General features: G+C 45.5%; 1 protein-coding gene and 1 long non-coding RNA gene across 2 annotated transcripts in view; both read right to left on the bottom strand.

Moving 5' to 3' along the window:
• Window positions 1–1,076, bottom strand: part of LOC119289668 (3-ketoacyl-CoA synthase 12-like) — a 1,574-nt gene extending 498 nt beyond the window's left edge. The window contains exon 1 of the mRNA XM_037568941.1: window positions 1–1,076. This exon is cut by the window's left edge and continues 498 nt beyond it. Coding sequence (XP_037424838.1) covers window positions 1–1,060 — 1,060 coding nt within the window. The 5' untranslated portion in view covers window positions 1,061–1,076.
• A 50,688-nt stretch (window positions 1,077–51,764) lies between these two features.
• LOC119289669 lies at window positions 51,765–54,139 on the bottom strand. The gene is made up of 3 exons (XR_005141572.1): window positions 54,047–54,139; window positions 52,443–52,566; window positions 51,765–51,989 (listed from the first exon to the last, which is right to left on the bottom strand). It is a non-coding gene; the product is annotated as an uncharacterized LOC119289669 (long non-coding RNA).
• Window positions 54,140–68,716: the final 14,577 nt, after the last annotated feature.

Consider the following 68,716-nt stretch of genomic DNA (forward strand, 5'->3'; position numbering starts at 1 on the left):
CAGCCTCGACCACGGCGGCGCCGCCGGGGTGGAGGCAGTAGTGTTCCACGCCGGTCTTAAAGTTGATCTTGGGAAGTCGTCCGTCTGCGGTCACCTGCATGGAAGAGTGGGATAGAAGCTTGCTGGATAGGTAGTGGGCGGCGAACCGCAGCAACTCGGACACGGGGAGGATGCGTGGGACGAGGCGCCGTAGATTCAGGGTCATGGCCCGGACAGCGGCCTTGGGCAAATCCTTGCTGAGGCTGATCCCCACGTGTCCGTCGCCGTCCTCCCGCTGCAGCGCGCACGCGTGCGCCTCGTCGTCGGCGGCGATGTTTGCGCGCACGAGATGGCGGAGAGACATCTTGGCGCGCCCGCGCAGCGACGGGTTGTTGGTGAGCAGCACGGCGGAGCCTCCGCTGCGGAAGAGGCAGTTGCCCATCATCATGGACTTGTCCGTGCCGGCGTACCAGCTGGGAGCGATGGACTCGGACGAGACCACGAGAGCTAGCGACGCCGGCCGCGTGCGCAGCGCTCTGCGCGCCAGGTCCAGCGAGATCAGGCTGGCGCCGCACCCCATGCCGGAGAGGTTGTACTCGGCGACGTCCTCGCGCATGCCGAAGCGGCGCACGATCCTGGAGGCGAGCGACGGCGCGGGGGCCAGCAAGGAGACGTTGACGACCAGCACGTCGACGTCGCGGGGCGCGACGCCGCTCCTGGCGAAGAGCTCGGCGATGGCTTCGTCGAAGAAGGCGTCCATCTCGTCCAGCGCGTCCTCGTGGGTGGGCGACTCCTCGCGGCCCTCCAGGATGCTGCGCGGGCAGTAGCTCTCCTCGCCGATGCTGGAGCGCACGATGACGCGGAGGAGGAACCGGTGCTCTCGGACGCCGAGGCGCTTGTTACGCGTGACCACCCGGCCAGCGGTATCCGTGCTCACCTTGCGGTCGTCGCACGGCCTATGGCACACGTAGTCCAGTAGGTAGCATCGCGAGAGCCGCCGACGGGCGATAGCCGCGCGCACCAGGGAAGTCACCGCATGCGCAAGGAGAAGCACTACGCTGAGCATAAGAAGCGGCTCCATCGTGTCCGCGTCGACGCTCCGCTTGCTTCATTTCCCTAGGAATACTAGAGAGCAAGATTTATATATAATCGTACGTCCTCTGGCAACTCGCTCACACACATTAATTCTGGTCCAACCAATTTTGCATGAATCTTGACGCGTTTTAATAGTTTTTGTGTGTCACATAGAACTGGGCTGATGTGTGGGTATTCATCCGGTCGGCCACGCGTCTTTTTCACCACACAGAGGGCTGGTGTGTGGGCGTTTAGCAATTCGCCCACACACCAGTTTTCACGCACGCAGAGGGGCTGGTGTGTGGGCGTTTATCACTTCGCCCACACGCCCGTCTCCTCGCCCACACCAAAAGCTGTCAGTTGTCATGTGTTTTTGCAGGGTACATGGCAACTGCCCTAGCTTTGATTGCAAGCAGATGATAACTCTCTTTTACCCGAGTTGACATGTGTTTTTGCATGGTACATGGCAACTGCCCTAGTGTGCACGCAGATGACAACTCTTTCTTTTACATGACAACTTCCCTAGCGTGCTTGTGAGCACATGGCAATTCACTCGAACATGTTTTTTTGCCATGCCTTTTTTATAGTGCTACATGGCAACTGCCTAGTGTTAGTAGGTGGCAACTCCTAAAGTTTTGAAATCATGGCAACTGCAGTAGACCAGACCATACATGGCAACTGCAGTTGAGAAACCATGACTGTTGTTGTCCAACATGGCAACTGTAGTTCAACGACATGACAACTGCAGTTAAACGGGCATTGAAGAGGGTCTGGACCATGGCAACTGCGGGGACGCGTGGTGACTGTCACGCGGGGCGTATGGGACCGTGAGGTAGGTGGCTGAGAGAGGTCGTGTGGGCGTTATCCATTTGGCCCACACGTAGGTGTGTGAGAGGGACCGCGAGGAAAAAAAGGCGTGTGGGCGCTAGTTGTTTTGCCCACACGTAGACGTGTGGGTTAGTCGTCTTAGACACCACATAAAACGTGTGGCCAGATTACTTAACGCCCACACGTGTGGCGTCATCGGCGTCCTTTTCTTTTGTTTTCCCATTTTAAAGTCTCAGGGCATGTTAGGAGGCTCTCCAGCTTCTCATCGTGGTTTCTTGCTCCAGCCAACGATTCCAATCCCCTTCTGCTCCGACTCCAGCTTCTCTTAGTGGAATGTTGCACTCCACCTGGGCGTGCTGTGGCATGTTCGGGCGTGTTGGGCCGGCTGAAGCCAGCCCATTTTGGGGCCAGGAGGTGAGGTGAGGCGGACTCCTGCGAATTGAGCACAGCGTAAATAGCGTCGGTGCTTAGGTCGTGGTCTTAGGGTTGCGCCCTTGGGGCTGTGTTGACAGGAACCGGCCGGGATTGGCCTGCAACGGATCGATCTATCGCTGGGAAGGAGCGGCTGTCAGAGAATACGTGGCCGTGGTATGTTTAGGGTGTGTTTGGTTGCCATTGTGAACAGTTCCTGCATCGCATACACTCCTCAACCCAGCCTGGTTGAGCAAAAATAGGCCATAATGCGCCATCTACAAGTTGTTTGGTTGCCTGCGTCTAGTGTCCCTGCATTAGGTAATACGCAAGTGCAGTTTGTTTGGTTGCCTGCATTGGCCCTAGCGGCACATGAGCACGGCGTTTGATTGCATACGGCGTACATGTTGTGCTTACCTTGTACCCTAGTTGGTGAGCTTACCCACAATGATTACACCTAGCACACCTACGCCACAACACCACAATAGCGATGAACTGGGGGAATATGATGAAGTTCTTCATCTTCAACCCAAACTGACGATCCACCTTTGCAACTTCCACTTTTACACCTCCAACCTTGCCACTGTCAACATTGTTGCCTCCGTGCTTTCACACCCAGGCGGAGTAAGCTTGTTCTGCTGCCTGCCTAGTCTTGAACCCTCTATAGTTGCGGTTTCTATAAGATGCCACTTGTGCATTGGCTTCTTCCCATGAACTATAAACCCTTGGAGCCTCACCGATGAACACGGCATACCACTTGCCCTAGCAATGCACAAGAGCAAGAGCAGCAAATCAATGGAGCACACAAGTAGAATGCAAAGTAGCACACAAACAATAATGGAGCAGAAGAGAAGTAAAGCATGCATGATCAAACGGCATAGCAAGTTCAACCTAGCACTACCTTCGTGTTAACCTACCACCACATCCAAAAGAGGGTGTCGTCCTACCACCGCAAGTTCACCATCAGCGTGTGGGGTTAGTATATACCACCTCGCCAAAATATACATACCATCAAATTGTTTTTCAGCCCTAGCTACACAAAATGTACGTAGTCATCGTCATCATCGTCGTCGCCACCGCCATCGCCGTCGAGGGTCATGCACGCTCACAGGCAACACTACTCTAGTAGTAGTGCTTGCCCAGCCAGCTCCTGAGCCACAACACCCTGCGAGTGTCCGCCATGGCAACGAACCCAACATCCTGGGCCTTGTTGTCAAGCAGGTGGCTGAGAGCTTCCATGGGAGCCTTGTCGCTGAAGCCACCCTTGGTCATGACATCACTATACAGGTCAGGGTGGACGTCGAGGGGCTTGCACTCCCTGATCGTTGTTGCAACCTCCTTCACCGCCTGAGTCATGCTGCAAAAGACATTGATCTCCTCCTCCATCAGGCCTCCTCTCTTCCTCTTCCTATCATGGACGGGGTCAAATGGATTTTCGAAGGGCTTCACAGCTGGCTTGTCTGGGCCATCAAGGACCTCGACATCCAGGGTCCCGGGGAAGTCTAGCATGGGAGAACCAAGAGGCTCCCCCGAGCCCATGGCATGCTTCCCAGTTCCAGCCCGAAGGAGAAGATGTGCTGCATCTGGCTGTAGTTCTGTATGGGTGTGTTGAGGAACTCAGCTTCCATTGGGTGGTCCTAAGAATGAAACACAAGTGTTGTTAGTTGCGATTTGGAGTAGGCAATGGTGGACAATATGAAAAGGAAGAAGATTGTGAGCTAACCACGACATGGCCGACGTAGTGCTCTGCCTCCAGAACTATGGAGCACGTGTTCTCATCCCATGAGTCGCCGCTAAGGTCTCTCAGCTTGGACACTTGGATCCATCGACCTCTCCACTTCCTCAGGTGGTTGTACACCTGGGTGGAAGACACCTCCTACCCACAGAACTCGAACACCTGCTTTGCAACGGTGTTCAAGTGCACCTCCTTGAAGCCCTTGTCAGTCCTAACTCCACTAGAGATGAGCTCACACATCTTGTTCAACACGAACGTGGACATGAACTGCTGCCACATCTTGTTGTTCGACCTACCATCCTTCTTTGCCTTTGCTGTTGCTACCTTGAGTGCAGCGGTAGTAGCAGCAGCAGGAGTTGGCTCAACAAGCACTACTGGCACATAGAGGGAATCAGACGCGAACAGCTCTGAATCAGGTGCCATCTCGGACATTGATGTAGCACAGTAGCGTAAGTATTTCCCTCAGTTTTTGAGAACCAAGGTATCAATCCAGTAGGAGACTCCTCACAAATCCCACGCACCTACACAAACAAACAAAGAACTCGCAACCAACGCGATAAAGGGGTTTTCAATCCCTTCACAGCCACTTGCGAAAGTGAGATCTGATAGAGATAGTATGATAAGATAAATATATTTTTGGTATTTTATGATATAGATTGGAAAAGTAAAGATGCAAATAAAAGTAGATTGAAAGCTTATATGATAAGAGATAAACCCGGGGCCATAGGTTTCACTAGTGGCTTCTCTCGAGATAGCATAAGTATTACGGTGGGTGAACAAAATACTGTCGAGCGATTGATAGAAAAGCGAATAATGATGAGATTATCTAGGCATGATCATGTATATAGGCATCACGTCCGTGACAAGTAGACCGACTCCTGCCTGCATCTACTACTATTACTCCACACACCGACCGCTATCCAGCATGCATCTAGAGTATTAAGTTTATAAGAACAGAGTAACGCATTAAGAAAGATGATATGATGTAGAGGGATAAACTCCTGCAATATGATATAAACCCCATCTTTTTTATCCTCGATGGCAACAATACAATACGTGCCTTGCTGCCCCTGCTCTCACTGGGAAAGGACACCGCAAGATTGAACCCAAAGCTAAGCACTTCTCCCATTGCAAGAAAGATCAATCTAGTAGGCCAAACCAAACCGATAATTCTAAGAGACTTGCAAAGATAACTTAATCACACATAAAAGAATTCAGAGGAGATTCAAATATTTCTCACAGATAAACTTGAACATAAACCCACAATTCATCGGATCTCGACAAACACACCGTAAAAAGAGTTACATCAAATAGATCTCCAAGAAGAGGAAGGAGAACATGGTATTGAGATTCAAAGAGAGAGAAGAAGCCATCTAGCTAATAACTATGGACCCGAAGGTCTGTGGTAAACTACTCACAACTCATCGGAGAGGCTATGGTGTTGATGTATGTAACACCCCGGATTCGATGCGCCAGGTGTCCGCCAGTTATTCACCGTCGTCGCCATGTCATTTGCTTGCGTGTTGCATTTTATCATGTCATCATGTGCATCTCATTTTGCATACGTGTTCGTCTCATGCATCCGAGCATTTTCCCCGTTGTCCGTTTTGCAATCTGGCACTCCTATGTCCTCCGGCGTTCCCCTTTTGTCTCTGGCTGTGAGCGGGTGTTAAACTTTCTCGGAATGGCCCGAGGTTTGCGAAGCGGCCTTGGTATAGCACCGGTAGACCGCCTGTCAAGTTTCGTGTCATTTGGAGGTCGTTTGGTACTCCAACGGTTAACCGGGTAACCGTAAAAGCCTCTTTTGTCTTGCAGCCCAACACCCTTCCAAAGTGGCCGAAAACGATCGCGTGGCCGAAAACCGCTCCTCATTTGGACACTCCTAGCTCTCTCTACCTACAAATAGGTGCCTCTCCCCCGAATTTCTCGCAGCCCAAACCCTAGCCCCGCTCCTCCGCGCCTCCGGACATGTCCGCCGCCGTCCGGACGCGTCCGCCGCTCCGCAGCCATGTTGCTCGGCCAATCATTTGGCGCCACGTCAGCTCCGCCGCCGCCCGCACCCAATCCCACGCCGCCACCTCACCCGCGCCGTCCATCCACCGCGCTAGGCCCGGGGGGCCCAGATCCGGCCCGTGCGAGCCCGCGCGCCGCCGCCGCCTTTCGCCGCCGCCTCAGCTCCGCGCCGCCGCGCCGACCCTGCCAGAGGAACACGTCGCCGCCGCCTGAGAGCCTCGTCTCCCGCGCCTCCCGCCGGCCGCCCGTCGTCGCCGAGCCGCTCCGGCCACCGGAGCCTCGCCGGAGCCCGACCTCGCTTCCTCTCTCCTCTCCGTGACCCCCCGTCGCCATGGATGCACGCCGCCACCGACCAGCTCCGGCCGGATCCGGCGACCGCCGACCCGGATCTGCCCGTTCCCGCTGCCCCGGCCTCCTCCTGGCCTCCCTGCCGACCGGCGCCGCCGTCGCCCCGCTGCCATGGCGCCTCCCTGCGTGCTCGTGCGGGCACGAGGAGGACGAACCCCAGCGCCCTTCGTGGGCCCCGCAAGCAAGGCCAGCCCAGCAGGCCTGGCCTCCCCACCGCCGGCATGTCTCCTCCCCGACCTGGGCTCGGCCCATGGTGAGCGCCTCTTATTCCCCGCCCGTGCGTTGTTTTGCTATTAGACGCTCTCTGTTTTTCTCTCTTAAAACGGCTAAGTCCTGAAATATTTTGACATTATCATGCCATGTTCATCGCATCATATCTCCATGCATACTGCTCCGTTTCGTGCGTGTAATATGTCAAATTGTTCGTCTCAACGAGTACTTCATTTAATTCCATTGCATCATGTTCATTTGAGCTCATCTAGATGCCTGAATCATCGTTGCAAGAGTGCTATATGATATTGTCTGCTGTCTGTTAACAGAACTTGCTCATTTGTCATTTTTGCCATGTTTGATGTGTGCATCTTATGAGGTTGATGTCTACATGTGTTTTGAACTATGCCATGCCATCTTTACAGTGGTGTATGCCATGTATTTGTGTGATCAATATGGTGACTAGAACAAGCATGCAAACTAGGCTTCGTGATCTTGCTGATTTTAGTCCCTGTTCTGCTGTTATTTTGATGCCATCTAAACATGTTGCTACAGAGAGATCCATGCATATTTTGAGATACTTCAGTAAGGAAGTTTTGAACATATGGTTATCCTCTATCCATTCATGCCCCTGTTTGCAATTATGGATTAGTCTAGCTTGTCATTTTCGTGTTATACGTTTGCTACAAAATGTTTCCTGGCAGATTGTTTACATGTTCAATTTTGCCAAGGTTGTTGTTGTTGATCCTTGCATGCTATGAACTTGTTCTTGCCTTGGTTAGTTTCATAAACATGTCTTCTTGCTGATGCTATGCTTATCTTGTCATGCAATGACTTGTGGTGAGTAAATCGAGCTTGTTAAGTAGGGTACTTGCTGTTGCTGTTTTGCTAGGCTGAATCTGTTATTTCGTGATGCTATGTAAACCTGCTGCTACAAGTCATTCTATGCATATTCTGAAGATGTTCACTAAGGGTGTTTTGTTATACATGTCATGCTCTATCCATCTATGCCCCTGGTTGTATTTATAGCCTGCTATAGCTTGTTGTAATCTTGCCCTCAAGTTCCTAAATAATGTTGTTGTCAGCCTATTAACATTAAGTTCAGTTTTGCCATGTGATTTGCTAGTGTTCCATCCACCCTATGAACTTGCTCTTGCCATGCTTAGCTTCACAAACATGTCTTATTACTTTTTGTTGCCTTGCCATGCCATGTAATTCTATATGTTGAGTGGTACAAGCTCACCAACATGCCTACTTATTGTTGTTCCTGCCATGTATGAATCTATATTATAACTTGCTATGTTTACATGGGTGCCATCATATCTTCTGATCCTTTTTGGCTCATGGTCAGCAAGGGACTTTTGTTCTATGCATTTAGTAGATTCATGCCATGCCTTTGTTTGCCATGATAAGTTCATGTAGCATGTTGTTTGATAGCTCTAAACATTGCAACCTGATGTTATTTTCTGCGAAGTATGAACTGTTATTATTTGCAATCCTGCCATGTGTGTTTGAGCATGTTCTAGTGATTTCTGGAGATAGCTCAGTGTTCATGTTTTGTTATGCTCTACCTGTACATCATGCCCATGCCTTTTGTTATCATGTTGAGCTGCTGTAGCATATTGTTTTGATGCTTCCAAGATGCCTAGTTGCTGTTTTGGACATCTTGTCCTTTAAACTTGTTTCATGTGTGTGGGTTGCACCGTTGCTCCGTTTTGAGTGTGCTCTATATGAAACTTGCTTGATTTTGCATGTAGTTTCATAATATCATGTTGCATCCATGTTTTGAGGTGTTTGCTTGATGTTTGTATGCATTTTGCATCAATGCCATGTTTAACTTGTTTTGCTCATATCTTTTAGGCCGTAGCTCCGAACTAAATGAACTTTATATGTAACTTGACTAGAATCTCGTGTAGATCATCTTTGTGCATCTTAACTTGCTGTTTAACAACTTGAACATAAGGTTTATTCAGATCTGAACCAACTTCGAAATTTGCATATGAGGACTTACCGGAATTGTTATATGTTGTTCCCGGCCTCATTTAAACTTGCTCTGATGTGTTGTTCTTGTTTGCATCATCTCTTGCCATGAGTAGCTTCATGTAGTCTTGTCTTGCATCATACTTGTTTGTGCATCATGTCTTGTATATGTGTGGTGTGTTTACCATGTTGTGTGCTTCTTCTCCATAGTTCCTGTTTCGTTGCGATCGTGAGGATTCGTTCGTCTACGCTTGGTTTGTCTTCGTGGCTTCATCTTCTTCATGGACTCGTTCTTCTTCCTTGCGGGATTTCAGGCAAGATGACCGCTACCCTGGATCTCACTACTATCATTGCTATGCTAGTTGCTTCGTTCTATCGCTATGCTGTGTTACCTATCTTTTGCTCATCAAGCCTCCCATATTGCCATGAACCTCTAACATTTGACACCCTTCCTAGCAAACCGTTGCTTGGCTATGTTACCGCTTTGCTCAGCCCCTCTTATACCGTTGCTAGTTGCAGGTGAAGTTGAAGATTGCTCCATGGTGGACAGGATTATGTTGGGATATCACAATATCTCTTATTTAATTAATGCATCTATATACATTGGTAAAGGGTGGAAGGCTCGGCCTTATGCCTGGTGTTTTGTTCCACTCTTGCCGCCCCTAGTTTCCATCATACCGGTGTTATGTTCTCGGATTTTGCGTTCCTTATGCGGTTGGGTGATTTATGGGACCCCCTCGACAGTTCGCTTTGAATAAAACTCCTCCAGCAAGGCCCAACCTTGGTTTTACCATTTGCCTCACCTAGCCCCCTTTTCCCTTGGGAGTCGCACTCTCGAGGGTCATCTTTATTTTACCCCCCGGGCCAGTGGTCCTCCGAGTGTTGGTCCAAACTAGAGCACCGTGCGGGACCATTCCTTGGCAACTTGGATTACGTCGGTTCCTGTACGCTTCGCTTATCCGGTGTGCCCTGAGAATGAGATATGTGCAGCTTCTATCGGGATTTGTCGGCACATCCGGGCGGCTTTGCTGGTCTTGTTTTACCATTGTCGAAATGTCTTGTAAACCGGGATTCCGAGTCTGATCGGGTCTTCCTGGGAGAAGGTATATCCTTCGTTGATCGCGAGAGCTTATCATGGGCTAAGTTGGGACATCCCTGCAGGGTTTAAACTTTCGAAAGCCATGCCTGCGGTTATAGGCAGATGGGAATTTGTTAATGTCCGGTTGTAGATAACTTGACACCAGATCCGAATTAAAACGCATCAACCGTGTGTGTAGCCGTGATGGTCTCTTTTCGGCGGAGTCCGGGAAGTGAACACGGTTTTGGGTTATGTTTGACGTAGGTAGGAGTTCAGGATCACTTCTTGATCATTGCTAGCTTCACGACCGTTCCTTTTGCTCTTTTCTCGCTCTTATTTGCGTATGTTAGCCACCATATCATGCTTAGTCGCTGCTGCAACCTCACCACTTTACCCCTTCCTTTCCCTTTAAGCTTTGCTAGTCTTGATACCCATGGTAATGGGATTGCTGAGTCCTCGTGGCTCACAGATTACTACAACAACAGTTGCAGGTAAAGGTTATGCGATGATCTTGACGCGAGAGCAATGTTTGCTGGTCTTGGAGTTCTTCTTCTGCTTCTTCTTCGATCAGGGGATAGGTTCCAGGTCGGCAGCCTGGGCTAGCAGGGTGGATGTCGTTTGAGTTTCTATTTGTGTTTCATCCATAGTCGGATGATGCTCTTATGTTTTGTGATGTTGTATTCGTGTGGCATTGTATGCCTCTTGTATGTATCCCCATATATTATGTAATGTTGATGAAATGATATCCACCTTGCAAAAGCGTTTCAATATGCGGGTCTATCCTTGGTGGGACCTTCGAGTTCCTTTTGGATAGGGTCGCATATTGGGCGTGACAATGTAGAAGCCCTTCGTGGTGGATTCCCCCTCCGGCGGAGCGCCAGCGACGGCTCCAAGATGGGATCTCGCGGATACAGAAGGTTACGGTGGTGGAAATAGCTTTTCGTGGTCGCCCCTGATTGTTTCGGGATACATAGGTATATATAAGAGGAAGAAGTGCGTCGTGTTGGGGAACGTAGTAATTTCAAAAAAATTCCTACGCACACGCAAGATCATGGTGATGCATAGCAACGAGAGAGGAGAGTGTGTCCACGTACCCTCATAGACCGAAAGCGGAAGCGTTATGACAACGCGGTTGATGTAGTCGTACGTCTTCACGATCCGACCGATCCAAGCACCAAACGTACGGCACCTCCGAGTTTAGCACACGTTCAGCTCGATAACGATCCCCAGACTCCGATCCAGCAGGGTATCGGGCATGAGTTCCGTCAGCACGACGGCGTGGTGACGATGATGATGTTCTACCGACGCAGGGCTTCGCCTAAGCACCACAACGATATGACCGAGGTGAAATATGGTGGAGGGGGCACCGCACACGGCTAAGGAACGATCACGAAGAACAACTTGTGTGTCTAGAGGTGCCCCCCTGCCCCCATATATAGAGGAGCAAAGGGGGGAGCCCGGCCGGCCCTAGGGGCGTGCCAAGGAGGGGGGCGTCCTCCTCCTAGTGGGAGTAGGACTCCCCTTTCCTAGTCCAACTAGGAAGGAGGAAGGGGGAAGGAAAGAGAGGGGGAGGAAGAGGGAAAGAGGGGCCGCACACCCTTCCCCTAGTCCAATTCGTACTCCTCATGGGAGGGGGCGCGCCACCTCCTGGGCTGCTGCCATCTCTCTTCCCTTAGGCCCACTAAGGCCCAATACTTCCCCGGGGGGTTCCGGTAACCCCTCCGGCACTTCGGTTTTCTCCGAAATCATCCGGAACACTTCTGATGTCCGAATATAGTCATCCAATATATCAATCTTTATGTCTCGACCATTTCGAGACTCCTCGTCATGTCCGTAATCACATCTGGGACTCCGAACAACCTTCGGTACATCAAAACTTATAAACTCATAATAAAACTGTCATCGTAACGTTAAGCGTGCGGACCCTACGGGTTCGAGAACTATGTAGACATGACCTAGAACTTTTTCCGGTCAATAACCAATAGCGGAACCTGGATGCTCATATTGGCTCCTACATATTCTACGAAGATCTTTATCGGTCAAACCGCAGAACAACATACATTGTTCCCTTTGTCATCGTATGTTACTTGCCCGAGATTCGATCGTCGGTATCCAATACCTTTCATTCTTGTTACCGGTAAGTCTCTTTACTCGTTACGTAATGCATCATTCCGTAACCAACTCATTGTTCACATTGCTTGCAAGGCTTATAGTGATGTGCATTACCGAGAGGGCCCAGAGATACCTCTCCGACAATCGGACTGACAAAACGTAATCTTGAAATACGCCAACTCAACATCTACCTTTGGATACACCTGTAGAGCTCCTTTATAATCACCCAGTTACGTTGTGACGTTTGGTATCACACAAAGTGTTCCTCCGGTAAACGGGAGTTGCATAATCTCATAGTTGTAGGAACTTTGTATAAGTCATGAAGAAAGCAATAGCAACATACTAAACGATCAAGTGCTAGGCTAACGGAATGGGTCAAGTCAACCACATCATTCTCCTAATGATGTGATCTCTTTAATCAAATGACAACACATGTCTATGGTTAGGAAACATAACCATCTTTGATTAATGAGCTAGTCAAGTAGAGGCATACTAGTGACTTTATGTTTGTCTATGTATTCACACATGTATCATGTTTCCGGTTAATACAATTCTAGCATGAATAATAAACATTTATCATGATGTGAGGAAATAAATAATAACTTTATTATTGCATCTAGGGCATATTTCCTTCAGTCTCCCACTTGCACTAGAGTCAATAATCTAGATTACACAGTAATGATTCTAACACCCATGGAGTCTTGGAGTTGATCATGTTTTGCTCGTGTAAGAGGCTTAGTCAATGGGTCTACTACATTCAGATCCGTATGTATCTTGCAAATCTCTATGTCTCCCACCTGAACTTGGTCCCGGATGGAATAGAAGCGTCTCTTGATGTGCTTGGTCCTCTTGTGAAATCTGGATTCCTTTGCCATGGCAATTGCACTAGTATTGTCACAGAAGATCTTCATTGGTCCCGATGCACTAGGTATGACACCTAGATCAGAAATGAACTCCTTCATCTAGACTCCTTCATTTGTTGCTTCCGAAGCAGCTATGTACTCCGCTTCGCATGTAGATCCCACCACGACGCTTTGTTTAGAACTGCACCAACTTACATCTCCACCGTTTAATAAAAACACGTATCCGGTTTGCGATTTAGAATCGTCCGTATCAGTGTCAAAGCTTGCATCGACGTAACCATTTACGACTAGCTCTTTGTCACCTCCATAAACGAGAAACATATCCTTAGTCCTTTTCAGGTATTTGAGGATGTTCTTGACTGATGTCTAGTGATCCACTCCTGGATTACTTTGGGACCTCCCTGCTAAACTTATTGCTAAGCATACATCAGGTCTGGTACACAGCATTGCATACATGATAGAGCGTATGGCTGAAGCATAGGGAACATCTTTCATTTTCTCTCTATCTTCTGTTGTGGTCGGGCATTGAGTCTAACTCAACTTCACACCTTGCAATACAGGCAAGAACCCTTTCTTAGCCTGATCCATTTTGAACCTTTTCAAAACTTTATCAAGGTATGTGCTTTGTGAAAGTCCAATTAAGCGTCTTGATCTATCTCTATAGATCTTGATGCCTAATATGTAAGCAGCTTCACGGAGGTCTTTGATTGAAAAACTTTTATTTAAGTATCCCTTTATGCTATCCAGAAATTCTATATCATTTCCAATTAACAATATGTCATCTACATATAATATCAGAAATGCTACAGAGCTCCCACTCACTTTCTTGTAAATACAGGCTTCTCCAAAAGTCTGTATAAAACCATATGCTTTGATAACACTATCAAAGCATTTATTCCAACTCCGAGATGCTTGCACCAGTCCATAAATGGATCGCTGGAGCTTGCACACTTTGTTAGCACCTTTTGGATCGACAAAACCTTCTAGTTGCATCATATACAACTCTTCTTCGAGAAATCCATTAAGGAATGCAGTTTTTACATCCATTTGCAAAATTTCATAATCATAAAATGCGGCAATTGCTAACATGATTCGGACAGACTTAAGCATCGCTGCGGGTGAGAAAGTCTCATCGTAGTCAACCCCTTGAACTTGTCGAAAACCTTTTGCAACAAGTCGAGCTTTGTAGATAGTTATATTACCATCAGCGTCAGTCTTCTTCTTGAAGATCCATTTATTCTCAATGGCTTGCCGATCATCGGGCAAGTCAACCAAAGTCCATACTTTGTTCTCATACAAGGATCCTATCTCAGATTTCATGGCTTCAAGCCATTTTGCGGAATCTGGGCTCATCTCGCTTCCTCATAGTTCGTAGGTTCGCCATGATCAAGTAACATGACTTCCAGAATAGGATTACCGTACTACTCTGGTGCGGATCTTACTCTGGTAGACCTACGAGGTTGAGTAGAAACTTGATCTGGAGTTTCATGATCAATATCATTAGCTTCCTCACTAATTGGTGTAGTTGTCACAGGAACCGGTTCTTGTGATGAACTACTTTCCAATAAGGGAGCAGGTACAGTTACCTCATCAAGTTCTACTTTCCTCCCACTCACTTATTTTGAGAGAAACTCCTTCTCTAGAAAGGATCCGAATTTAGCAACGAAAATCTTGCCCTCAGATCTGTGATAGAAGGTGTACCCAATAGTCTCTTTTGGGTATCCTATGAAGACACATTTCTCCGATTTGGGTTCGAGCTTATATGGTTGAAGTTTCTTCACATAAGCATCGCAGCCCCAAACTTTAAGAAACGACAACTTTGGTTTCTTGCCAAACCACAGTTCATAAGGCGTCGTCTCAACAGATTTTGATGGTGCCCTATTTAACGTGAATGCGGCCGTCTCTAAAGCATAACCCCAAAACGATAGCGATAAATCAGTAAGAGACATCATAGATCGCACCATATCCAGTAAAGTACGATTACGACGTTTGGACACACCATTTCGTTGTGGTGTTTCGGGTGGCGTGAGTTGCGAAACTATTCCGCATTGTTTCAAATGTAAACCAAACTCGTAACTCAAATATTCTCCTCCACGATCGGATCGTAGAAATTTTATTTTCTTGTTATGATGATTTTCCACTTCACTCTGAAATTCTTTGAACTTTTCAAATGTTTCAGACTTGTGTTTCATCAAGTAGATATACCCATATCTGCTCAAATCATCTGTGAAGGTGAGAAAATAACGATACCCGCCGCGAGCCTCAATATTCATTGGACCACATACATTAGTATGTATGGTTTCCAACAAATCAGTTGCTCGCTCCATAGTTCCGGAGAACGGCGTTTTAGTCATCTTGCCCATGAGGCATGGTTCGCAAGTACCAAGTGATTCATAATCAAGTGATTCCAAGAGTCCATCAGTATGGAGTTTCTTCATGCGCTTTACACCGATATGACCTAAACGGCAGTGCCACAAATAAGTTGCACTATCATTATCAACTCTGCATCTTTTGGCTTCAACATTATGAATATGTGTCTCACTACTATCGAGATTTAATAAAAATAGACCACTCTGTAAGTGTGCATGACCATAAAAGATATTACTCATATAAATAGAACAACCATTATTCTCTGATTTAAATGAATAACCGTCTCGCATCAAACAAGATCCAGATATAATGTTCATGCTCAACGCTGGCACCAAATAACAATTATTTAGGTCTAAAACTAATCCCGATGGTAGATGTAGAGGTAGCGTGCCGACCGCGATCACATCGACTTTGGAACCATTTCCCACGCGCATCGTCACCTCGTCCTTAGTCAATCTTCGCCTAATCCATAGTCCCTGTTTCGAGTTGCAAATATTAGCAACAGAACCAGTATCAAATACCCAGGTACTAATGCGAGCATTAGTAAGGTACACATCAATAACATGTATATCACATATACCTTTGTTCACTTTGCCATCCTTCTTATCCGCCAAATACTTAGGGCAGTTCCGCTTCCAGTGTCCAGTCTGCTTGCAGTAGAAGCACTCAGTCTCAGGCTTAGGTCCAGACTTGGGTTTCTTCTCTTGAGCAGCAACTTGTTTGCTGTTCTTCTTGAAGTTCCCCTTCTTCTTCCCTTTGCCCTTCTTCTTGAAACTGGTGGTCTTATTGACCATCAACACTTGATGCTCCTTCTTGATTTCTACCTCCGCAGCCTTTAGCATTGCGAAGAGCTCGGGAATAGTCTTGTCCATCCCTTGCATATTATAGTTCATCACGAAGCTCTTGTAGCTTGGTGGCAGTGATTGAAGAATTCTGTCAATGACACTATCATCAGGAAGATTAATTCCCAGTTGAATCAAGTGATTATTATACCCAGACATTTTGAGTATGTGTTCACTGACAGAACTATTCTCCTCCATCTTACAGCTATAGAACTTATTGGAGACTTCATATCTCTCAATCTGAGCATTTGCTTGAAATATTAACTTCAACTCCTAGAACATCTCATATGCTCCATGACGTTCAAAATGTTGTTGAAGACCCGGTTCCAAGCCGTAAAGCATGGCACACTGAACTATCGAGTAGTCATTAGCTTTGCTCTGCCAGACGTTCTTAACGTCGTCAGTTGCATCTGCAGTAGGCCTGGCACCCATCGGTGCTTCCAGGACGTAATTCTTCTGTGCAGCAATGAGGACCCAGTCCGTGTAATTGCTACCATCATCTTTCCACTTAGCTTTCTCAAGGAACACATTAAAATTCAACGGAACAACAGCACGAGCCATCTATCTACAACAAACATAGACAAGCAAAATACTATCAGGTACTAAGTTCATGATAAATTTAAGTTCAATTAATCATATTACTTAAGAACTCCCACTTAGATAGACATCTCTCTAGTCATCTAAGTGATCACATGATCCAAATCAACTAAGCCATGTCCGATCATCACGTGAGATGGAGTAGTTTCAATGGTGAACATCACTATGTTGATCATATCTACTATATGATTCACGTTCGACCTTTCGGTCTTCGTGTTCCGAGGCCATATTTGTATATGCTAGGCTCGTCAAGTTTAACCTCAGTATTCCGCGTGTGCAACTGTTTTGCACCCGTTGTATTTGAACGTAGAGCCTATCACACCCGATCATCACGTGGTGTCTCAGCACGAAGAACTTCCGCAACGGTGCATACTCAGAGAGAACACTTCTTGATAATTTAGTGAGAGATCATCTTAAAATGCTACCGTCAATCAAAGCAAGATAAGATGCATTAAGGATAAACATCACATGCAATCAATATAAGTGATATGATATGGCCATCATCATCTTGTGCTTGTGATCTCCATATCCAAAGCACCGTCGTGATCACCATCGTCACCGGCGTGACATCTTGATCTCCATCGTAGCATCGTTGTCGTTACGCCATCTATTGCTTCTACGACTATCGCTACTGCTTAGTGGTAAAGTAAAGCAATTACAGGGCATTTGCATTTCATACAATAAAGCGACAACCATATGGCTCCTGCCAGTTGCCGATAACTTCGGTTACAAAACATGATCATCTCATACAATAAAATATAGCATCACGTCTTGACTATATCACATCACAACATGCCCTGCAAAAACAAGTTAGACGTCCTCTACTTTGTTGTTGCAAATTTTTACGTGGCTGCTGCGGGCTGAGCAAGAACCGTTCTTACCTACGCATCAAAACCACAACGATAGTTCGTCAAGTTAGTGCTATTTTAACCTTCGCAAGGACCGGGCGTAGCCACACTCGGTTCAACTAAAGTTGGAGAAACTGACACCCGCCAGCCACCTATGTGCAAAGCACGTCGGTAGAACCAGTCTCGCGTAAGCGTACGCGTAATGTCGGTCTGGGCCGTTTCATCCAACAATACCGTTGAACCAAAGTATGACATGCTGGTAAGAAGTATGACTTGTATCGCGCACAACTCACTTGTGTTCTACTCGTGCATATAACATCAACGCATAAAACCTAGGCTCGGATGCCACTGTTGGGGAACGTAGTAATTTCAAAAAAATTCCTACGCACACGCAAGATCATGGTGATGCATAGCAACGAGAGGGGAGAGTGTGTCCACGTACCCTCGTAGACTGAAAGCGGAAGCGTTATGACAACGCGGTTGATGTAGTCGTACGTATTCACGATCCGACCGATCCAAGCACCGAACATACGGCACCTCCGAGTTTAGCACACGTTCAGCTCGATGACGATCCCCGGACTCCGATCTAGCAGGGTGTCGGGGATGAGTTCCGTCAGCACGACGGCGTGGTGACGATGATGATGTTCTACCGATGCAGGGCTTCGCCTAAGCACCGCAACGATATATGACCGAGGTGGAATATGGTGGAGGGGGGCACCGCACACGGCTAAGGAACGATCACGAAGATCAACTTGTGTGTCTAGAGGTGCCCCCTGCCCCCGTATATAAAGGAGCAAAGGGGGGAGGCCGGCCGGCCCTAGGGGTGCGCCAAGGAGGGGGAGTCCTCCTCCTAGTGGGAGTAGGACTCCCCTTTCCTAGTCCAACTAGGAAGGAGGAAGGGGGAAGGAAAGAGAGGGAGAGAGAGAGGGAAAGAGGGGCCGCGCCCCCCTCCCGTAGTCCAATTCGGACGCCTCATGGGAGGGGGGCGCCACCTCCTGGGCTGCTGCCCTCTCTCTTCCCTCAGGACCACTGAGGCCCAATACGTCCCCGGGGGGTTCCGGTAACCCCTCCGGCACTCCGATTTTCTCCGAAATCATCCGGAACACTTCCGGTGTCCGAATATAGTCGTCCAATATATCAATCTTTATGTCTCGACCATCTTGAGACTCCTCGTCATGTCCGTGATCACATCTGGGACTCCGAACAACCTTCAGTACATCAAAACTTATAAACTCATAATAAAATTGTCATCGTAATGTTAAGCGTGTGGACCCTACGGGTTCGAGAACTATGTAGACATGACCTAGAACTGTTTCTGGTCAATAACCAATAGCGGAATCTGGATGCTCATATTGTCTCCTACATATTCTATGAAGATCTTTATCGGTCAAACCGCATAACAACATACGTTGTTCCCTTTGTCATCGGTATGTTACTTGCCCGAGATTCGATCGTCGGTATCCAATACCTAGTTCAATCTCGTTACTGGCAAGTCTCTTTACTCGTTACGTAATGCATCATTCCATAACCAACTCATTGGTCACATTGCTTGCAAGACTTATAGTGATGTGCATTACCGAGAGGGCCCAGAGATACCTCTCCGACAATCGGAGTGACAAAACCTAATCTCGAAATACGCCAACTCAACATCTACCTTTGGATACACCTGTAGAGCTCCTTTATAATCACCCAGTTATGTTGTGACGTTTGGTAGCACACAAAGTGTTCCTCCGGTAAACGGGAGTTGCATAATCTCATAGTTGTAGGAACTTTGGATAAGTCATGAAGAAAGCAATAGCAACATAATAAACGATCAAGTGCTAGGCTAACGGAATGGGTCAAGTCAATCACATCATTCTCCTAATGATGTGATCTCTTTAATCAAATGACAACACATGTCTATGGTTAGGAAACATAACCATCTTTGATTAATGAGCTAGTCAAGTACAGGCATACTAGTGACTTTAAGTTTGTCTATGTATTCACACATGTATCATGTTTCCGGTTAATACAATTCTAGCATGAATAATAAACATTTATCGTGATATGAGGAAATAAATAGTAACTTTATTATTGCCTCTAGGGCATATTTCCTTCACGTCGGTGGATGCCCGAGGGGCCCACGAGACAGGGGGTGCGCCCAGTAGGGGGGGGCATCCTCCACCCTCGTGGCTGCCTCGGCAGCTTCTTAACTTGCACTCCAAGTCCTCTGGATCACGTTTGTTCCAAAAAGATCGCTACTGAAGGTTTCATTCCGTTTGGACTCCGTTTGATATTCCTTTTCTTCAATATACTGAAATAGGCAAAAAAAAAACAGTAATTCGAGCTGGGTCTCCGGTTAGTAGGTTAGTCCCAAAAATGATATAAAAGTGTAAAGTAAAGCCCATAAACATCCAAAACAGGTAATATAATAGCATGGAACAATCAAAAATCATAGATACGTTGGAGACGTATCGAGCATCCCCAAGCTTAATTCCTTCTCGTCCTCGAGTAGGTAAATAATAAAAAAAGAATTTTTGATGTGGAATGCTACCTAGCATAATTCTCAATGTAATTTTCTTTATTGTGGCATGATTGTTCAGAAATGATTCAAGATAAAAGCTTATAAAACCTAAAAATAATAATACTTCAAAGCATACTAACAAATAATCATGTCCTATCAAAATAGCATAGCCAAAGAAAGCTTATCCCTACAAAATCATATAGTTAGGCCATGCTTCATTTTCATTACACGAAATACTCCCATAATGCACAACCCCGATGACGAGCCGAGCAATTGGTTCATACTTATTAACGCGCTTCAGGTTTTTTCAACTCTTACACAATACATGAGCGCAAGCCATGGACATAGCACTATGGTGGTATATGGTGGTGGTTGTAAAGACAATAATGGAGAAGATAGTCTCACATCAACTAGGCGTATCAACGGGCTATGGAGATGCCCATCAATAGATATCAATGTGAGTGAGTAGGGATTGCCATGCAACGGATGCACTAAAGCTATAAATATATGAAAGCTCAACAAAAGGAACTAAGTGGGTGTGCATCCAAGTTGCTTGCTCACGAAGACCTGGGGCATTTTGAGGAAGCCCATCATTGGAATATACAAGCCAAGTTCTATAATGAAAAATTCCCACTAGTATATGAAAGTGACAACATAAGAGACTATCTATCATGAAGACCATGGTGCTACTTTGAAGCACAAGTGTGGAAAAAGAGATAGTAGCATTGTCCCTTCTCTCTTTTTCTGTCATTTTCTTTTTTTTCTTTTTCTTTTCTTTTTTATCTTTTTTCTTTTCCCCTTTTTTTCTTTCTGGTGGGCTTCTTTGGCCTCTTTTTTATGGGCTTCTTTGGCCTCTTTTATTTTTATAAAGTCCGAAGTCTCATCCCGACTTGTGGGGGAATCATAGTCTTCATCTCCTTTCCTCACTTGGGACAATATGCTCTAATAATGAAGATCATCACAATTTTATTGATTTACAACTCAAGAATTATAACTCAATACTTAGAAATTTGAATGCCTCCGGCGGTGTACCGGGATATGCAATGAATTAAGAGTGACATGTATGAAAATTAATGAAGGTGGCCTTGCCACAAATACGATGTCAATTACATGATCATGCAAAAAGAAATATGACAATGATGGAGCATGTCATAATAAACTGAACGGTGGAAAGTTGCATGGCAATATATCTCTGAATGACTATGGAAATGCCATAATAGATAGGTATGGTGGCTGTTTTGAGGAAGGTAAATAATGGTTTCATGATGCCAGCGAAAGTTGCGCGATATAATAGAGGCTAGCAAAGTGGAAGGGTGAGTGTGCGTATATCCATGGACTCACGTTAGACATAAAGAACTAATATACTTATTGCAAAAATCTACTTAGCCCTCGAAGCGAAGTACTACTACGCATGCCCCTAGAGGGATAGATTGGTAGGAAAAGACCATCGCTCGTCCTCGACTACCACTCATAAGGAAGACACTCAAAAGAGCACCTCATGCAACAAATTTGTCACACAACTTTTACCATACGTGCATGCTACGGGACTTGCCAACTTCAACACAAGTATTTCTCAATTTTATAATTACCCACTAGCATGACTCTAGCATTACTACCTTTATATCTCAAAACAATTATCAACCTCAAATTGATTCTAGTTTTCATGCACTTTCTATGATAGTTTTTATTATACCCAACTTGGATGCTCAACATTCTAGGAGCAAATTCATAACCATAGAAAATACCATGCTGTTCTAAAAGACTCTAAAAATAATATAAGTGAAGCATGAGAGATCAACAATTTCTTCAAAATAAAGCCACAGCCGTGCTCTAAAAGATATAAGTGAAGCACTAGAGCAAAAACTATCTAGTTCAAAAGATATAAGTGAAGCACATAGAGTATTCTAATAAATTTCAATCAAGTGGGCTTCTCCCAAAATGTGTGTACGGCAAGGATGATTGTGGTAAACTAAAAAGCAAAGACTAATATCATACAAGACGCTCCAAGCAAAACACATATCATGTGGCGAATAAAAATATAGCTCCAAGTAAAGTTACCAATGAACGAAGACAAAAGAGGGGATGCCTTCCGGGGGCATCCCCAAGCTTAGGCTTTTGGCTATTCTTGAATATCTTGGGGTTCCATGGGCATCCCCAAGCTTAGGCTCTTGCCACTCCTTATTCCAAAGTCCATCAAATCTTTACCCAAAACTTGAAAACTTCACAACACAAAACTCAACAGGAAATCTCATAAGCTCCGTTAGTGCAAGAAAGAAAAACCACCACATAAGGTATTGTAATGAACTCATTCTTTATTTATATTGGTGTTAAACCTACTGTATTCCAAGTTCTCTATGGTTCATACCCTTACATACTAGCCATAGATGCATCAAAATAAGCAAACAACACACGAAAGGCAGAATCTGTCAAAAACAGAACAGTCTGTAGCAATCTGCAACTTTCGGTTACTTATGGAACTCCAAAAATCCTACGAAAATAGGAAGTACTAGGAAATTTGTCTATTGATCTACATCCAAAAGAATCAATGTAAAAGCACGTTTCTGTGATTTATTGATTTTTCTCTCGTGAGCGCAAAGTTTCTGTTTTTCAGCAGAATCAAATTAACTATCACCATAGGTTATCCTATAGGTTCTACTTGGCACAAACACTAAATAAAGCATGAAAAAACATCTAAACAGAAAGTAGATGCAAAATTTATTACTAAACAGGAACAAAAATAAAAAACACAAATAAAATTGGGTTGCCTTCCAACTAGCGCTATTGTTTAACGCTCCAAGCTAGGCATAAAAGCGAGGATAGATCTAAGTAGTGCCACCTTTGACACTTGATTCATAAGTAGCTCGCATGATAGATTCATAAGGTAATTTAATTTTGTTTCCTGGAAAGTGCTCCATGCCTTTCCTTAATGGAAATTGGAACCTAATATTCTCTTCCTTCATATCAATAATCGCGCCAATCGTTCTAAGGAAAGGTCTACCAAGAATAATAGGACAAGCAAGATTGCAATCTATATCGAGAACGATAAAATCTACGGGCAACAAATTTCTATTTGCAACAATGAGCACATCATTGATCCTTCCCATTGGCTTTTTAATGGTGGTATCCACAAGGTGCAAATTTAAAGAGCAATCATCCAGATCATGAAAACCTAGAATATCACATAAAGTTTTCGGAATCGTGAAAACACTAGCACCCAAATCACATAAAGCATAACACTCATGATCTTTAATTTTAATCTTTATAGTACGTTCCCACTCATCATTAAATTTTCTAGGTATAGAAACTTCCAAATTAACTTTTCATCAAAAGATTGCATCAAGGCATTAAGGATATGTTTGGTAAAGGCTTTATTTTAACTATAAGCATGAGGAGACACTACTAGAAAAAGGGCTATAGATGATAAGGACACTAATGGCGCACCAGACAGGTGGTGCGCCACTACTATATACTAATGGTGCATCATGTGTTGGTGCGCCATTAGTGTCCAAATAATAATGGCGCACCACATACACGGTGCGCCATTAGTAACAATTTTTTTATTTTTTCTTCAAAACTAGTAATGGCGCACCAGGGGATAGTGCGCCATTACTAGTTAAACTAGTAATGGCGCACCACTCCCACGGTGCGCCATTACTAACTTGGCCCAAATATTTCTCCGAATGCACCCCCCCCCTTGGACCGCCTTTTCAGTTTTAAAAAAATAAAAGAAAATGATGGAAATGTCAAAAAAATAAAAGAAAGTAAGTTTCCCATGTGATATGTGGTCTAGTTGTTGGGAAAATTTACAAATCTGAATTTCGACTTTATTTGCAAAATCTCTCTGAAATTTATAAAATGGGCATAACTTTTGCATACTTGCTCGGATTAAAAAGTTTTTTTATATGAAAAATCATCTACGCGAAAAGTTACTTCCAAATTTAATCGGGGGAACCCCGTTAAATATTTTCAAAATCCTCAAAAACCTAACAGAAAAAAAGTTACGGGGCTTTTAAGATCTGGAGGCAAAAAAATTCAAAAAATTTCAAACTTACTAGTGGCACACCATTTGCTAGGTGTGCCACTAGTAATAGAAAAAAAATAGTTTCGAAATTTTTTTCGGGATTTTTTTTCAAAATATGATACGTAATATGAACGGAGGTTTGAAATAATTTTTCAAAATTTCATCACACTCATGAACATGAACAAAGTCCTAAACGTCAACAGGGTTTAATAGGATTGATATGCTAGATATATCAACAAGTGCCTGTGAAATGAGCTGGCGCTGGGGTTGGATAGAACTCTGAAGTTAAGCGTGCTTGGGCTGGCCTTTCGGGAAGTTTGACCACGGAGCGTGATTTGACCTGAGATTAAGCCATAGTGACCCGAGATTAAGAAAAAAAATAATTTTTTTTTTGAAAAAAACATTTTGAAAAAAAATTGTTACTAATGGCGCACTCCTATGTGGTGCGCCATTACTAAGTGAGATAGTAATGGCGCACCTCTAGGCCTACTAATGACGCACAAAACTGGTGCGCCACTAGTAGGCCTTTTCCTAGTAGTGAGAATTCAACACGGATTGCAACAAGGAAATACAATCTACTAAAGAACAATTATCATAATTAAATTACTTGAAATATAATATAGTGGGTTCGCACTCCTATGTGGTGCGCCATTACTAAGTGAGATAGTAATGGCGCACCTCTAGGCATACTAATGGCACACTACAGGTGCGCCATTAGTATACTAGTGGTGTGGTACTAGTGGCACACCAGTAGTGCGCCATTAGTAGGCAAAACTGGTGCGCCGCTAGTAGGCCTTTTCGTAGTAGTGAGAATTCAACACGGATTGCAACAAGGAAATACAATGTACTAAAGAACAATTATCATAATTAAATTACTTGAAATCCAAGATAGTGGGTTCAATGCTATTTAAAGTCTTGACCTCTTCAATCTCACTTTTACCAAATTTAGCATCAAGATCTAAAAAATCCGAAGTATTGGACGCCTTTCAACTAAAGTTGACTCATCTCTAGTCCCGTCATTATTAGGATTCATATTGCAAAACAAAGATTTAATAGGGGATACATCAATAATTTTAAGATCTTCATCATTATTTTCATGGAAACTAGAAGAACACGCTTTAACAAAGCAATCTTTCTTAGCACACAATCTAGCGGTTCTTTCTTTGCACTCGTCAATGGAACTTCTCATAGATTTGAGAGACTCATTGATATCATGCTTAGGAGGAGTAGATCTAAGTTTCAAAGAATCAACTTCAAGCGAAAGTATATCAACGTTCCTAGCCAAATTGTCAACTTTAAGCAATTTTTCTTCAAGCAAGGCATTAAAATTCTTTTGAGAGACCATAAATTCTTTCACAGTATTTTCAAAATCAGAGGGCATCTTATCAAAATTACCATAAGAATTATTGTAGGAATTTCCATAATTATTAGAGGAATTACTAGGGAATGGTCTAGAATTAAAGTTTCCTCTATAAGCATTGTTGCCAAAATTATTCCTACCAATAAAATTTACATCCATAGATTCATTATTATTCTCAATCAAGGTAGATAAAGGCATATCATTGGGATCAATAGAAGGACTTTTAGTAGCAAACAATCTCATAAGTTCATCCATCTTTCCACTCAAAACATTAATTTCTTCTATAGCATGCACTTTTTTACTAGTAGATCTTTCGGTGTGCCATTGAGAATAATTAGCCATAATATTATCAAGTAGTTTTGTAGCTTCTCCTAAGGTAATTTCCATAAACGTGCCTCCGGCGGCCGAATCTAAAAGATTTGTAGAAGCAAAATTCAATCCAACATAAAAATTTTGTATGATCATCCATAAATTCAAACCATGAGTAGGGCAATTGTGAATCATCAATTTCATTCTTCCCCAAGATTGGGCAACATTCTCATGATCAAGTTGTTTAAAATTCATAATATCGTTCCTAAGAGTGATGATCTTAGCGGGAGGAAAATACTTAGAGATAAAAGCATCTTTGCACTTGTTCCAAGAATCAATACTATTTTTAGGCAAAGACGAAAACCAAACTTAAGCACGATCTCTAAGTGAAAATGGAAATAACTTCAATTTAACAATATCATTATCCGTATCTTTTTTCTTTTGCATCTCACACAAATCAACAAAGTTGATTAGATGGGTAGCAGCATTTTCACTAGGAAGGCCGGAGAATTGATCTTTCATAACAAGATTTAGCAAAGCAGTATTGATTTCACAAGACTCAACATCATTAAGAGGTGCAATCGGAGTACTAAGGAAATCATTATTATTGGTAGTTGAGAAATCACACAATTTGGTATTATCTTGTGCCATGGCAACAAGTAATCCAACACACAAGCAAACAGAAAAAGGCAAGCGAAAAGAGAGGAGGAGATTGGGAACGAGAGGGCGAATAAAACGACATGGGTGAAGTGGGGGAAAGGATAACGAGAGGAAAATGGCAAATAATGTAAATGCGAGGGAGATGAGTTTGTGATGGGTACTTAGTATGTCTTCACTTGAGCGAAGACCTCCCCGGCAACGGCGCCAAAAATCCTTCTTGCTACGTCTTGAGCTTGCGTTGGTTTTCCTTGAAGAGGAAAGGGTGATGCAGCACAGTAGCGTAAGTATTTCCCTCAGTTTTTGAGAACCAAGGTATCAATCCAGTAGGAGACTCCTCACAAATCCCACGCACCTACACAAACAAACAAAGAACTCGCAACCAACGCGATAAAGGGGTTGTCAATCCCTTCACAGCCATTTGCGAAAGTGAGATCTGATAGAGATAGTATGATAAGATAAATGTATTTTTGGTATTTTATGATATAGATTGGAAAAGTAAAGAGGCAAAGAAAAGTAGATTGAAAGCTTATATGATAAGAGATAAACCCGGGGCCATAGGTTTCACTAGTGGCTTCTCTCGAGATAACGTAAGTATTACGGTGGGTGAACAACTTACTGTCGAGCAATTGATAGAAAGGCGAATAATTATGAGATTATATAGGCATGATCATGTATATAGGCATCATGTCCGTGACAAGTAGACCGACTCTTGCCTGCATGTACTACTATCACTCCCCACATCGACCGCTATCCAACATGCATCTAGAGTATTAATTTCATAAGAACAGAGTAACGCATTAAGAAAGATGACATGATGTAGAGGGATAAACTCATGCAATATGATATAAACCCCATCTTTTTATCCTCGATGGCAACAATACAATACGTGCCTTGCTGCCCCTGCTGTCACTGGGAAAGGACACCGCAAGATTGAACCCAAAGCTAAGCACTTCTCCCATTGCAAGAAAGATCAATCTAGTAGGCCAAACCAAATCGATAATTCGAAGAGACTTGCAAAGATAACTTAATCACACATAAAAGAATTCAGAGGAGATTCAAATATTTCTCATAAATAAACTTGATCATAAACCCACAATTCATCGGATCTCGACAAACACATCGCAAAAAGAGTTACATGGAATAGATCTCCAAGAAGAGGAAGTAGAACATGATATTGAGATTCAAAGAGAGACAAGAATCCATCTAGCTAATAACTATGGACCCGAGGGTCTGTCGAAAACTACTCACAACTCATCGGAGAGGCTATGGTGTTGATGTAGAAGCCCTTCATGGTGGATTCCCCCTCCGGCGGAGCGCCGGTAACGGCTCCAAGATGGGATCGATCTCGTGGATACATAAGGTTACGGTGGTGGAAATAGCTTTGTGTGGTCGCCCCTGATGGTTTCAGGGTACGTAGGTATATATAGGAGGAAGAAGTACGTCGGTGGACGCCCGAGGGGCCCACGAGACAGGGGGTGTGCCCAGTAGGGGGGGCGCCCTCCACCCTCGTGGCCGCCTCGGCAGCTTCCTGACTTGCACTCCAAGTCCTCTGGATCATGTTTGTTCCAAAAAGATCGCTCCCGAAGGTTACATTTCGTTTGGACTCCGTTTGATATTCCTTTTCTTTGATATACTGAAATAGGCAAAAAAACAGCAATTCGGGTTGGGCCTCCGGTTAGTAGGTTAGTCCCAAAAATGATATAAAAGTGTAAAGTAAAGCCCATAAACATCCAAAACAGGTAATATAATAGCATGGAACAATCAAAAATTATAGATACGTTGGAGACGTATTAGACATAGGCTGTGAGTCCTCGACAAACGATGGAGGAAACTGGCTATCGGACATGACAAGGGCCTGACTAAGATCTTACGTCTGTGTGGTCATGTCCTACAATCATAGCACACATTGATGGTAAGCATAGCACACAACATACTGGACAATCCATGAAATCAGCAGCATACATGTACATGATTCATGACTATCATACTAAGCACATATAGTTCATTGCTATCACACTAAGCATACCGGACAACCTATGAGCACGAAAATACATCTACAACAAACAACATGCTACAAATGGACCACCAATAGGTAGAAATCATAGATCTAAGACTAATCAACAAAATCACAAGGTTCAACTTCAAACTCTACTACTAATCTAGCCTACCACATGTTTGAACATCTAGCCCTACCACAAATTGCAACCGCAGCATAGCAATCAACCATATCAGCTCACAGATCAGAGCACTAATCAACCATGCATCTAGATCAAACCCTAGCTGCAGCTCAGATCTAGCTAGAAGGAACAAAGAGAAAGGGGGATTGAACTCACCGAGGCCATAGCTGCAGCTTGAGGATGAGGCGGGGCGGTCGTGGAAGATGAACGCCGGCCGGTGAAGGGGCGCCGACGCCATGGACCGCCGGTCGATGAAGATGCGCCGCATACCTGCTCGTCAGTGCCGATGTGCGTCGATGGGAAAGCTCGAACGGAGGGAGAATGGTGGCGGGAGTTGGGCGCTGAGGGAGGGTCTAAATAGGGGTGGACTCAGTGGGAGGTGAGCCGAAATCCTCCCGCCAATTTTTTGGCTACGCGGGCGAACTCGCGTCATCTCCCCTGCTCGCACGAGGGGAGAAGCGTGTCACTCTCCCCTGCCTCGCCCGAGCTAGGCTCGCGAGGTACTTCCAATTTCATGCGTTTCCGGCCTGGCCTAGACGTGCTTTAAGTTCCGTGCGATGCAGGTCGTACAGTGAAAGTAGGAAACCAAACGAGCCATTTTCTTTCCGCGCGGGTCAGGCTGGGCCTAATGCGGGCAACTAAACTTGCCCTTAGTGGATCGATGGGGACGAGCATGGGAGATGTCCCTCGATAGATTTTCAGGGGAGGGGAAAACATCAGTAAGTTTGGCGGTGACATACTGGCATAATTTGGGCAAACTACAACTTTCAGTTTCGCTGGAGCTGGGCCAAGGCTGCTCCATGTTTGTGCACTTCCATCGGGCCTACCTTCGAGAATTCAGCTCCTCGGAGCCCAAACGTTCGACACAATTTCATTCGTGAAGTTTGTGAAGCTATGAGCTGGATGACTTCAGAACAGGCCCTCAGTTTTATTGTTTCCATCACATGTTCACATATTAAGGTGCATTAGGGCATTTTAAACCGATCCCCAATAACCAGTCAGAGGAGTAAAATCCCGGTTTTACTCCTCTAATCGGGACCTAGGCGACCCCCAGTCGGTGTTAGTTGTGTAAAATTTATACTCAGCCGCGGCGAATCTCCCTATATTTACTTCACCGCTCGATGACCGAGTAAAAAGATATTCCCTCTCTTCTCTCCTCAGCCTTCTCTCCTCCACCTTGCCCCGACGCCAACGTGTCGCCCACTATTCCCTGCTGCCTCCTATCCTCCCAATGGCTGGACGCGGTGGCTGGAGGTCCCCATTGCCGATCCGCAGCGCAGATCCGTGCCGCCGCGCATGCAGTTCATCTTCTAGCGGCGCATCTTCGAGTCGCTGCCACTCGCCCGATCCGCCCACCCTTGCCCGGTTCACCGACTTTCCGGAGCTCTGCCCGCCACGGCCGTCGCAGAGGACATACCTCGGCGTCTGACAGCGTGCGTGGGGGACATAGGTGGCGGAGGTCACCGACTGGGAGACCCACAAGAGGAAGTGGATCCTGTCGTTCCACACGGCGGAGCTCGCGACGATGGAGTACGACCATTGGCAAGTCCGGTTCCACAGTATTTCCGCGAGGCTGAACTTCCCGTGTGGGAGGGCGCCGGTCCACCTCTTCTCGCCAGCGTCGAGTGTGGGAGGCGCGACGATGGCTCGGGACGACCAAGAGGTGAGGGAGCGCCTAGGGGTGGAAGCCGCCGTCAAGGCGTACATGGGGCACCTCCGCCACCAGCACCCCAAGCTCGTGGAGGCGGAGCGGGCGATATTCGTGGACAATGGCGGGGATGTCATCGTTATCTCCGACGACAAGGTGCAAGGTGGTGAGGATGGCGGCAAGGAGGGCGATGAGGAGTAGGAGTTCGATTTCGAGGAGTGGCAGAGCATCTTCTCCGACTACGGCGACGATGGCACCGGTCCAGACCCAAGTCTCACCGACGGTGGCCTGTCGAGGAAAGATTGGCTCGACCTTCTCTATGGCCGATGAAGGTGAGTATTCTACTGTAGTTTAAGTTTAATATATTTTAAGTTTGAATTTATGTTGAATGTTCGGTTATCAACACTATCTATGTTGAACTTATGTTTAAATGTATGCAAACTACAAGTGTGACCCGCGCATTTGCAAGGCTAGATCTGATACTTAAATTTATATTTGTGTAAGGTGGGCATGAAAAAAATCATACGCAAACTTATAGGAAAACTATAAAAATGCATTGACATATTGGCCTCGTAAATATTTTATTTAATTGCATAAACCTATTTAATATTGAGCACTTGTATATCTTTCAAATATATTTAAATATTGTTGCCATATTTCCATGCTACAAACTACTGCCTTGTCATGCCGAACTGTCGAGTTTTACAATTTTATTAGCTTTCTTCTTTCATTTTGTTTCTCAAGTATTTGTGCGCATAGCTGTGTATTCTCCAAGCCAAACTTATTATGAGAGTTGTTTATGCTCTTACGTATTTACATCTTATTTAAATTTTAGTAAGATCTTAATTAGTATCACTCTCTTTTACGCGCAAATGGTTTTTCAAAAGATAAATCACTGCACAGACTTTTGAAAAAAAAAACAGTTGTTTCAAATAGAAATTCTGGAGGACTTGAATGCTAACGACTTTTTTGTACGAAAGAAATTTGAGTTATAGGATTAGGCTTACCGAATTCGTATGGAATCTATCCCTTTTACTACCTCCGTTCGGGTTTAAAAGGCCAGCTAGCCTCGATCACATGTCCGTAATTCGAAGTCCGCCCGTAAACAGTTCCCTACCTTTCCGCTGGGTATGGTTGGCGCTACATTCACTGATTGGACGAATTTATTATCAGAGCAGCTGCCTTGCATGCAAGCGCGAGAGGCGAGGCTGCATGCAGATTTTAATTAGTTACGTCTACGCAATTGAAGCAATGGCCACTGCATGCCTGATTAAAAAGGGCGTTCCTCTCTCCTTTCTGTATATCTATTGGTGCGTGAGGCCAGCAATTCACACGGATTAAAAACATTTCCCTAACTGGCGCTGATTAAATTTTGCATTGGTCCCTGCGTTTCGGTCCAGGGGACTTGAAAATCCGGACGGAGGTAGTAGATATGTAGTGCTCTCTCTCTCTCACTCACTATTCGAATTAGGCTTACCTTCATGTAATAATTTATTGTGCATTGTATAAATCCTATTGGAAGTCACGGTAAGTGGCATCAATTTTGTGAATTACATACTGATACATTTTCTAATTATTCATATCCAACGAGGCCCCTTTTTTGGGATGAATTTCAGTTTTTCACCTAGTAGAGCTCATCTCTTGTCTCTACTGGATGCCAAGCCCAAGACGCCAAGCATTAAGAGACAAATAGATACGCAAAAAATCACCAGACGAAATGAACCAAAAAATACTGTGTAAAACACCTAAAAATCAATAAAAGAAATCAAATAAAGAAGAACCGAAATACAAAGAATAAAGATAAAAAATAAAAAAAAACCTGCCAATATGGATGCTGGCTGGTGCGGGAAGTGCCCGAGTTAGGCTAGTCATAGTGGGAGTAACTTAGATAGTAACATAGCGCACTTCAAGAAAAATTTGCTTATGTGGCATATAGTTAATGGGGAGAGAGGTGTTTAGAGTAACATAATATGTTACTGTAATATAGCGCTTCACGAGAAAAGATGAGTCTACAAGCTAATAAATGAAGCCATATATGACACTACTACTATGTTACTTTGCACAATGAAGATAGTAACTTATACTAGTGTTATATGCATGACACTAGTATAAGTTACTCCCCACTATGACCAGCCTTATGGGTTTTGCGCTGGTTTACTGCTAACTGTAAACCCGTCCCCGCATTTATTTGACTTGCTTCTACTACTAGGTCCTATGTAAGTAGCCAGATGAAGTAGTAGTAACCATTTTGCTTTCTATTACATAAGAAACAAGGACAATAAACTCATTCTCATCCAGTAGAACTCATCTTCTGTCTCTTCCGGATGCCAAGTCGAAGACGCCAAGCATCGAGACAAATAGACAGGCTAAAAAAGGTACCAGATGGAATGAACCAAGAAAATCCATGAAAAAAACTAATAAAAAATGGGAAAGGAAACCATAGAAACAAAAAGAATAAGAAAGATAAATACAACTGTTATGGTGATTGGCGAATTTAGGAGCCGTCCATCCACTCGAATCTAACGGTGAAAAAAATATGAGTTACGAGGAATTACGAGACTTAAATTACACAAAATTACAATTAGTGGTGGGATCGTTACAAAATTTAGATGGGTCCAGTAATTTTTTCAATGGTAAATATGTCAATTATTTGGAAAATTCCCCATGACCGTCTGTCCTCACTCTCGTGGTGTTCCGTCAAATCTCTCAATCGCCCAATGTTGTTAGCCTCTTATCCACGCCATCGCAATCATGCACGGCCGCCGGGAAGCCCACCGTATCCGGCCTCCCCGTGCACCCCCTCCTCTACGGCGCAGTCGGTCTGTATCCCACGTCGCGGGAGCCGCAGCGAGCCACGGGAGCCAGTAGCGGCAGTGCTAAGAGGGCGGGGCCGCCAGCGGCAAGCGGCCGGCGGCGGCACTAGATCTGAGGAACGCCATGGGAGGCGCGTCGGGCAGGTACAACCATGGCCGGTGGAGTCGAGCGGCGGCCAGTGAAGGCCAGCAGGCAGTGGAGTCCAGCGACGAGCCGACGACCTTGCAGAGGAGCAGAGTTGTTGATGGAACAGACGATGAACTCTATGAACAGATGGTGAAAATCTATGAAGGTATGAACTCTGTGACATCACCTAGCAACAATTTGGTTAAATCTTAGGCTAAAGGGTATGAAAGTAGTTACTGAAACATTGCAGTTTGCATATATGTGCAATCTGATGATACTTCCACTAATACTCTATATAAACTAGACAGTTTGCATATCCATCTGGTTTTGCTTTCGCAGTTGGAGGTCTGAGTGCATCGTGTGAACATGCATCACGTATTCATGAAAGACCAATTGTGAGCTGGCTATGGTCTGCTGGATGTCGTCTTTTTGGACCATTCTGAAACTCCTCTCAGGCCAGTCAAACCCTTCAGGACGTTGCACAGGTAGTGTTAACCAACAACGCCTATTTTATTTCCCTTAAATGTACAATGAGAGTAGTAGTACTGGAGGGAGATCAATTCGCATATGTAATATTGAGGCACTAACAGAATACTTGTTCATGCCTTCTATGGTATGTACATTGCATTGGAACAGAAACTGTGAAACGTCGAGTTCAGGCCTGCTATATATCCATTGCTTGTTCCCCTTCATGGGCCAGTTTCTGATAATTGTTCCACATGTGTCAGGAGCATGATAGGTTGGGTATTGATTTTCTCTACTGTTTCCTTGCCATTTATGTCCACAGAATCTGGGTATATGTGTACATTAATGTGATGATTCTGTAATGTGCAGAGAACTACTCCCTCCGTCCCACTATATACGTGATGGGGCGGAGGGAGTACAATATATGCCCGGGTTTGAGCAGCTATGGCCATCTTACACTGTGATAGTAAATTGCTTATGGCTTGCTTCACTTCAGATCCTTTGTTTGACCCTCTTTTTCATGACAACTCTATTCGCTTCGGAGTGTAAGATGCAATGCTGCTCAAATTCAAAGTCTCCAGTGCAAATCTTCAGCCACGACTGTCAAACAATCTGATCCCAAAGGTGGTTTTTCTTGTCTGTTCTCACACTACAAATTTAACCTAGTTCATCGGAGTGGGCAATCGACTTAATTTTGCTTGTTTTATATTGTTTATCTCTTCAGGAAAAGTTCAAGGGCCTAAGCTGGACGATGGAAGCGGTAGGTTCCATTTCGGCAAAGGAGGCAGCGGTGATGGAGGGGGTGGTGGCGGCAGCAACTGTTCCTTCTCTAAACCATCGTGGTGCTCCTGGATTACCTCAAGGAGTTTGAGAAGTACTACCTGCTTGCTCGAAAGCCTTTTTCCGAATATGACGATGCTGGCTACGATACGAGTGGTGGGAAGCTAGCGCAATCATCATGAGTCTTGTTAGTAGTAGTGTCTGCTCTGTTCGACGCGTGAGATTTCTAAAAGGTTGTTTCTTAGTCTAGAAGTGCATCAATGAACTATCCTGATTGGTTATGCTATGTGTCCTTGTCTTGTAAACATGTATGTTGACCGATGAAAAGCTCAAAAAGTTATAGGATTGAGTCTGAGATGCTGAAACTTGATGCCATCTAGCGCTGTGCGTAAACATAAGGAGGAAATATATGTGCAACTGAGGTTTTGTTCTTAATTTTCCATATCGCAATATTACTGTCAAGTGGTTATCGAATATCATGTTGGTGTCTGGTCTCCTTTGCGGTTGTATGTAATGGTTGAGGATCCTCGTAATCCCATTTTAGTTATGTTTGACCTACTTTTGTCTATTTTATGGCTATTTGTTCAAATTAGAAAATAAGCCCACTTGGACCCTCCAGTTATAATTACTTGGGCTGAAAAGAGATTATCATGAAGCATTAGGCTTAACAATCAAGCATAAGGAGAACAGTTTTTCTAATTCAGCAGCCAAACACACACCTTGCAATTAATAATTGATGATGTTGTCCAGCAGAAAGGGGAAAAGAAGTTAGGTAAACACGCTTTGCTGATGCAGATGATACCAAAAAGGAATGAATAATGGAGAGTAAGCCAAACAGACAATCAATGAAACAAAGGGTGATAATATCAAAAAAAAAATCTGATGTCAAATCAATTTTCAACAGGGTCATGTCATGGGGAGAACACATTATTCCAATCTGAAAATCATCAGTATATGCGCCATTCGTATCTCCTTTCTAATGCTATAGCTATGACTCGATGTTCTTTAACATCCTCATCATTCACTGGATGTAGTCGTCGTTGTAGCTGATGGAGATCCTTCATGGTGTAAACGTTGTACGAGTCCACCGCGCAGCATGGCGGCGGCGACTGCTGGCTCAGGTGGAGGTTGTCACCGCTCAGTCTGAACCCCCCTTCGAGGAACCGCTGGACGAGTGCCACCTGCGGCCGCTCCTGCTTCAAGTAGCCGTCGGCGGTCATGGGCATGCGGTCGAAGGTGTCCGATACCCAGATCTCAAAGGCTTGGCAGGACTGCGCTGCCGAGAGCTCGGCACTCTCTTCGTCCCAGAAGACGCACTAGCATGCTTGTTCGCAGTTGTTGTACTCGCGTCGCAGGAGTAGCAGAACTCATGGTCACACCTGCAGAAGTGACCAAGGACCTTTAACATTGAGACAAGAATTGAATGAAAGCGCACACATAACATGAATGAATCCTGTAGTAAATAGGAACATCATTTGAGGCTGTGTGTGGTAATCTCCTCCCGTTCACAAGCCATCAATTACTAGCCTTTTCAAATAATGTTCTAGAGATTCGCTATTTCTATGCTTTCAACTAACACAGAATCAAGTTACAACTTAGTTTTACTTCTACATACACTAGCACTGCTAATTCCGGTGGCACGCATAATTATTAATTTGCTTCTCCTGTTAGTCTCTGAAAACGCTAGTACTACCGACTCCTAAAAAGTTATCACAACCTAAAGATTTCAAAAAGTTTCAGCGGGGATTGTGAGAGTGTGCTGAGTAATTTTTTTAGATGGCAGGGTTGTGCTTAGTATTGCCTTCGATCTAACTGACGACATGATCATGACCTTCCACCCCCACAGTAGCCACATTTCCACTTTGATCCAGATTTAGAAGGCAAGATTGTGCATTTTCAAGCATGATATGAATCATCCTGTGAACACACCTCTCGAGTTGGCAGTGAGATACTCGCATATCTAATTGCCAGCGGACCCATCACCGGCATCACAGCACAGTCGGCGCAGCGGTTCCGGAATTTCCACCCACAGCTTCTTCGAAACGCCGCAATGATTCTTCAGTCAGGGGAAGCAGGTGATGTACGACCGGTGGCCGGTGATGGATCGGCGTAGAAGAGCAGTGGCATCGGATCCTTCAGGTGAGGTGGGCGGTGGCCGGCGGCTCCGATCCCGCCAGTGAGGAGGGCGGCGGCGTTCGAGCAGACTTGGCAGCGGAGGAGAGGGTCGTGGGTGAGGCGGCGGCCGGGATCCCGCAGATGAGAAGGGGGCGGCGTTCAACCAGACTGGGACGGATGGATCGGAGGAGCTCCGATTTGGTGGGGCGATAATGGGGGAGGGGATATATAGGAGCAGGAGAATGCGCGGGATGGAGTGATCGCTACGTGGGGGATAAGATCGTGGGGGCTGGAGTTTCTTTTTCGTGATTGATGTAGGTGCCCGGCTGCCAAGGGCCGAAAATTTGGAAAAAGTGACGGGATTATATTTTTTAGTGAAGGGGAAAAGGTATTTTTTTAGTGAAGGGGAAAAGGTATTTTTGGATTAAAAATAGAAAGTATAATTTTTCCAGCGAGGGTCCGAATGAGCAAGACCGATACTTATGGTTCTGGACAACTGAGATCGGTACTTGTGGGCCAGTACGAGCAAGACCGATACTTATGGTTCGGTACTTGTGGGTCAGTACGACTAAGATTTATAGTAGTGGGTTTGGAGGACTACGATCAGTATTTGTGGACCCGTATGAGTAAAAATGGTACTTGGCACGGACAACAAAGATTGGTACTTGTGGTCCGAACGATTAAGAGCGATACTTGAGCCCAAACGAGTAAAGCCGATACTTGTGGGTTGGGACGACTAAGACCGATAGTAATGAGCCTGAATGAGTAAGATCGATACTTGTGAGTCCAGACAACTAAGATCGATGCTTGTGGATGAAAACGATTAAGATTGGTACTTGTGGGTCCGGACGATAAAGATCGATAGTAATGAGCCTAAATGAGTAAGATCGATGCTTGTGGATGAAAACGACTAAGATTGGTACTTGTTGGTCCGGACAATTAAGATCGATACTTGTGGACCTAAATAACTAAGATCGGTACTTCTCGTCTCGAACTACTGAGATTGAAGTAGTGAGCCCGAACGAGTAGGACCAATAGTAGTAAGCCCAAATGAGTAAGACCGATACTTGTGGGTCTGCCGACTAAGACCGATACTTGTGGTTTTGGATGATTAAGATCAAAAGTAGCGTGCCCGAATGAGTAAGATCCATAGTAGTGAGCCGGAATGAGTAAAACTAGTATTGTGGGTCCAGATGACTAGAATCGATACTTGTGGGTCGGGATGACTACGACCGATACTTATGGTTCTCAATGACTAGGATCGATAGAAATGAGCCCGAACGAGTAAGACCGCTACTTAAGTCCAGACGAGTAAGATCGATACTTGTGGGTCCGTACGACTAAGATCGGTGGTAGTGGGCCCAAACGTGTAGGACTGGTACTTGCGGCGATTGTCGTTGTTCTAAGCCTGACAGTAGAGTGGGGGGTAGGTATGGAGAGGCAAGGTCCTAGCTATGGAGAGGTTGTAAGCACAAAGGATGTACGAGTTCAGGCCCTTCTCGGAAGAAGTAACAGCCCTACGTCTCGGAGCCCGGAGGCGGTCGAGTGGATTATGAATGTGTGAATTACAAGGTGCCGACCCCTCTGCCTGTGGAGGGGGGTGGCTTATATAGAGTGCACCAGGACCCCAGCCAGCCCACGTAGGAGAGGGTTTAAGGTGAGTTAAGTCTGGGGCGTTACTGGTAACGCCCCACATAAAGGCCTTTACTATCATAAAGTCTACTTGATTACAGGCCGTTGCAGTGCAGAGTGCCTCTTGACCTCCTGGTGGTCGAGTGAGTCTTCGTGGTCGAGTCCTTCAGACCAGTCGAGTGAATCCTCGTTGGTCGACTGGAAGGCGACCTCTTCTAAGGATGTCCTGGGGTAAGTTACTTGGATCAGGTCCATGACCCTACCCTAGGTACATAACCCCATCATTAGCCCCCGAATGGATTGAGGCTTCGAGTGAAGAAGGAGTTGATGTCGTTTCCGATTAATCTTTGTGCTCCGGTTGTGCGCTGTTCTGGACCAAAGAATTCCTTTGTCGACAGGAAACAACTTGCCTTCAGTCGACTTGATCCATTCTGTTTTTGCGTCGAGTGATCTTTCAGGCTTCGACGATCTCCGAGCGACGGATCGCCGAAAACACCGCGCCTGACAGGCTGATTTGTTGCTCGCGGATTCCGCGGGATGCGAAATTTTGGGGCGCGCGCGAAGCGGGGCGGACCGCGGCGTTCGGATGGGACGGGGCATGGACGCCTCGATCTCCGCGCCGCCTTTTTCGCCACGTATCCCGTCTGCATAAGTGTTCCAGATATGATTAGATCGACCGGGCCCACCTGTCATCCACTCGGAAGGGACCTTATAAATGTGCCCGGCGAGGATTTCTGTGCTGCGTCTTAGCATTCTCCCTCTCTCTCTGCTTCCTTCCTCCCTGCTCAGCGTGCTTGCTCTCGCCCCCGCACCACTTCCCTTCGCGCATCTCGCCGGCGACCATGGCCAAGGAGAAGACGGTGGCGCTGGAGCGTGCAAAGAAGGCGTCGGCGTCGGAGAAGGCGAAAGGAAGGTCCACCAGCCGCGGAGGGTCCTCGTCCAGATCCCGCCTGCCGAAGGGCTGGGTCCAAGGAGACTGGATCCAGTCGACTATCACGGAGAACGACCTCCTCGACATGGCCAACGAGGGCTTGATCCCCCACGGAGCTGCGAGGCTTCCGGGGAAGGAGTGGCAGCCCCAGCCAGAAGAGGGTGAGTGTGTGCTTTTGGCCACCCATGTTGATCGCGGGTTTTCCTTGCCACTGAGTGTTTTCTTTCGTGGCTTTTTGAACTTCTTCGGAGCGCAACTCCACCACTTTACCCCAAACTCCATTGCCTATCTTGCCGCGTTCGTGTCCATGTGTGAGGGTTTCTTGGGCTGTCGACCACACTGGGGTTTGTTCAAACATATATTCACGTGTCGATCTCAGACCGTGAAGAAGGCGAGCCCAGGTGATGAAAAAAACCCGAGTCGTCCAAATGTGCGGGGGCCTGGGGATTCAGGTGAGGAATAAGAGCACCTTCCCGCCCATGACTTTTCCCGAGTCCGTCAGAGGCTGGCAGTCGACTTGGTTCTACTGCCAGGTCCAGTCGACGCCAGGGCAGTCGAGTGGACTCCCTCCGTTCACCATGGACCGAGTGCGCAAGCCTTCCCCTCTGAAGCTGATTCCGGAGGAGAAAGCTGACATGAAGATGTTGATGGAGCGCGTGGTGCAGTTGGTTCGGGAGGGAGTGACGGGCATGGATCTCCTGGAGGTCTTCCTCAGGCGTCGCATCCAGCCCCTCCAGTTCAGGAGCCACTGCATGTGGTTGTACTGTGGGACCGAAGACGAGACTAGAGTCCATCCAGAAGCAGTCGACGATGCCACTCTGGAAAGATGGATGGCAGCCGTCACCGGAAACAAGGACAACCCACGCGGAGCCAGAAGGATTCCTCCACTCGACCACAACAGTGATCCAAATAAGGTACACTTGCCCTGCTCTCCACTGCGTTCTTGTCGCATTCATCTCTGTTTACTCTGCCGACTGGTCGACTGATCATTGTCTTGATATCTGCTAGGCCCTCACCGAGCTGTATTCGATGCCCAACGGGGCACAAACTCCGACTGAGGAGGGTGAGGCGAGTGGGGGCGAGAGCCAGGACGAGGAGGAATGGGACTCGGACGTTGCAGGGGACGACGACGATGATGATGATGACGACGGCGATGATGATGATGCCGAAGACGAGGAGGAAGAGGAGGAGGTCGTGCCACCGCGCTCGGAAAGGCGGTCGAAGCTCGTCCACGACCCTTCGACTGAACGTGGCAAGGGGGTTGCGACGCAGTCGACCAAGCGCCCTAGGACCACTTCTCCAGCGCCGACTGAAAAGGCGCCGAAGCAGCTTAGGGGGGCTCCGCCAAAGCCGACCAAGCTCCTGCCGAAGATGAAGGTGTCCATCCCCACCATATCAGGGTAATTGTGCTGCTCATATTTTCTTATTCTGTGCGAACTTTATCTCTGGTCGACGCTGAAGTTAGTCGACCGATCCTTTGGAGTTGCAGTGCTGCTACTTCTGAGACCTCGGCCCGGGCTGATGACCACGAGATGGAGGATGCAGCAACTTCGAACCCAGGTACTGTATTCTTAACATCGTTCTTAGTCGACTGACTCGCGATCTCTGATCCTGATTCTTCTCCGTAGCTCCACCCAATACTGTTATCAATCTCCCTGATGACGACGAGGATGAAGAAACACTGGCACGCAGGAGGAGTCGGAAAGCGTCCGCCAGTAAGGTGCTTCAGGATGTGACGGCGCCTGAGATTCTGACTGTGGAAGAAGAGAACATCACTCGACACACGGTGTCCTTCGCAAATCCACTGACGAGTGCTCAGCAGCCCTCCCTCTTCACGACACACCACGTCCCAGAGGACCAAGCTGGCGCAGCGAAGGAGGCAATACGCCAGGCGGGACTCATGATGGAGCAGCTGAAGACTATCCGGGACGCGAGCCAGGCAGCTTATGACGCCAGCTCTGCCCTCCAAATCAATGTCCAGGTCAGTCGACCGCTGTTTGTTCTGTTGGATATGCTACCAAAAACTTTTCTTTTCCGGAATTTATAGTAATCACCCACTGGGGGTGTCGAATAAACTCCGTGTTAGCGGGGGCACGCTGAGTGCACCCGCTGGGTGTAGTCCCCAAGGCTAAGGTCGACTGTTGGCAGTCGGCCTTAGGCTTTATAATGTCAATCTTTCTGTCAGTCGACTGGTCGACTGGATTTCACAAACCGGTGGGGGCACGCTGAGTGCACCCACTGGGTGTAGTCCCCAAGGCTAAGGTCGACTGTTGGCAGTCGGCCTTAGGCTTTATAATGTCAATCTTTCTGTCAGTCGACTGGTCGACTGGATTTCACAAACCGGTGGGGGCACGCTGAGTGCACCCACTGGGTGTAGTCCCCGAGACTGTGATCGACTGCTTGCAGTTGATCACAGTCTTAGAGAATGCATCTCGCACACATTTTTTTTTGAGGTCGACTGGTCGACTTTGTCTTTAACAGGATTAGTGGGGGCACGCTGAGTGCACCCACTGGGTGTAGTCCCCGAGACTACGGTCGAATGCTTGTATTTGGCTGTAGTCTTAGAAACGTGTGTTTATCTCTTTTTCACTCGGAAGTGAATTATATTTGACATTTAGTCGATTGGTTCTTCACAGAACTCCTGTGATCTTGTGGCTCGCTACTCAGAGCTGGAACAAAAACGTACTCAAGTCGAGCTGAGCTTGAGGCTGGTTCAGGAGAAGCTGACAAAGGCAAAGGAGGAGACCGAAGGTATGTTTGGTGAGACCCTGACGACTGCTTTTCCCCTTGCTTGTTTCAGCATCTGATCTTGCTGTAACTTGCAGGTAAGGTAAGGGAGGCCCAGCAGAAGAAAGACCTTGAGCTAGCTGAGAAGATCAAGCTTGCTGACGAGAAGTTAGCTTCAGTTACCAAGATCGAACAAGACAATACCAATCTGAAAGCTGCTCTTGGGATTGCCAACAAGGAGGTCAGTCGACTGAAAACTGACAAAGCTGCCCTGACCGACCAAGTCAGCAAATTGACTGAGAAGAAAACTGAACTGGAGGCCTTCCTGAGCGGCCTTGCCAAAAAGTTGTTCCTTATGCTTGAAGGTAAACCTCCATGTTTGGCAAATATTTCCAATTGTGGCTTTTTCCATTCGACTATCTCCTTGACTTAGTGATCACCCTTGCAGAATTTTGTCAAAACTTTGAAGAAGAAACCAGCCGACTGGAGCCAAACCTTGACCCCGTCAATTCTCCGGTGAACGACGAAGTTGCCATGGATGTTTTCCGACTGGAGTCTCGTGTTGCAGCTGTCGTGGACTATCTCGCAAGGCTGAAGGCCGCCACATCTCGCATCGACTCGACGCTCTGGCCTGAGGAGACACTTCAAAATGACCTTGAGTCGCTGATGGCCCGCTTGAACACGATCCCTGGTCGAGTGCAGGAGTGGAAGAAGTCCTCGGCTCGGTGTGGTGCAGATGTCGCTCTGTGTCTGGCCCGAGTCCACTGCAAAGATGCGCGAGAAGAGAAGCTGGCGGCCCTTCGGGTGGCCAATACCAAGAAGCACGACTTCAGATCCTTTATGGAAACTTTCCTTGCAGCTGCCACTCGGATCGCCGACGGGATTGACCTTGATGAATTTGTTGCACCTTCCAGCCCTCCACAGGAGGGGTAAAAAACTTCTTCTGGCTCGACGCTTTAAATTTGCCTCGGTATGCCGAGTGAAATTGTAACCGACAAACCTTAACAGGCTTGACGCCTGAGCACTTTCGGTTCCTTTAGATGTCGATTCAAACTTGGATTTGGTGCTTGAATACGATTGCCTTCGGCTCAGAATGTCTTTTGCAGGTTCAAAGCAAGGTGCCTGTGCTGCAATCGACTTATTCTTTAGTCCACTTAGACGAGCACTGGGCTGCAGCTAAGCCCCCGAGTGAGAGGGTTGCTCTTCACTCGGTAGGATTTTTGTAACTTAGGCGAGCACAGGGCTGCAGCTAAGCCCCCGAGTGAGAGGGTTGCTCTTCACTCGGTAGGATTTTCACAACTTAGGCGAGTGCTTGGACTGCAGCTAAGCCCCCGAGTGAGAGGGTTGCTCTTCACTCGGTAGGATTTTTATAACTTAGGCGAGCACGCGGCTGCAGCTAAGCCTCCGAGTGGAAGGCTGGCTTACCACTCGGTAGGATTTTGATAACTTAGGCGAGCACGAGGCTGCAGCTAAGCCTCCGAGTGAGAGGATTGCTCTTCACTCGGTAGGATTTTCACAACTTAGGCGAGTGCTTGGACTGCAGCTAAGCCCCCGAGTGAGAGGGTTGCTCTTCACTCGGTAGGATTTTTATAACTTAGGCGAGCACGAGGCTGCAGCTAAGCCTCCGAGTGGAAGGCTGGCTTACCACTCGGTAGGATTTTGATAACTTAGGCGAAACGGATTCGCAGCTAAGCCTCCGAGTGGGAGTCTGGCTCACCACTCGGTAGGATTTTGATAACTTAGGCGAAACGGATTCGCGGCTAAGCCTCCGAGTGGGAGTCTGGCTCACCACTCGGTAGGATTTTTACAAACTTAGGCGAAACGGATTCGCAGCTAAGTCACCCACTGAGGGGAATTTCATTGGACAAAAAATAAAAAGTGATAGATATTATGGAGGAACTATGACGCTTATTATTTTGAGGTCCATGAACTACAGAAGTATTTTATTGCAACTCATCCGAGTGATAAAGCTTAAGTGTAAAACGGGCGGAGTAGCTCCGCGTTCCAAGCTCGGGGCTCGTCGATATTATGCTTGACGTTGTAAAGACGGTACGCCCCGTTGTGGAGAACCTTGGTGACGATGAAGGGGCCTTCCCAAGAAGGAGCAAGCTTGTGTGGTTTGTGCTGATCCACTCGGAGAACCAAATCCCCTTCCTGGAAGGCTCGACCTCTCACGTTTCGGGCGTGGAAACACCGCAGATCTTGTTGGTAGATGGTCGACCGGATCAGAGCCATCTCCCTTTCTTCCTCTAAAAGGTCGACTGCGTCCTGCCGCGCTTGTTCAGCTTCTGCTTCGTTGTAGACTTCAACTCGAGGAGCATTGTGGAGAAGATCACTCGGCAAGACCGCTTCAGCTCCATAGACCAAGAAGAATGGAGTTCTTCCGGTCGACCGATTAGGCGTGGTCCGCAGTCCCCAGAGTACAGATGGAAGTTCGTCGACCCAAGCTCCAGCCGCGTGTTTGAGATCACGCATCAGTCGAGGCTTCAGCCCCTTGAGAATCAGTCCATTAGCTCGCTCTGCTTGTCCATTCGACTGCGGATGGGCGACTGATGCGTAGTCGACCCGTGTGCCCTGGGAGTCGCAGAAAGCTCTGAATTCCTCTGAGTCAAAGTTCGACCCATTATCCGTAATGATGCTGTGCGGGACTCCATATCTGAATATTAGTTCCCTGATGAAACTAACAGCAGTACCGATGTCAAGGCTCTTGATTGGTTTAGCCTCGATCCACTTGGTGAACTTGTCGACTGCCACCAGTAAATGCGTGAAGCCACTTCGTCCTGTTCTCAAAGGACCGATCATGTCCAGCCCCCAAACTGCAAAAGGCCAGACGAGCGGGATGGTCTTCAAAGCTGACGCAGGCTTGTGCGACATATTCGAGTAGAACTGACATCCCTCACACTTATCTACTATCTCTTTTGCCATCTCATTCGCCTTGGGCCAGTAAAATCCGGCTCGGTATGCTTTGGCCACGATGGTCCGAGAGGACGCGTGATGACCACAGGTCCCCGAGTGAATATCATTGAGGATGAGTCGACCTTCTTCTGGTGTTATGCACTTCTGACCGACTCCAGTCGCGCTTTCTCTGTATAATTGTCCTTTGATTACGGTAAAGGCCTTAGATCGACAGACGATCTGTCGAGCCTCTTCCTCATCCTCCGGAAGTTCTTTCCTCAAGATATATGCGACATACGGAATCGTCCAGTCGGGAATGACCACCAAAACCTCCATGATCAAGTCGACCACCGCTGGGATTTCAACTTCAGTCGGATCTGTGGCGCCCTTGGGCTGCGGAGTTTCTTCGGTGAAAGGATCTTCTTTGACTGACGGAGTGTGTATATGCTCCAAGAACACACCACTCGGAATGGCTTCTCTCTTGGAACCTATCTTTGCTAGATCATCAGCTGCTTGATTTTTCAGTCGGGGTATATGATGGAGCTCCAACCCCTCGAACTTCTTCTCCAGCTTCCTCACTGCACTGCAGTATCCAGTCATGGCTGGGCTTCTCACGTCCCACTCTTTCATCACCTGATTGACCACTAAATCCGAGTCGCCATAGACCATTAGGCGACGGACGCCGAGTGAAATGGCCATGCGCAACCCATATAGGAGGGCCTCATATTCTGCCTCATTGTTGGAGGAATCAAAGTGAATCTGGAGCACATATCTGAGCTTATCTCCTCTGGGGGAAACCAGGACAACCCCAGCACCGGAACCATTCAACATCTTAGAGCCATCAAAAACATGGTCCAATGCTCCGAGTGAACTTCAGTCGGCTGCTGTTGTTCAATCCACTCGGCGAGGAAATCTGCTATCGCCTGGGACTTAATGGCTTTCTTTGCCTCAAACTTGATATCAAGGGGAAGAAGTTCAATCGCCCATTTGGCCACTCGACCAGTTGCATCTCTGTTGTGCAAAATCTCTGATAGTGGAGCGTCGCTGACGACTGTGATGGAATGGTCAGAGAAATAATGAGCAACCTTCTTTGTGGTCATGTATATTCCATACACAAGTTTCTGATAATGAGGATATCTCTGCTTGGATGGAGTCAAGACTTCAGACAAATAATACACTGGGCGCTGAACTTTGAGAGCTTTTCCTTCTTCTTCCCGCTCGACCGTTAGCACAGTACTGACGACTTGTCCTGTGGCTGCGATGTAGAGCAACAGAGGCTCTTTGCTGATTGGAGCAGCAAGCACCCGCTGGGTGGAGAGCAGAGCTTTTAGCTCGGCAAACGCTGCATCAGCTTCTGGAGTCCACTCGAACTTGTCAGCCTTCTTCATCAGTCGGTAAAGAGGCAGTGCCTTTTCACCGAGTCGTGAGATGAATCGACTTAATGCGGCCAAGCATCCAGTAAGCTTCTGGACATCGTGCACTCGCACAGGGCGTTTCATTCGGAGAATAGTGCCAATCTTCTCTGGGTTAGCGTCGATTCCCCGTTCGGAAACGAGAAAACCGAGTAACTTGCCACCAGGAACTCCAAATGTGCACTTTGATGGATTGAGCTTGATATCATACCTTCTGAGGTTGGCAAATGTTTCGGCGAGGTCAGCGAGCAGGTCGGAACCTTTTCGTGACTTGACAACAATATCATCCATATAAGCTTCCACATTCCGACTGATTTGGGTGAGTAGACACTTCTGAATCATTTGCATAAATGTGGCTCCGGCATTCTTGAGGCCGAATGGCATGGTGATATAGCAGAAGCACCCGAATGGAGTGATGAAAGCTGTTTTTACCTCATCGGGCCCGTACAGACGGATCTGGTGGTACCCGGAGTAAGCATCTAAAAAAGACAACCTCTCGCATCCCGCGGTCGAGTCAACAATTTGATCTATGCGAGGGAGAGGAAAGTGATCTTTTGGGCAGGCCCGGTTGATGTGCTTGAAATCAATGCACATTCGGAGCGACTTGTCCTTCTTAGGAACCATGACGACATTAGCAAGCCACTCGGAGTGGTAGATCTCTCGGATAAATCCTGCCGCCAACAGTCGAGCCACTTCTTCACCAATGGCCTTTCTCTTCTGGACGGCGGACCACCGAAGATGCTCTTTGACTGGCTTTGCAGACGAGTCGACTCTTAGGCGATGCTCAGCCAGTCCCCTGGGAACACCTGGCATGTCAGCGGGCTTCCATGCAAAAATGTCCCAGTTCTCACGGAGGAACTGGATGAGCGCTTCTTCCTATTTTGGGTCGAGTGTTGTGGAGATGCGGGTCGGAGCTGCTTCGGGGTCGGTCGGGTGAATGTGAACAGGCTTCGTCTCACCGGACGACTGGAATGCAGACTCTGTGGCGGGCTTCTTGGATCGCAGCAAGTCACTCGGATCTGCGTTTTGCTTGTATTCTTCGAACTCGACCGCTGTCACTTGGGAATCGGCAATCTTGGAGCCTTTCTGAAAGCACTCCTCTGCCTTTTTCCTATCACCGGTGACAGTGATCACACCTTTGGGACCGGGCATCTTCAGTTTGAGGTACACGTAACATGGTCGAGCCATGAACCGTGCATAGGCTGGTCTCCCCAAAATGGCATGATATGCACTTTGAAAATCCACGACCTCAAACGTCAACTTTTCTTTGCGAAAATGCTTCGAATCACCAAACACTACGTCCAAAGCTATCTGGCCGAGTGACTCGGCCTTCTTCCCTGGTATAACTCCATGGAAGCTCATGTTACTAGTGCTCAGTCGGGACATCGGAATGCCCATACCTTTCAATATGTCTGCATATAATAAGTTCAGCCCACTTCCACCATCCATCAGCACCTTTGTCAGTCGAGTGCCTTCGACAACTGGATCGACCACCAAAGCTTGCCTCCCGGGGGTGGCAATATGAGTCGGGTGATCTGATTGGTCGAATGTGATGGGTGTTTGAGACCACTTCAGATAATTTGCCTTTGCTGGGGCAACCATGTTCACCTCTCGGTTAATCACTTTCAGTCGACTTCTGCTTTCCACATCTGCAAAGATCATCAGAGTGGAGTTGATATGCGGATATCCTCCCTCACTGTCCTCTTTGTCTTCGGCCTTGTCCGACTCCTTCTCCTTGTCCTTAGACTGTTTTCCCTGAAACTGCTGGATCAGGAGTCGACATTGGCGAGTGGTGTGCTTTGGGTAAATGATATTCCCCTCTTCATCTTTCTTCGTGTGAATGTGACATGGCATATCCATCACGTCATTCCCTTCTTTATCCTTTACCTTCTTGGGGTTCCAGGATCCTTTTGGTTTCCCCTTAAACTTTCCTTGAGTCACGGCCAGAGCCTCTCCAGGAGCTGCCGGTTCAGCCTTCCGCTTCTGTTTCCGACTGGTGTTTCCTTTTTCCGACTGACTCAGCTTGTGCTTGCCGCTTCGGAGTCGGTCTTCTTCTTCGCCGTTGGCGTACTTGGTAGCAATCTCCATCATCCGACTCAAGGTCATGTCACCGGTTCGACCAAATTTCAAACTCAGTTCTCTGTTCTTGACGCCGTCTTTGAAGGCGCATACTGCCTGATGATCAGAGACATTTTCCACAGTGTGATGCAAAGTGATCCACCTCTGAATATACTCTCTGAGAGTCTCATTAGTTTTCTGCACGCAGACTTGCAACTCTGTCAATCCCGCTGGTCGCTTGCAAGTCCCTTCAAACGTTCTGACGAACACTCGGGACAGATCTTCCCAAGTGTAAATGCTGCTAGGAGGTAATTGAGTCAACCATGCCCTGGCAGAACCTTCCAACATGAGGGGCAAATGCTTCATGGCCACCTCGTCGTTCCCACCACCGATCTGAACTGCCACTCGGTAGTCTTCAAGCCAAGTTTCAGGCTTAGACTCACCAGTGAACTTGCTGACTCCTGTTGCCAACCTGAAATTGGGGGGGATAACTGCGGCTCTGATAGCTTTGCTGAAACATTCAGGACCAGAAACATGTACTCGACTGCTCGTGGGTACATCTCTGTCGAGTGCGCCTCGATGGGCTCTGTTCTGGTCGACCAACCCTTGCACGATAATGGATCGCGCGTCGAAGCCTGGCTCTCTGGGGTCAACTGGAACCCTACGCCCTGTACTGTACTGACGCCTATCATCTGGCTGCCGAGGAGCGTAAGACCCACCCCTCGGAGGGGAATAGGGCACTCGACGCCTATCATCTCGGTCGAGTCTGTCGCCATATTGATCTCGCCGATTCTCACGCCCTTCGCGCCGCGGAGGCGATCTGGGGCTGTGGGCCGACTGAACCGTATTCACAGTGACAGATCGACTGTGAATTCTGTTGCGCGACTGAGACACGGCTGAATTCTGATCTCCTGCTGCCCGGAGCAGATCCCTGATCTGCAGCAAACCTCTGCCAGCTTCCGACTGCGAAGGCTGAATGGACTCTGCTATACGGGTCGCAGCTGCTAAATTCTGAATTGGGGTTCGATATACCTGAGTCGGCGGGAAGAGTTGACGTCGACTGGTGTCGGGAACTCGTTGCCGCGCGCGCTCGTCGAGTGCTCGCTGAAGGTTCTCCAGTCGAGTGCGCTCGGCCAAATTGGCCAGACGCGCCTCCTCCAAGGCACGAGCCTCGGGGGTTTCTCCTGCGATGGGAATACGCAGGGGATCCTCGTTCCTGCGGCGAAGCTCTTCTCTTTGCAGAGAGTCGAGTGGCTCGGGCTGGTACTCTTCGTAGTCTCGTGCAGGGTCGCCGCCGTCGCCTGCTCCACCACCACGGGCGAAGCCAGGAGGGCTGTGGGGCCCGTCGACCATCAAGATTTCCGCCGCTGGATCACTGCTTCCGCACTCGGATGCAGTCTCTCCGGAGCCAGTCGACTGATCGAACAAGCCGTAAAGAGATTCGTTGGGCTCGATTGCCGCAACTTGTGTAGTGGCCGATTGGCGAACCACCGCGTGACTCACCCATCGCTGAAGCCTCGACCGGCCCGAGCGCTTGCGCTGGCGGGAGACCGGGAGGGTGGACGATGGAGGAGCCGACCGATACTGGGTCGACGGTTGCCGTAGCAGAACGCCGCGGACACATGCGCGAAAATGCGTCGCACCGCGGACGGGGAGCGCGTCTACGTCGAGTGGAGCCTCCTGGAGCCATGCGGAGTCGTCGGCGATGAAGGTGAGGGTGCCGAGACGAATCTCTTGACCCTTGACCAAAACTCCAGCAGACACCATGATGAGAGTACTCGGAAGAATCGCAACTTCTCCACAGAATCGCTAAAACACCTGCCCCACGGTGGGCGCCAACTGTCGTTGTTCTAAGCGTGACAGTAGAGTGGGGGGTAGGTATGGAGAGGCAAGGTCCTAGCTATGGAGAAGTTGTAAGCACAAAGGATGTACGAGTTCAAGCCCTTCTCGGAAGAAGTAACAACCCTACGTCTCGGAGCCCGGAGGCGGTCGAGTGGATTATGAATGTGTGAATTACAAGGTGCCGACCCCTCTGCCTGTGGAGGGGGGTGGCTTATATAGAGTGCGCCAGGACCCCAGCCAGCCCACGTAGGAGAGGGTTTAAGGTGAGTTAAGTCTGGGGCGTTACTGGTAACGCCCCACATAAAGGCCTTTACTATCATAAAGTCTACTTGATTACAGGCCGTTGCAGTGCAGAGTGCCTCTTGACCTCCTGGTGGTCGAGTGAGTCTTCGTGGTCGAGTCCTTCAGACCAGTCGAGTGAATCCTCGTTGGTCGACTGGAAGGCGACCTCTTCTAAGGATGTCCTGGGGTAAGTTACTTGGATCAGGTCCATGACCCTACCCTAGGTACATAACCCCATCAGCGATCACACTAATAATACCATGGATCGTCCAAACCCACAACTAGCACCATTGGACATCTAGACTCACAACTAATACTATGAGCCATCCGAACCCAGAACTTAGCACCATCGGTTGTCTGGGTCCACAAGCACCACGATGGGTTGTCCGGACCACGACTAGCAGTATGGGTCATCCGAACTTACAAATACCGCTACAGGTCATCCAGACTACGACTAGCACAATGAACCATACTGGCCCACAATTAGCACCATGAGTCGTCAATTCTACTACTAGCATTATGGGTCGTCCAAACCCAGAAGTACTAATGTGAGTAATCCGAATCCACGACTAGCACTATGGGTTGTCAGAACCAGTACTAGAACTATGGGTCATACGGTCTCTTGACTACCCTTATAGATACTACCAACATAGAACTATCACTAAGGGTCATACGGACCCACAACTACCACTTTGGGACGTGTGGATCCACAAGTACCATAATAGGTCATCAGGACCCTCAACTACCTTGAATGATAGTCCCGACACACAACTACCACCACAGGTCATTCCAACCCATAACTACCATGATGGATCATCTTGGTCCACAAGTACCGCTATGACCCATTCAGACCCATAACCAGCATAGAGCTACCATGTAGAGCTAACATGCACCTGAACCTGATCTACATTATTGGTTCTATTTGCATCAAACTGATTGTTACAAAGCCAAGTTCTATAGTGAAGTTTAACTATCATCTCCTAAATTGGTACACGTGGAATTTTTCTGGGAACTTTATTTTTGGATATTTTTCCCAGGAAAATATTCTACCCAATTTTTGAACCAAAAATGCTCCTCGACTTGAATTTTGCTTTTAGTTTTTTTCCTGTTCGAGAAAGCTTCTTGAAATCTTCCTAGACTAAATATAAGGGTAGTGTGGAGTTTTTGAAATTTTTCATGCCAAATTTTGAGTTTTTTCTTCCTGGATATTTTATTTTTTTCCTTCTATTTTTTTCTGTTTGGAAGAACTTCTTGAAACTTTCCCAAATTGAATGAGCTAAGAATAGTGTGGATTTTTTTCTTTCTGAAATCTTGTTTTTGGTGTAAATATTGAGCCAAAATGGTCCTGAATTTGAAATTTTCTTAATTTTTTTTCTATTCATCAAAACTTCTAGAAACTTTCCCAGATTGAATATAGGGTACCATGAATTTTTGAGAGATTTTATGGAAACTTATTTTTCTAACAATTTTTTAACGGAAATGCTCCTGAATTTGAATTTTGCTTCTAGTTTTATTTCTTTTTGGCAAAACTTCTTCAGTGCAACGCCAAAGCAGTTAACATCCCCAGCCCGCTAGTAGTCTTCTCTCAAGCCATGGCCATTAGGGAAATACAATTTAAAAATTTAAAAATATACACTAGAAAATGAAATAAATCATGGTAGTCGGAGGAATGAATGTATCTAGATGTATTTTAGTTCTAGATACGTCCATTTTTATGCATTTCTCCGACAAGTATTTCCGGAAGGAGGGAGTACAAAGCAGAGGTAGACGGCAGTGGCTTCCCGGTGAGACAGAGTTTGACGACTGCGCTGTCCAGCGAGGCACGAGGTAGACAGGAGGTAGACGATGGCAGCTGGCTGGCGAGTCGGAGGTAAACGACGGTGGCAGAAGGTTGTCCAGTACTCACACTACTGCTACAATGAACACCCAAGACAGACAATAAGCCTGCAGCCAGAAAATCAAGTTTACATGGGAGAATCACTAAAATTTATTACTAAACATTGATTATAGTGCCCTAATGACGAACTAAACTGAATCATCAATTGCATAGAACATAAAGAACAATAGAGCTGGCTAACGCATGATATCCCTGGTGCGGAACTATTGCAACTGCACTAAATCAATCCTAAGTACACTTAATTTTATGTGATGTACAGGAAAGCATGGTTGATTAAGAGAGAAATTCATGGTGGAAATGATAAAATCAGTATTATGGCACCCTTTGCTCTGTTGGTTGTACAATTGTGTAAAATTTCCTTGATGACTACCGGCATGTATACAAAGATAGAAGAAAAGGTCAATGCTAAATCTGGTAAACTTGATTCCACAGAAAAAGGATCTGCTAGACTAAACACAACAGTTTAAACTATAGAGTGCTGAAAAGTGAAAACAGAGTACCTGATGCTCACTGTTTGAACCGGTGGCTGCCTTAATTGACGTTATTTTTGCTGCCGTAGGGAATACACAAACTCTGACGACAAAGGTGGACTATGAACATCTCGCTTTCTCCTACACGAAAGTCCTGCATCCAGTGGAGAAGGTTTTGATGAGAACACTTCAGTTTTATAGAAAATAGTAAGAGTTTCACTTGCTTTGGCAAATAACATGAACTGTGGCCAAGCAGATTTGTCATGGCAATGTAAGGACTTGGAAGTCAAACAAATTAGCCTTGGTTTTATGTAGTACTCTCTCCGTCCGAAAAAACTTGTCATCAAAATGGAGAAGAAGGATGTATCTAGAACTAAAATACATCTAGATACATCCCCTTTTATTCATTTTGATGACAAGTATTTTCGGACGGAGGGAGTACATCCTAATGCAAGAATAGTAATAGCATGTGAGTACCATGGAAATGTAGTCTCCATTTTTGCACTAAGAAGACTGATACAGTGATACTACATATTATGAATTTATGACACACAAAACCAGTGCATAGTGTCTTCTAGAATTGTTAGGCTACTCCAGCTATACAATCTGTAAACAGCATATAACACACTCTTCATAGTTATGAAAACATTATCATAGCAACTACTCGCTCTGCCCCATAATGTAAGACCTTTTTTGACACCCCACTGACACTAAACTAGTGTCAAAAAACACCTTACATTATGGGACGGAGGGATTAATATTTGACTACTCTTCAGAAATTGCAGAATCTCTGTAGTTTATCATATGTCTGAATTTTGATCCTCTCTACTAACCTATGCTTAGTGGGATTTATTACCAGTATTCTCTGTAGTTTATAAGCAGCAAATGCCACTGGGGAATGCTACATGTTGTAAGAAATTTGTGAACTCTGAACCTGTGTCTCTTCTAAATTTCAAAACAAACACATGCAACTGAACTATGAAACTGTTATTAGCACTAGTTAAGTTGTTCCAAGCCATCGTTTACATGTATGACCTGAACTTGTATGTGTATGCTGCAGCAAGATTTCAGTTGTTTGAACATGCTGTTACAAGTAATCCAAATTCAAGATTTCATTACTGAATAAAGGCTTGACCGTTAACAGAATTTATACATGTATGGCCTGAACTTGTGTATGTATATGATACAGGACTATGAGCATAAGCTTACACAGTTAACTGTTGATTCTGGAAACTTTAAGGCTGAAATTTCTACTTGTATGTTTGTGTGAGAAACCAAATGATTCTTTGCTGGAAAAAATTCATATCATATCCCTTTTTTCCTTAGAGTTTTGTGTTGATGATTCGTGCATGTAAAAAACGTAGCAGCAGCAGTGTGCTAACAGTCAGCTGCAGCAGCAGCATTGCAGGCATCGAGGACACGGGCCAGCCGCTAATCATGGGATTAGTGACTGCGGAAGTTGCACAATCTAGCGAACGCACTGCTGGCGTATCCACTACTAATCTGAACCCTAACTGCTAACTGAATTTTATTTCAAGGTGCTACAATGTGCAGTTGCTCCATGTCTCCACCGCCAGCACAAGGTGTGAGGAGGGAAGGATGGGAGGAAGAGATGATGGCAAGGGAAGAGATACCTCTGTTCTACGACCAAGTGCAACAAGGGTCTCCAATACCTCGCGGCGGCGGCGTCCCCTCCAGAACCTCACGCGGCGTCGGCGGGGACGTATGTGGGGGAGCGGCCACTACGACCAAGACCAGCCGGGGCTTCGCCTCCTAGACCTCGCGCCGGCGTTTTTGCCTCCAGGTCCTCGCTCCTGCGCCGCCGTCTCCTACCTTCTCGCGCCGGCGCCTCCCTCGCGAGATGGTTAGCCAGATGCGGGGGTTTGGCCAGCGGAGTACTAAGAAAATCACACATGACCATAATACCCTTATTGATTAAACTTATTTTTTTAATTTACAGGTTGAAATCAACGGTGGAAAATAATCAGTGAGAGAGTTACACGGAATTACAATCCGTAACGCTTCAATCACCGTAAAAGAGCTCAAAGATAAAAAGTCAAATATACTTACATCAATCGCGGGTGGCCGGTGCAGGAAGCGCCTGAGTTATGGTTTTTGTGATGGTTTACCGCTAACTGTAAACCCGTCCCTGTATTTATTTAATCTTGCTTCTATTAATAAGGCCTATGTAGCTAGCCAGGCGAAGTAGTATAACCATTTTGTGTTCCTTTATGGGAGAAACAAGGAAGTAAAATTATTCTCATCTAGCAGAGCTCATCTCCGGTCACTTTCGGATGCCAAGTCTGAGAACGCAAAGCATTAAGAGACAAATAGACGCGAAAAAGCACCGGATGGAATGGCGCCAGCAGGGGCCGGTGGCACCATCTTGCCTGATAAGGGCATCTCCAGCCGTCCCCCCAAGAGGCATTTTTCATCGCCGGCGCGTATTTTTTCACCCAGTCAGGCCCCCACAAGTCCAAAAAGCGCCGGATTTGACGAAAGTTACGCCCGGCGGTACCAACCCAAACCCAAAGAGCTGGGGCGCAGCTGGGGCACCGGCGCTCCATTTTGCATGCAAAAACCCCACAAGTCAGCCTCAGACCTCACTCTCTCTCCTCTTTTCCTCCCAGGCCCACCATGTGCATGGCCAGCGAACGCCTTCTTCAGCGCGTGCATGGCAGGCCGAGGCGGGGACCCGGCCATGGGGCAGTGCTACCTCGCGCGGCGCCGCCGAGCGGAGACGCACTCACCGGCCCCGGCCAGCTCCGCAGACGCCGCCGTCACGGCACCCCACGCCGGCCACCGCGGCCGGGAACGGGACCCCGCGCCGCCGCAACTCCGGATCGACCACGCCCGCGCACCAGACGCCCGGGGTTGCCTGGCACAGCCCGTACCCCGCGGGGCACGAGGCCGCTGCCGGCAGGGGTGTCGCCTTCACCGGCCAGGTCCACGCCCAGGCGGTTCTTCAAGCGCCCCTTCCCGTCGCCCTCGCGGGCCAAGCACATCAAGGCCACGGGCGTCCCCGGCGTGGGTGGAGATGTTGCGCGCACGCTAAGGAGCCGATCCGCGCGGGCGAGGAGGACGTCCTGTCCAGCGCGTCGGAGAAGGACGACGCATTGAAGTCGTCGCTGCTGGCCTCGCTCCCGTTGCCGTAGCACCAATTGGTCCTCGCGGGGCACTGCGGCGGTCAGCGCACAGGCGGCAACTTTGGCGGTGACATCGTCTCCTCCCGCGTGTCCCTCCTGCTCTTGGGCACGCCGGTGGAGCTCTCCCAGGAGAAGGGCACATGCGTGCGCAGCGGCGAGGCGGCGCACCGCAGGCTGCTGCCGGGCGCATCCGCGGAGGCGCAGGAGCGGCGCGGCTTGGGGAGCGGCAAGTCGATCAGCGCGAGCCGCTGCAGGCGTGTTGGCTGCGTGCGGGTGAGCCGTCGTGTTGGCTGGCATCATGGGCGCACGGGCTGCAAGCGCGGGCGGGCGGGCGTGCGGACCGCTGTGCAGATGGACACCGGGGACATGACCGCGAGCATATCCTCGCCCAAGGTGTCGAGGACGGTCACGGCAGAGCCCGGCGGGTCTGGCGCGTCGGCGACGGGATCCATGCCGTGCTGGCAAGTGGGCGGCGGCCGGTGTGCGCATGCACGCGCGGGGCGGCAGTAGCGGAAGGCGACGCGTTCGACGGCTTCGCTTGGGGGTGTCTCACGGCTGGAGATTTTTTCAACCCCAAGCTAAAATTTTCGCCGGCAGCCCCCCAAGCGACGAAAAAAATGCCTCCTGGGGGGCTGAACGGCTGGAGATGCCCTAACAAATGCAGCTAGAGTCCAGTGAACAACCCGGCTATAGAGACATCGTTGGTGGCCGAGAGGGAACGCCGGCACGACAGCACACAAACGTGGACTCAGCTATAGCACAAGGCCTATAAAACGATAAAAATGTCCATTATATTAATAATAATGGACATAAGTTGTACTAATTGGTACGAGTCTAGGTGCAAAGCTAAGTCCCTAGCTAGCTTATCAGCCGTGGGCTGTAATTAAAGGGCAGTGCACACATGATCATAAATTGATCCAAAGCCAACAAAAATAATATGGGAGCTTCGATCTTATCAAAGCATCAATTTGTTGGTGCAACAGCAAATTAAATACTCCATCTGTTCAATATTAATTCTCGATCACTTAGTACAACTTTAATACAACATGAAACTTAATAAGTGATAATTAATATAGATCGAAGAAAGTACTCTTAATGCTTTGCGTTTCAGTTTACAAGTCTTACCCGTACCGTATATCTAGGTCGCCAATTTTATCACCATAATATAAACTATATAACACAAAAATTATACCTTTTGAAAATAGAACATTTGAAGTTTATATTGGTATATTTTTTGTAATATATGACTTGTATTAGGCCGGTCAAATTGACGACCTAGGGATACGCGCACGCCCTATAAACTGAGAGAGAGGGAATAACATTCTACACATGGTCTCCTTAATTTCTGAATGTACTTAGCTTATTGGGGGTTGAGTAATTAAAGAGGAGAGAGATGGTGGCTTGTACCTTTCCAATGCATTTTTACTCCACTCCATAATTTATCCAAAAATTTCTATATGTGCACTTTTCATCAGACGTGGGGAGTACATATTAGGCAAAGTCCAGAAGTTAAACTATTGGTCTTGATTACCGTGTGATAAGAGAGAAACATTTTGTTGTACTTTAAAGTGCACTGCGAAGATAGAAGTACACTCTTTTGTGGACAAATTTTAAAGCCAAATGTACACTCTTCACCAGACAGAGAGAGTACATGTTTGTTCCAGGAAATGATAATATATTAATATCAAGATGCTATCACCAACCTCTAAAGAAAACGGTGTTTTTATCTCATCTCGTGAAGGGATGACGCCTCGGTCACTTATAGGTAGTTGGGCCTTGCTAAGTGAATACATGGTAAAAACTATGTTGTCCAGATAGTTTGGTACAATGCATCCTCCTCAACTTAGAAGAAACACACACATAATTGTTTGGTTCAAAGCATTTTTCTCCTCAGATGCAACATGTTGTTGTTTGGTTATGTACGCACAAACGATTGATCTCACCTCTTATCCATGTAGTGAACTTACCTCACGCGGAAATAGGGTGCTGAAGGAAAAAAGTGTGTCGGCCCACATGCGTTCATCCAACGGTCACGAAACCAACTAGGTGCAAATCGTTTTTCAGTTGTCTGATGCATAGGTGTGTCATATTTTTACAAACAGTAGGGATACATAAATCTACCTGTTCATGACCGTCGAAACAAAAAAAATGTACATCAGAATAGTCTTGTGAGACTATGAGATGAAGCCAGTGTCAAAGGAAATCTCAAATGATCAACCAGGTGCGAAGATTTTTGTCAAAATTTATTAGTTTTCGTAACATGCACACATGAACACATTTATGTGGTATTATAGGAGACTAGTCGTCAACCCGTGCGTTCGCACGGGCTAGCTATTTATATGCAATGATGCATATAACTTTGAATTGTTTGGAAGAAAATTTATTCCCTTGGGGAATGCTCGTGCGGACGCAGCCCAGATCAAAAGGTGGCCAAGCACGGGATCCAACGGCTCTTCTACCGGCCGATCACATATGCACGTGAGCCAGCTGATGTTTGGCGTGCGCCCTATAAAAATATGGCCTACACTATTGTCTCTACTATTTTTATTGCCACACAAAAATCAACAAACCCTAAATTTCTATATGCATAGTATGATAGCAATGTAGTCTCCAAGGAGATATCAATCTGTTAAGAGAAAATTCTATAGCGTCGAAGTATAGTTAAATCTAATGGGTGATAAAACTATCATAGTGTCATCCTGGAACATACCATAACTTGCTTCAAACTGAGATAAAACTATAATCCTGGCAAAGTAGAGTTCTCATACAATCTTAAACTAATTCACTGCAGCCCCAATACTTTAAGGCTGCTCGAGTGCAGAACCTTAATTTAAACTTATCTGTTGTACACAGTAAATTATGTAAATACTCACTCTGTCCCAAAATAAGTATCTCATTACATGATATGAAATACCAACAAAGGGAGAAAATATATCACAGAAGAGAAAATGGGGTATTAAAATTGACATCTTATAAATCATAGTCTAAAATCTAAGGTTTTATACCAAGAAAATTGGTTCATGCATTAATTAAACTGGCAGATATAAATAATATATTTATAATTTAGGTAGTCGAGTCTCGAAATTATCATGAAGATACATTGTCCACCTCCACCTTCACTATCATGGAGATCCACATGTAGGACCAAATATTAAAAATTATTACAAATACTATGGAAGAACTTTACCTACCAAATATTTTTATGTGGGAAATTTGGATGAGTCATCTAAGTTCAGGGAAAAGAAATATGCCTAGTAAAAACTCTACCCGAGAGGGAACATTTAATAGAAGATACAATATATAGTTTTAGCCTGTCTGATGGAAAGCACGCAAGCAACTCTTACTAAACCATTTAAATTATGTATTTTTCTATTCGGTCATAAAATCTACCTAGGTCATATTGTTGAGTATTCAGGTAAAAATAAAGTGAAACATAAAATGTACGAAGACAAATAAACCAATCTTACTTATATGTAGTATAAAAATCTATAGTGAATAAATGTACTAAATATCAAAAAATAATCCATACTTGCAAGTACCTTACAAAGGCATGCTCTAAGAAAATAAATGTAGTTCACCACTCATGCAAGCATCATGCTAAAGTAGTAGATTAATCCATACTTGCAGATTGGAGAACAATAGTCGAACCCTTCAGTCTACTCGATCTAGCAGTAGCACACATGTCCAGCAAACTGCATGATGCCTTTACTTCACAGTGGTAGATATCAAATATAACCTGCGTATTCCATCCGGAGACGCCAGATGTGGCCAATACCTGATGCCGTAGATGAGGAGGTTTTCTGCGGCGCAGTCGATCGTGGTATCCTCTTCTTTTATGCCTATGTCCAGATTCATGACATGTTCAGACATACACCAATCAATATTGTTTTGCAAAATATCGACCTGTCCATCATTATTAGGAGAACTTTTAAATTTGGAAGAGACATCTTACACGATTACCATGGAGTGGACCATGACCAGCGAGTCTCATATACATGCTGGATCAGAATGCTAGCTACCTGAACATCACCAGAGACATGTGGAATGAGGACGGCCAATTTGTAGAGAAGAACACCGATGAATGGATTGTTCGGGGGCATGTGGGTATCATCAGGACGAAGAAGAGGGACATATACTCCTAAAGAATAAGGCAGAACAGGGTGAGACTGGGGCAACAAAATGGTGTGTGCAAGTGAAAGGAGAGGCGGTGGTGTCCTGCACATGTTTACAACATGGACTACATTATTTAGCACAACAAGGTAACATGCCAATTTGTATTGGAAATTTAATCCTAGCAAGGTTGCTGCCAGGCAGTATAGAGTAGGAGCAGAAATTGTATATATACACGCTCAGTTTTATTTGCATAGGAGAGCAAAGTTAATTAGAGCCTTACAGCTTGCTCCCGAAACATGAGAATCAGTGAAAACAAACTAAGTTTTGCTTTGGCAAACTGCTGCTAATAACACTAAGTAAGGATTAATACAGTTTCGGGAATTACTCAATCAACTATTTACATGTTGCCTTCCCATTGTGCCTTAGTTATTCTTGTAGAAGGAACTTCACTATATGGACTGCAGTACATAAAGAAGATATATAAAGTATAAACATGATCGGTGTAACTCATCTTATATAACAACAATTTAACCGAGATCTGCAATTGAATATTCCATGGCCTTGCATTTGTAAGAATTTTTGTTAGCTTTAACACAAAACTTGGGAATGATCTGATGGTTTATTGACATTCAAAGAGCAAAACGCATTAATAATATACAGATAGCAGGAACATAGATGAAGTATATGGCTCTATATAGAAACAATAGGTTTCAGATATACAAAAGGGTACGTATAGAATGAGATGACCATGGAAACTCGATATAAGTACACCAATGCAGTCTTAAAATTAAATGTAATAATGAACATACAGATTTAAGTATGATAGCTGTACAATTCATTTCCTTTTTTGGCTTTCTTTTCCCTTCTTTTGGTTGTTTATTCTGTCTTTTACTCCTTGGGCGTTTTCTTTTTATCTACTTTCGCATCTTCTAATGCTTTCTACTAATATAAAAACAACATCACTTAAACATATATAAACTGAAACCGAGTGCGTCAGTTTAATTATTCTCAAGGCTGTTGGCGTGAGAACACTAAGCTTGCAGCTTACATGATTCTCCAATGGAACTATTGATATATACATATGTATTGATAGGGAAGGGAAAGAAATAAAACCTATTACCCTACAAATCATTTGTTGTGTACATTATTACTGGTGTCCTACTATAACTGAAGTAATGTACGTGACTTCTGTATTTGCTAATTGGCTGGAGTGGGACACATTATTCCACTGCATGGGCATTGGCCATGGTACCTATGAGACGGCTTGATGCATGGCTCTATACTAGCTAATTGGAAGGAACAATTAAAGGAAAGACATCATGTAAGACCGAGAAGGCATCCGACGGTGAGTAGCCGCTTAGCAAGGATTGCTGGAGGGTACTATGTATATGCCGGTGTATATGGTTGTGTAGATAGTCTGAAATAAGATCAACCTACAGTTAAAGGATGATCAATCTAGATAAACACGTAATGAATCCAACCATCCAAGATATGAACTCAATATTGTATGCATTTGTGATTCCGCCTCATGAACCTAGTACTATCCAATGGAAACACATGGTATTTGGAAAGAACATTAGACCTGATGTAAGGTTGATCTGTCGGAGCTGCATTGGTGACTTTGGGCACACCACAATTATCCCCTCTAAATGCTTCATCAATGACGGCGAGGAAGTAGATATAATCCACCAAGATTTAGCTGTTGGCACAGGATCCTTGGCTTCCCTGCCTGCGGTCAGAAACTCGAAGGACGTGAGGACGGCAAAGAATCAGAGAAGCTTACGCTTAAAACCGGTATGATGAAACCACCACAACAGGCATGTAGCGAGGAAAACGGAGGAAAGACAGCGAGGGAGGCTCAGCAGAGAGTCCAGGAGGCGAGGCATTGGAAACCCTAGGTCGCACGAGCGTACAGGGAGGAGGCGGGGCGTGCTTGAAATTATTGATGAAGAAACATATTTTGTTTCCCCGTAACGCAAGCAAAGAGGAGACATGTGCGTGGGAAGTGGGATGACATGGGAGGACTCCCGATGGTATATCATCCAACGGCTGTACAAAGCTAACACCTAAACCGCATGGACAATATGCTTCTTCTTTTAGCATTAACGTGGAGTTGGCCTCCAAGAAAAAAAAATACAAAATAGATAGATCTGTTAATCTAAACCAATAGATCTGTTAATCTAAACCGTAATAACTTGGTCCCACCAGATGGACGGCTAGTAAATTCTAATTAATGTGATAATTTCTTGGGAGTCTATGATTAGTATAGGTATAGATAGATAGATAGATAGATAGATAGATAGATATAGATAGATAGATAGATAGACAGATAGATAGATATAGATTTAGATCTATTCATCTACGATCGTCGAAACAGAAAACACACAACACAAAAGTCATGTGAAACAACAAGATGCGACAGTGCCAAAGGAAACGGTCGACCTGGTTCAAATATTTACCGAAATTCATCTCAAGGATGTGCAAACATTAGCATGAATTTCAAGATATACAATTCATCTTTTTCGAATCGAAGCATTACTGTGTAGATTACAAGGGATCATGTGAAGGTGATTAGGGTGGTGAGTGGAACATAAAACATGCAAACCATGGCACGGGCTGGCTGTGAAAAAATGTTCGATCTAAGCGTTCTCTCATAGCCAGCCCTAGAGCTGCTTTAAGCACCATACCATGCAAGCCTAATAGTGTTTGCACACAACCAAAGAATTCAAAATCAAAAAAAAGCTGCATCCAGCTGCCTGGTTGGAGTTGATGCAGACAAGAAGATGGGCAGTTATTCTTCACATAGGACAATCTCATGTTATTCGATAAGGGGATTTTATTGGCTCATTTCTACATACATGGCTTCTACCAATGACATGATGCACACAACCCAAACCAATCAGCAACTAATAAAAATAAAATCAACTCATTTGACGCGGAAAAAGAAGAAAGAAGAAGGTTGTCTAAGATATAAGATGGCTGATGTGTGCAATAATTTTTTCTGAGGGAAATGTGTGGAATAAATCGTCATCCATGCAGAGTAAAACTGTGTTGGCTACTTGTTCCAAACTAGTACACACTGCCATGCCATAGACAGCACCCTGCTCCGCCCAATGACCATGGACCTGTACGAAGCCACTGTGTACATTAGCGTACATACAAACTACAGTGAAGAAGAATATATTTTTTTCGTCAAAAAACACATCATTCTTAGAGCCCAACTTGGATATGGGATAAAGTTCTTCATAGATACCCTAAAACCGTGTGCCAAAAATATTATTCACACTATTTTTTTTCGAAATGGATATGCACACTATTACGTGAATACAAACTTTATGCGTTCCAAATGATCGACCATACAGCTCGTGTGAACTTATTACACTCATCCTGATGTTTGGTCCACTCATCCTGATGGCAAAAGATGCGCCTTTTGCTTCCTTATCAGTTCCGCCTTGCAAGTTTGCCGCATACAAAAATCACTATCATTTTTTTTCTTTTGATAAAAGATGAATTTTATTTGCTCAAAATGGAGCATCAAGAAGATACATAACACGATGAGCACACACCCGGCCACTGCATAGGTAGGATGCACACAGCCAACATCAACTCACACAAACGCGAAAACGCACTGACAAATAGCAAAGTCATGTAAGACCAAAGCTATATGCAGGCGAGAAAAAGAAAAAGAAAGCCCAAAAGCGATCAAATATGTGGTCAACAAACTACAACAATGACCATATCCGCACCAACTATCTCATGACATCACATGAACGCTTTCAGGAAGGGAGCGACACTCAAGCGCCGCCGTTACCGGATCCAAGCACATGGCCAGAATCTAGGTTTTCACCCTAAAATATCAGTTCAAACATATCCGAGCAATGCCTTTAACAGGGTAACGACATAAGAAAAATATCGCCATTGCCAGGTAGAACCGCTCGGTTCAGACCTAGGCTTTCACCCCGGAGCTCGAGACTGGGTGCTGAGTAGCACCACCATCAAAGTCACTTAAGTTTTGTCGCCACCACTTTTCCGTGATCCCAGCAACTACGTGTGATGCCCGCCACTGCCGCACAACCATCCCTCTGCGTCAAGTCGTCGTTCATAATTTTCATCTCACCGCCGAAGTCAACCGCTGAATCTTGAGAGAAGATGGTCTCGAAGATCATCTAGCGATCACTACCGTCGTGGAGTCGTTCATAATTTTTTTTCAAAACTAGTAATGGCGCACCAGGGGATAGTGCGCCATTACTAGTTAAACTAGTAATGGCGCACCACTCCCACGGTGTGCCATTACTAACTTGTCCCAAAAATTTCACCGAATGCACACCCCCTGGACCGCCTTTTCAGTTAAAAAAAAAGAAAATGATGGAAATGTCAAAAAAAATAAAAGAAAGTAAGTTTCCCATGTGATATGTGGTCTAGTTATTGGGAAAATTTACAAATCTGAATTTCGACTTTATTTGCAAAATCTCTCTGAAATTTGTAAAATGGGCATAACCTTTGCATACTTGCTCGGATTAAAAAGTTTTTTATATGAAAAATCATCTACTCGGAAAGTTACATCCAAATTTAACCGGGGGAACCCCGTTAAACATTTTCAAAATCCTCAAAAACCTAACAGAAAAAAGTTACGGGGCTATTAAGATCTGGAGGCAAAAAAATTCAAAAAATTTCAAACTTACTAGTGGCGCACCGTTTGCTAGGTGCGCCACTAGTAACAGAAAAAAAAATGTTTCGGATTTTTTTCGGGATTTTTTTTTTCAAAATATGATACGTAATATGAACGGAAGTTTGAAATTATTTTTCAAAATTTCATCACACTCATGAACATGAACAAAGTCCTAAATATCAACAGGGTTTAATATGATGGGTGACCTTTCGGGAAGTTTGACCACGGAGTGTGATTTGACCTGAGATTAAGCATATTGATCCGAGATTAAGCCATAGTGACCCGAGATTAAGAAACAAATAAAAAAAATCGGATTTTTTTTGAAAAAACATTTTGAAAAAAATTGTTAGTAATGGCGCACTCCTATGTGGTGCGCCATTACTAAGTGAGATAGTAATGGCACACCTTTAGGCATACTAATGGCGCACTACTAATGTAATGGCGCACCAGTGGTGCGCCATTAGTAAAAAATACTAGTGGCGTGGTACTAGTGGCGCACCAGTAGTGCGCCATTAGTAGGCAAAACTGGTGCACCACTATTAGGCCTTTTCCTAGTAGTGAGAATTCAACACGGATTGCAACAAGGAAAATACAATCTACTAAAGAACAATTATCATAATTAAATTACTTGAAATCCAAGATAGTGGGTTCAATGCTATTTAAAGTCTTGACCTCTTCAATCCCACTTTTACCAAACTTAGCATCAAGATCTAAAAAAATCCGAATTATTAGGACGCTTTTTAACTAAAGTTGACTCATCTCTAGTCCCATCATTATTAGGATTCATATTGCAAAACAAAGATTTAATAGGGGACACATCAATAACTTTAAGATCTCATCATTATTTTCATGGAAACTAGAAGAACACGCTTTAACAAAGCAATCTTTCGTAGCACGCAATCCAGTGGTTCTTTCTTTGCACTCGTCAATGGAACTTCTCATAGATTTGAGAGACTCATTGATATCATGCTTAGGAGGAGTAGATCTAAGTTTCAAAGAATCAACTTCAAGCGAAAGTCTATCAACATTCCTAGCCAAATCGTCAACTTTAAGCAATTTTTCTTCAAGCAAGGCATTAAAATTCTTTTGAGAGACTATAAATTCTTTCACACTATTTTCAAAATCAGAGGGCATCTTATCAAAATTACCATAAGAATTATTGTAGTAATTTCCATAATTATTAGAGGAATTACTAGGGAATGGTCTAGAATTAAAGTTTCCTCTATAAGCATTGTTGCCAAAATTATTCCTACCAATAAAATTTACATCCATAGATTCATTATTATTCTCAATCAAGGTAGATAAAGGCATATCATTGGGATCAATATAAGCACTCTTAGTAGTAAACAATCTCATAAGTTCATCCATCTTTCCACGCAAAACATTAATTTCTTCTATAGCATGCACTTTTTTACTAGTAGATCTTTCGGTGTGCCATTGAGAATAATTAGCCATAATATTATCAAGTAGTTTTGTAGCTTCTCCTAAGGTGATTTCCATAAACGTGCCTCCGGCAGCCGAATCTAAAAGATTTCTAGAAGCAAAATTCAATCCAGCATAAAATTTTTGTATGATCATCCAAAAATTCAAACCATGAGTAGGGCAATTGCGAATCATCAATTTCATTCTTTCCCAAGATTGGGCAACATGCTCATGATCAAGTTGTTTAAAATTCATAATACCGTTCCTAAGAGTGATGATCTTAGCGGGAGGAAAATACTTAGAGATAAAAGCATCTTTGCACTTGTTCCAAGAATCAATACTATTTTTAGGCAAAGACGAAAACCAAACTTTAGCACGATCTGTAAGTGAAAGCGGAAATAACTTCAATTTAACAATATCATTATCCATATCTTTTTTCTTTTGCATCTCACACAAATCAACAAAGTTGATTAGATGGGTAGCGGCATCTTCACTAGGAAGGCCGGAGAATTGATCTTTCGTAACAAGATTCAACAAAGCAGTATTGATTTTCAAAAGACTCAACATCATTAAGAGGTGCAATCGGAGTACTAAGGAAATCATTATTATTGGTATTTGAGAAATCACACAATTTGGTATTATCTTGTGCCATGGCAACAAGTAATCCATCACACAAGCAAACAGAAAAAGGCAAGTGAAAAGAGAGGAGGAGATTGCAAAAGAGAGGGCGAATAAAACGGCAAGGATGAAGTGGGGGAGAGGAAAACGAGAGGCAAATAGCAAATAATTCAAATGCGAGGGAGATGAGTTTGTGATGGGTACTTGGTATGTCTTGACTTGTGCGAAGACCTCCCCGGCAACAGCGCCAAAAATCCTTCTTGCTATGTCTTGAGCTTGGGTTGGTTTTCCTTGAAGAGGAAAGGGTGATGCAGCACAATAGCGTAAGTATTTCCCTCAGTTTTTGAGAACCGAGGTATCAATCCAGTAGGAGGCTCCTCATAAGTCCCACGCACCTACACAAACAAACAAAGAACTCGCAACCAACGCGATAAAGGGGTTGTCAATCCCTTCACGGCCACTTGCGAAAGTGAGATCTGATAGAGATATTATGATAAGATAAATATGTTTTTGGTATTTTATGATATAGATTGGAAAAGTAAAGAGGCAAATAAAAGTAGATTGAAAGCTTATATGATAAGAGATAAACCCGGGGCCATAGGTTTCACTAGTGGCTTCTCTCGATATAGCATAAGTATTACGGTGGGTGAACAACTTACTGTCGAGCAATTGATAGAAAAGCAAATAATTATGAGATTATCTAGGCATGATCATGTATATAGGCATCACGTCCGTAACAAATAGACCGACTCCTGCCTCCATGTACTACTATTACTGCACACATCGACCGCTATCCAGCATGCATCTAGAGTATTAAGTTCATAAGAATAGAGTAACGCATTAAGAAAGATGACATGATGTAGAGGGATAAACTCATGCAATATGATATAAACCCCATCTTTTTATCCTCGATGGCAATAATACAATACGTGCCTTGCTGCCCCTGCTGTCACTGGGAAAGGACACCGCAAGATTGAACCCAAAGCTAAGCACTTCTCCCATTGCAAGAAAGATCAATCTAGTAGGCCAAACCAAACCGATAATTCAAAGGGACTTGCAAAGATAACTTAATCACACATAAAAGAATTCAAAGGAGATTCAAATATTTCCAATAAATAAACTTGATCATAAACCCACAATTTATCGGATCTCGACAAACACACCGCAAAAAGAGTTACATAGAATAGATCTCCAAGAAGAGGAAGTAGAACATGATATTGAGATTCAAAGAGAGAGAAGAATCCATCTAGCTAATAACTATGGACCCGAAGGTCTATGGTAAAGTACTCACAACTCATCGGAGAGGCTATGGTGTTGATGTAGAAGCCCTTCATGGTGGATTCCCCCTCCGGTGGAGCGCCGTCGACGGCTCCAAGATGGGATCTCACGGATACAGAAGGTTACGGTGGTGGAAATAGCTTTTCGTGCTCGCCCCTGATGGTTTCGGGGTACGTAAGTATATATAGGAGGAAGAAGTACGTAGGTGGACGCCCGAGGGGCCCACGAGACAGGCGGCACGCCCAGTAGGGGGGGGGGGTGCCCTCCACCCTCGTGGCCGCCTCGGCAGCTTCTTGACTTGCACTCCAAGTCCTCTGGATCACGTTTGTTCCAAAAAGATCGCTCCCGAAGGTTTCATTTCGTTTGGACTCCGTTTGATATTCCTTTTCTTCGATATACTGAAATAGGCAAAAAAACAGCAATTCAGGCCAGGCCTCCGGTTAGTAGGTTAGTCCCAGAAATGATATAAAAGTGTAAAGTAAAGCCCATAAACATCCAAAACAGGTAATATAATAGCATGGAACAATCAAAAATTATAGATACGTTGGAGACATTTCAGACATAGGCTGTGAGTCCTCGACAAACGATGGATGAAACTGGCTATCGGACAGGACAAGGGCCTGACTAAGATCTTGCGTCTGCGTGGTCATGTCCTACAATCGTAGCACACATTGACGGTAAGCATAGCACACAACATACTGGACAATCCATGAAATCAGCAGCATACATGTACATGGTTCATGACTATCATACTAAGCACATATAGTTCATTGCTATCACACTAAGCATACCGGACAACCTATGAGCACGAAAATACATCTACGACAAACAACATGCTACAAATGGACCACCAATAGGTACAAATCACAGATCTAAGATGAATCAACAAAAGCACAAGGTTCAACTTCAAGCTCTACTACTAATCTAGCCTACCACATGCTTGAACATCTAGCCCTACCACAAATTGCAACAACAGCATAGCAATCAACCATATCAGCTCACAGATCAGAGCACTAATCAACCATGCATCTAGATCAAACCCTAGCTGCAACTCAGAT

The sequence above is a fragment of the Triticum dicoccoides genome, chromosome 4A (genome assembly GCF_002162155.2).
Source record: "Triticum dicoccoides isolate Atlit2015 ecotype Zavitan chromosome 4A, WEW_v2.0, whole genome shotgun sequence".
NCBI classification, from domain to species: Eukaryota; Viridiplantae; Streptophyta; class Magnoliopsida; order Poales; family Poaceae; genus Triticum; species Triticum dicoccoides.